Below are 72,089 nucleotides of genomic sequence, written 5' to 3' on the forward strand. Positions count from 1 at the left end.
GCCAATGGAACTTATCTGGTTTATTAGAGATAACTCACAGTACAAAACCAACTCTACTGTATAACTATATAAAATTAATTTAGCTGACACTTTTTACATTTAAATATCTCAGAAAAGTGGGGGGCACATTCATTGTGTGTTCACCTTGGACAGAAGTCACACTGTATCTGCAAGGTAGAAAGAAAAAGAAAGTTAAATGAGTTAGAAGTGTACTGGATAGAAACTTTTAAATTCTACAGCACGATTTTTACCATATAAGTGGCTTTCTTGTTCCCATCATGGTCCAGCATGTTGCAGGAGATGCAGTGGTCTTCCACCTTGTCTGGAAAATAAAGTAAATTAAGCATTTACTATCTTTGTTGCTATTTCAAATTTAGATTTTTTCTAATAGTAAAACTAAAATAAAAAATGTAGAACTGCCGTATGCAATAGATTTCCAAATCTCTTAGTTTTATGTCCACTAGTTAATGATTTAAAGTTTAATACCTTGAAAATGGGTGTATTGGCAATTGATATTTTTCACCTTTGTGTGGCAACAGGGTGGTTGCAATGGCTAGTCTGGCCTCCGACATTTCATCTTGTCCAGTGCCTACTGACTGCAAACTCTTCTCCTTTAAAAATTGTTCTGCAAACTACAAAAAACAGCATTCAAAGGTTACCATTTGACTGGTTTAGAAAAATTAGTGTCTGTGTTCCTTGTACCTTCAAAATCAAGACCCCGCAACTGCTTGAATCTTGCTGATTTAAATGTGGCAGACTGCTCACACTCCATTTCCTCTGGCTGGCCTTTTTTGCTTTCAGAAAGTTTCTGTGCAGTTGCAAAAATACTTACTTTAGGGGCATTGTAAACAACATAAAAGTGCTTAAGAACAGATTGATTATGAATTGATTCACGTCACGTCCAGTTACGGAAAAGTCTTCTTTCAGAAGCTTTCTCCCGGCCCATGGGGTCTATCACGACAATGTTTCTGTGGTCTGACCTGACGACCTATTGGAAACCATAAGTACATACTGTTACGAATTTGGCGAGGCTGGACCTAAAAGCATACAAGTGTGAGATGAAGGATTTAAAGGGATTTATTTAGGTGTGTGTGAGGAGGAGATGGAGACATCCGAGATACACATAATAAATATAATAAAACAAGTTGGATTCATGTAGTATTAGAAATAAAGTTAACATATCACTAAGAGCCAGTGACCTCCCACATTTACAGGGCACATGCAAATGGAGGCCTTTGGCAGCGCCATCTTTTGAAATGACAGAAAACACCCTTAAGCTTAGCTCTTGTTCATATGGTGTAAGATATCATAGCAAATAATTACCTTAAGAACAGCCCGATACTGCCCACGGTGAAAGATTGATGATGCAACAACAGCATCAATTCTCTCTGCAGGTATCTGAAATAAAAAATAATATAATCTTTACAAGAGAAATGTAAATATATATGCATATATATATATATTAATATATATATATATATATATATATATATAGATATATATATAATGCATATATATGCATATATATATATATATATATATGCCATATATATGCATATATATATATATATATATATATATATATATATATATATATATATATATATATATATATGCATATATATATATATATATATAATATATATATATATATATATATATGCATATATATATATATATATGCATATAGTATGATATACATTATATATATATATATATATATATATAGTATATATATATATATACATTATATATATATAGCATATATATATATGCATATCTATATAGCATATATATATATATATGCATATATATATATATGCATATATATATGCATATATATATATGCATATATATATATGCATATATATATGCATATATATATATGCATATATATATATATATATATATATATATATTAGTGCTGTCAGTTAAACGCGTTATTAACGGCGTTAACGCAAACCCATTTTAACGCCGACAATTTTTTTGTCGGCGTTAATCGCGCGTCAAAACACACACCGTTCCCTAATGTTTTTTCCCCCGCCGCGCTCTCCGGACTGTGTTTCTTTTACCCTCGGCGCTTTCCGTAGTTTCAAGAGTGCTAGAAAACTGTTACAAAACAGACCCGCGCTGCGCTCACTGTTGCCAACAGTGAGCGCAAAGTTTCTTTTACCCTTGGACACATGCGACTTTGGCCTTCTTTTTTCTAAAAGCGCTTCTAAATTTCATGAGTCACGGGTTGTGGTTTTTTTGGGCACGTTTCTGAAAGTGAAATCGCTTATTTGGGCTCTAACATAAGTGACGAAACAGCGGTTATTAAGAGACCTGCCTGCACTAAACACTTTGTATCCAGCTGAAATATCCCTCCGCCATAGGAGCCGACGGTAGTAAAGGCAGACAGAGCAACACTGCCCGTATTTTCTGCAGTTTACGGTGCGATAACCGGTGATAACTGCTGAAAGTAGATTACTTGGTGCAGATCACCATTTTATCAGACATTGGTTCTGAAGATGAGCTTTTACACGTTGAATGTGCTTTATTTTGAAGGATAGAACATTATGGGTACCTTTGTTATACATTGAAACTTGAACTAACTATAATAGGGGGTTTTCAGCTGACGTCACGCTCACGTGACTACTCAGCGCGTCCGCCATATTGGGTGGCAGTCGTTTCGCACCGTTGACCTGCATTGTATGACGCCTTAGGCAGTATTGGAAGTGAACAATGGGGAAAACGTGTTTAATGGTTGGTTGCACGGCCCGTGGAGGTGGAGATCAACGCTCTTTCTATCGCCTACCAGCCGTAATAGTGAATCAGTGTGAAAAAAAAAAAAACAGCTGTCTGAACAACGCCGTCACCTATGGCTGACACGGATATCCAGGTCCGATTTGGACGGTGTTAAACTGGAATACGCCAGAGTCTGCGGTGCTCACTTTGTCACAGGTAATTAACTGTTAAGTATTTAAAACATATAAGAAGAATATATTAATAATAGGGCTTGGGCGTTATGACTTATTACTTTCCGCGGCTGTCATGTTGACTGCCTCCGCCGCCTCTACTGCCTATTACTACCGCATACTGTACTCCCTCTCTCAGCCGTGTTTTAATTTGATTAATTTCACCTTAACTTGATTTCAACCATGGTAAACCGTTGCTGTATTGTGGGCTGTAACAGCGCAACACATGATCGCCATGGGAAAAACATAGAAACAGATTAATTTTCCACCGCTTTCCTGCCTCGAGGCGCAACCACGGAGAACAACTGTTAGTGATAACAAAGAGTCGTCGGCTCGCTTGGATCGCGGTTGTAAGTCGACCGAACATAACTTTCCACAGTATCCCGATGTCAATGAGAGTGTGTTCTAAACGTTTGAAACACATAGCAGCAAGTTAAAAGTACATTACATTCGCGAGTGGTTGTTAGCGCTAACGGTTAGCATGTGCTAACCCGTCTGAGCACAGCTTACCTTTGAACGAGTTACAGAGATAACAAAGAGTCGTCGGCTCGCTTGGATCGCGGCTGTAAGTCGACCGAACATAACTTTCCACAGTATCCCGATGTCAATGAGAGTGTGTTCTAAACGTTTGAAACACATAGCAGCTAGTTAAAAGTACATTACATGCGCGAGTGGTTGTTAGCGCTAACGGTTAGCATGAGCCAGAGCCCGTCTGAGCACAGCTTACCTTTGAACGAGTTACAGAGATAACAAAGAGTCGTAGGCTCGCTTGGATCGCGGCTGTAAGTCGACCGAACATAACTTTCCACAGTATCCCGATGTCAATGAGAGTGTGTTCTAAACGTTTGAAACACATAGCAGCAAGTTAAAAGTACATTACATGCGCGAGTGGTTGTTAGCACTGACGGTTAGCAGCTACTAAACTAGCATGTGCCAGCCCGTCTGAGCGCAGCTTACCTTTGAACGAGTTGCTGTGTTCCCACTGTTTGCTGGCTTTATGATCTGCAGCTCCTACCGGCGCCAATACGGTAAATACAACTTAATTTTGCACTGGTCATTGTTCTGCTTAAATAATTAAAGCCGCGAGCGGCGTCGATCGGCCTTGCAGCCAAGCGCCTTCGCGCACCGCCCGCCGCCGGCCACCGCAGAAGCATGCGACACATTTGCGTCGGATTGTTTACATTTTTACCATCTTATTAAAACTCACCCGTCCACGTATGATGGCGATTTCCTTGATGTACATAACCAGATGTGAACTGGTTGTGAGCCTCTAGACCCTTGTAAGCTCTCATTTCCTCAAGAGTGTGCAGAGGGTTTTCACCGAACACCAGGTAATGCATCTGGATTACGGCTAAACAAGGCACCGTGGAGGGCATACGGGTCCATATGGTCGATCACGGAACATTTCCTCAGATATACGTCCTTATCTGGTCGCTCTAGCGTGCTGGCGTACTTATCCATTCGCGATACGATAATACGTGTAAGACAACTAGAGATAAGGAAGTGTGCCACCCAATATGGCGGACCGGAAGTTGGCCAGTGACGTCAGTGAAAACACCCTATTCATATTAAATGTAGCTTACTTGATTCACAAACTCTCGCCCCTGGTGTGTGAGGATTCGCTTTGGACAGCCATGCCGATAAAAAATAGTGCAAAGATTCCTGCTGACTTCCTCTGCAGACTTTTTCCTTAGAGGGAAAGCCTCCACCCACTTTGAATAGTAGTCAGTGGCTGTCAGTATATACTGGAAGCCAGAAGATGTCAGGGGGAGAGGACCTGTCAGATCTATGCCGACCAGCTCCCACACACCTGACACTTGTTGATGAGAATCAAAATGAGCAACAACAGCATAGAAGAATCAAACTACAGGCATTGCAGTGGATGGTTACCTTTATGCATTCCAGTGTCTGGACTACCTTCAGAGGAGGTCCGACTCTCTGGCACTGGTCACATTCAGACACTTTGAAAATGTTGCTGTTTTTCAGTTTTATGGGATTTGGAGCTTAAGCTTATTGCTAAGAATTTGGCAACATACCCATTTCTGTATGTCTGAAGTCATACCAGGCCAAAAAAATCGGGAACACATGGAAGTCCGGGTTTTCACAATTCGAGTGTGTCCTCCCATGGGTAAAAAGTGGAACTGCCTGAAAAGGTTCCAAGCCTCCTCTTTGGTCTTTATTGCCTGCCTGCGAGGTAAGGCTCCAAAGAAGAGCTTTCCAGCTTCACAGAAAAAAAAATCACGCGTTATATCATTATCACAGAAAATGTTGTGTCTGTTAAAAATATCAAAGCCTTACCATGGATGCTGAATTTAGAGGCAAATTTCCTCAGCGTTTGCCTTTGCCCTTTGGTTGATTCCGGAGGATAGGAACCTTCAGACAGATGGTTGAAGATTTCTTCACACTTGCTCTCCATGTTTGCTATAAATGCCCCCCCCCCCAGAAATACAAATTGACTTAGAAATGCTATTACTAACAATTCCGTATTTAAAGCATGTGCAGTCCCTGCAAAATTACATGATATAAGCAAATAAAATACATGGCAAAATTGTACAGCAATTTGATCATGGATTGAACTGTTCCTTTAATCCCAACATTGAACAAGATTATCATTACTTTTTTTATGTGCCAAATACAACCTTGCTAGAAGTAGACGTCTTGCTCACGTTTGATTCACTTCAATTAATGTGTATCCAAGATGACGGAATGTCCAATTCAAAATCATCAACGGTTGGCTGGGGGGGGGGTTGTTTTGTACGGGACGCGTTTTGTCGATGGCTGCAGGTGCAGCTAGACCCTTCTCTAAATACATTTTAAATTACCTCAACGCGCGAGTATCCCTTTAGTTTAATTAAAAATTATTTAATTACTTACTTTTTGTTTTTGAGTGGTATTGCGATCTGTCAGTATGAGTTAAACTGAAATTAGACACCCTTATCACAGGTTGCAGTTGTTGAAGGAAAAATGTAGTTTCATAATTCAAAATGGCAATTAAAAATGGGATTCTTTGCGGCTCAATTAATTACAGACTACAATTACACAACTGCACACCAAGCTAAAAAGCTTATTTGTTACATGATAAATATGATGAATATGGAAAATTAAATAAACATAGAGAATAGTAAAAACAATTCTAACAGTAGTTTATTGGAGTACAGTGTTATAGTGCAGTTTGTATATAACATAACATAGACAGCACACCCAACCTAAAAGACAAAATTACTGTAACTTAATCTACAGTAGATAAACCATGTCACTGCTGAACCCTAACCAGGCAATTCATGAACAAAAAAACAACATAATATTGCTTAGATGGGTGTGCTGTTTCACTGTTTTAGTAAACATCAGGAGGGTTTTTAACATTAGTAAACATTAATTATTTAACTGAATAAGAGTGAGTGATACCACTGCCATCATATAATAGCAGGGATGCTGAAACTGGAAAATCAATCACCATGTTCAAAGATTTTGAAGTAATACTGCTCTGAGTGAGGTGTACAATGCGGTACCGCGCACGTGACGTCACCGTCTCAAGAGCAACGCCCCTTTTGCCGCTTAGGTAGGGCATACAGGAGAGAAAGCACGGATAACCCAGCTATTACAAGCGCAACAGAACCAGCGATCTGACCGACTTTACAGCCGTTAAACTTTCCCAAGACGATGTCCCAGACGCACGGATTACTGGCCGAACTGTCGAAGAACACACCAACCTTCAGCTCAAACGATGGCTTGAGGTTCGAGGGCTTAAAAAAACTGGAAAACTGGCCGAGTTGATGAACGGTAAGCTTTGTTTTTTTTTCCTGCGCGGCGATCATGGCAGTGTCGGCCTTTTTTTTTTTTTTTTTTTTGTTGTTTGCAATCACCGTCCAGGAATGGGTATATGTTTAATGTTTGTCTCATTTGAAATGTTTTTGAGTAAGCTATCCTGGTAGCAGGCTATCATGTTAGCGCCTGCTACCATGATAGCCTATATGCTATCATGGTAGCAGGCGCTACTTTATTAACATGTCGGCCACCAAAATACTCTTACCTTGACTTGATGTCGCTGGAATTGGGTCAGGATGTTCTTCGGTTGTGCCCTTTCCTCCGACAAAATGCTTGCTACATATGTACTTGAATTTGGTAACTTTTTCCGGGTTGAACTGTTGTGTAGGCTGACCGCACCGGTCCCAGCGCACACATTTCTCCTTGGCAGTCTTGAAGAAAACATCCTTCATATGCGGCCGATCAGCGTACCTCGAGTCGCTGTTGCACGTTCCATAGCAACAATGTTTAAAAACCATGGTCTTAGATTTGGAAAAAGCAGTCGTTTACCGAGTAAAACCTAGGCTAACGCATGTCTCTTTTAAAGCAAAGCAGCGGCGGGTTTCAAAAGTTTGCCCCACTGCGTACCACGTGATGTGACGTCATTGTGACGTTGTGTTTCTAAAAATAGCTCGCGCGCGGTACCGCATTCAGCTGCATTATACGCATCTGTAGGAGCCTCCCATTGATTCTCCTGCATTAGTAGTACTGTAGACACAGCTCAAAGACAGTCGCATCACAGGGAAACTGACTCTTGGGTGTGCACTCCTCCTTGCATACCGCAACCTCCTCCATGTCCACTGTTTTAAGACAGTCCTCAGCATCATACTCCTGAGGGACTGTGTACATGAGGTTTGGGTCGACCTCCAGCAACTTCTTGTCCAGGTCTTGGTCTGATATAGTGGGTATTCCATGTTCTCAGTACTTCATTCACATCTCTCTAGGGACGAAAACAAAGGGTAAGGACAATATATAGGCAGATTATTGTTTGCAACAAGTAATGATAAAACTGAAGTCTACCTGGACCAGGTGGAGAAAGCAAAACTGAACTAAGCTTTTATCCAAAAAGCTCCCAGAGAAATGTTCATTCTCTTGAAGTGTTTTGAATATGTTCATCCAGAACTGAATGCTTTGTGTTTTCTCAGAATTCCCCACCAGGATTCTATGCGCTGATTGGCAGTGCTCCGTCCATAAATGAAACTGCTGTCTTTGGCAAAACTGTCGGTGTGGTTTCTTCTTAGAAACACCTGCATGTTGGCAACATGTCCATTTTCAGTTCTATTGTTTGGCCGAATCCTCTCTGGACACCCACCCAAACGTGTGCCACATTCTATAAAATAGTCGGCTACAACTTTTGGGTCATTGTTTGTTGTGTAGGCTTCCATCCATAAAACAAAACGGCTGAAGCCATCAATGCATCCATTAATCCCAATACCATAGGGTTTCAATTTATAGGAGTTCATGTGCCAAAGAGCGTTTAGGCCTTTAGTGTTGTATTTCCGCCATCTAAGACAATGATTTCTACTAAGTTCCACACCCTCAGGTTCAAGTAACTTGGTGATCTGATGTGTCCTGCTGTACCACAAGTCCATTCTGAACTGCCCGAAGATGCAACCAGCGATATCCTTGCATCTGTCCATCATGCTGTAGTTTCTGCTGCAGGAAAGCTTTTATATCATTCAGATCTGAATGGTGTTTTCTTCTGAAAAATCCCAGTTCACGGCAATGTCTCTTTAACGTCCGGATAATTAGCACTATTCTGTGATTCTGTGCCAATACCATTAGTATCTCCTTGTTAGTAAATCCAATAGAGAAGTATAATTTAATTAGATCATCCGTCATGGGCATCATTTCAGATCCAGGTCTGTAAAGAGATAAAAATAAAGTTACCATTTTTGCAGAATATTTTTCTACATTAAATCCACTAATGGTCTAGCTGTTGAAGTACTGTTACACTAAAACATAAAAAGGACTTGGTTAGTCCCCCTTTAAAAAGCAAATAACTTTAAATATTTTATTTATCATTCCTATGCCTTACTGATGAAAAATGCTTATTGTAAGAAATAAATGAGAATAACATTAGAAAATATGCTAAACTTGTTGTCATGATCTATACATGTATAAAATCTAAGAACACCTTTTGTTTATTAAAAACTACAACCATTGAATTGCAATAATTCCCAAGTCAAGGATTCTCTGATAACTATTTAAAGACTTAAGCCAAAATTATTATGGCTTCAACTTGTTGCTACAGTAATGACATTGTTTGTACGTTGTCATGATTATTGTGACCATACACAAGTGTGTTTAATTCAAAATAAAGCACATTCAAATACATTAGAAGAAGCCATTGTGAGGCCTGGCTGACATTTTTGGATGGAGTTTTTTTTATATCACTCAGAGTCCCAAAGTGCAGACTTTAGTCTGCACCTAGTTTGTATCGAGTATCCCCCCCAAAGGTGTTAACGGCTCTCCTCTGGTGGAATGAGCGCCATTTGCAAATCAAAAGGCAATTGTAAAAATGTGGTTTGGTGACTTCAGCTGGTGTGCTGGGGTTTCCTTGTTTGAGCTGCCTCCCTTTGTGTTGTAAAGGAGCTTTTTCAAGGAGTTGAGTAATTTACAGAATTTCTGTGGGGATAAATAGAGCAGGCACAGCACACAGACTCAGAATTCACCCGGAATTCACCATGGCACAACCAAGGCGACCAAGAAGGATGAACACTCAGGAGGCTTTAGCCATGCTTCAGAGCATGTCAGACTACGAATCTGATGGTGGATCTGTTGGAGACTTAGCATTTCAGAATGAAAACAGCGCAACCGATTCTTCAAGTGAAGAGGATGATTCTGATGAGAATGCGACTGCTTTTGCACCAGCAAATCCTCCCCTCCAAAGACGCACCAGGGGCAGAGTGGTCAATTATATGATTGAGCGGGAGAGTTCAAACACTGAGGCTACATCAGATGAAGAGGAAGACACAGTGCGTGGCAACCCCCCTCCTTGCAAAAAACAAAAAACTGCTGATGTTGGCACAATGCCTGGATCCACAGAGAAGGCGAAAAATGGCACTGTTTGGTCCCACTGGAAAGTTGGAGACTTGTCTGTTCCTGAAACCCCACAGACTGCCTTCAATGGATCTGGAGGGCCAACAGATTCTGCGAAACGCAAAATCACAAGTCGCCTTCGCAGCTTCCTGTGTTTGTTGGATGTGAACATGTTGCTGACCATCACAGACTGCACAGTCCACGAGGCCCGCGGAACAAACCCCAGCTGGCAGATGAGTATCTACGAGCTGATGGCTTTCCTCGCAATCCTTTTTCGAATGGCTGCCATGGGTTACATTGGTCCCATGCGACACTTGTGGTCCAATAAATTCGGAAACGCAGATATCAAACCCATAATGCCTCGTAACCGTTTTTTTTTAAATAAGACAGTACCTTCGTTTTGACAACAAGGACACCCACAAGGAACGCATACACAATGACAAATTTGCTGCAATTTCTGACATCTGGATGCGGTTTGTTCAGAACTGTGTGTCGTCCTACAGTCCAGGACAGCATGTTACTGTGGATGAGCAGCTGTTTCCGTCCAAGGTTCGGTGCCCCTTTTTGCAGTACATTGCATCCAAGCCTGACAAGTTTGGAATCAAGTTTTGGATTGCAGCAGATCTGGACACAAAATACATGTGTAATGCCATCCCTTACTTGGGAAAAGATCCCACTCGTCCAAAAGGAGAGAGGTTGTCAGAGAACATTGTTCTAAAATTGATGGAACCATTTTTGAACAAGGGAAGGACTGTAGCTATGTAAAATTTCTTCACCTCTCTGTCTTTGGCTAACAGGCTCCTTCAGCAAAATACAACTCTGCTTGGCACCATCAACAAAATTCGTCGGGAGCTACCAGCAACTGCAAAGGAAACCTCGGGGCGCCAGTTGCACTCCACACAGGTGTTCAAATCTGGAAGTGCCTTGCTGACGGTGTATGCGACAAAAAAAAAGAAATCTGTCTGTCTTCTGAGTACCATGCATCACAAAGTGGAAATTGTGGACATTCAAAAACAAAAAACAAACACTGTGGTTGATTACAACCAGCTCAAATGTGGTGTTGATATTATGGACCAGAAACTGTGCAACTACTCTGTGCGTGCAGGAACACGGAGGTGGCCCATGGCTGTGTTTTATAACCTGCTTGACATGGCCGCCACAAATGCACATGTTTTGTACACAGCGTGTAAAGGATCCAAAGAAAGTCGTCGACTGTTCATGCTGGAGCTTTCAGAGGAACTCAAAAACAGGCTCCTGCAGGAAAAGACACAAGAGGAAGAGCAAAAACAGCTACGTCGTGAGATGAGAGTTTCCCAGCAGAAAAAGACTCAATGCCAGGTGCGCATACTCTGCAATAACAACAGAAGTACTGAACGTTGTGTCCACTGCGGCAAATTTATCTGTGGCAAATGTAGGAAAGGCTCACCACGGGAATGTGGAAACTGCTAGATGGGACAATTGTATTTTACATTTTTCCACTTCATATTTAGTGCTTTATCCATATGTAGACTGCTTTTCTTTATCTGAAAAAAAAAAAAACTTTCTGAAGTTATACCTTCTGTCTGTTGTTTTTCAAAATTGAGCTGTTTGGGGTGGTATTTGGCTCCAGTCCCCCCAACAGTACTTCACAACTCTCAGAACCATTCCACCCCCTTCAGTTTTGGTTTTAGTTCAAGCCTCTCTGTTGAGGAGTGTTTTACCTGAAAGCGGGGGTGGGGGGTGGGGGGTGGGGGGACTACGGCTGTTCCTTGTGTGACATAAATGATACTCCAATACTAAAGGCATACTCTTTTGATCATATAGTGAGCTTTGCAATATACATGAGTCTGTTGGTGAATGGACAATATAAGGGTTCAACAATGAATTGTACAACAATGCCTCAAAAATCATTCCTTCCTAGCTTTTCTGGATGCAAAATCACTGATGACATCATTGTATGGTATTGCTTGGCCAACTTTGTTATTAATACTAATGACTGCAAGTCCACTTAGTCTTTCCTGGGCCATTGATGATCTCAAATATGATTTTATTAATTTGAGCTTGGAAAAGCTCCTCTCTGCTGAGGCAACTGTCACAGGCAGAGTGCAGGCTATCCTGAGAGCTACCCAAAGATTTGGGTAAAGCTCAAACATCTCATTTTGTGAGAGGTATGTGAGAAGCTCAAAGGCAGTCTTCATAGTTTGGGGAAGTTCAGGAAGACTCTCTATCTCTAATGCCAGTGCACTACCATCAATATCAGCCTCCTCTCCACAAGAGAGTTTTTCCGCAAGAAGCTCACATTGTTCCCTCCGGACTTTTTGATCAAGCTCCCTAAAATTGAGCAGCACCCCAAAGTTATCTTTAACCTCACTTAGAGATGTAAATCTATCCTCCAATGACTGAATGCTACAATCCACTATAGCATTAAAAAATGACACTTCAAGCCTCTTCATAGCATCCACTAATGGCTCATCTGCAGCCTCATAGGCAAAGTGCCTTTTTGTAGAACGCAATCGCTTCTCTTTCAGCACTGCTTCTGTGTTCATCCGCTCACAAACTTCTTTAGCAGATGTCTGTGCATCACAGAAGCCAGTTTTTCGGTAACTGATAAGTTCACCTTTGTTCTTTTTTAGAAGGTTAACTGCTACATCAAGCTGCATGTTTGTTGACTGTAGAAGCTTGCTCGTGATGTTAATTTTAGACAAAATGTCATACCAGACAACACAACAAATCTGGAACCTAAATGAACCTATCTCTTCTGCAAGGGAGTTGGCTTCAACAGCCACTACAGGGTCAGTTGCTTTACTTCTCACTTCTAGCAGGGCTTCTCTCACCTTCTCTGACTGGTACCGCAAAGCTTCAATACTTTTTATCCGGCTTTCCCAGCGTGTCTCACTCCAGGATTTGAGCGTGATGTCAACAAACTTCCGTAAGACGTCCCACCTTTGAGTGGACCCAGCGAACAAATTGTACACCTTCTCCACATTTCCAAAAAGACAAGAAGCATCTGTTGATGATTTAGCCGCATCTGACACTGTCAGATTTAGTGTATGGGAACTGCAAGGCACATAAAAAGCTCTTGGATTCTTAACCAATAGCCTAGCCTGCACACCTTTGTTTTTTCCCTTCATATTAGCCCCATTGTCATAGGACTGCCCCCGACAATCCTGAAAAGGGATGTTCAATTCCTCAAGCCTGTTAAGGATTAGATTGGACAAACCCAGGCCAGTGGATTCTGGAGCTATCAGAAATCCTAAAAAGTGCTCTTCTATTTCTGGTGTTGTGCCCAGAGTGACTGTGCGCACCACAACAGACATTTGTTCATGGTGACTAACATCAGGTGTACAGTCTAAAATTATTGAATAATATTTGCAGTCCTTGATTTCTGCCACCATTACCTCAATTATTTTGTCACTGACACACTCTATCAGCTCATTCTGGATAGTCTTACCCAGGTACGTGTTGTGCTGCATTCCACTATCAATTCGTCTGATGTGATCTTTTAACACCGGGTCAAATTTTGCCATCAGTTCCACCTCTTTAAGGAAGTTCCCATTGTTGGCCTGATGCAAAGTATCAACTGACCCCCTGAGTGCAAGATTTCTCTCTGCCAAAGACTGAATGATACTAATCAAACGGATAAGAACATCTCTCCAACGATTTCTTTCTGCATCCAAAAGGGCCATTTCTGTTGCATCAATAGTCTTCTGCTTAGAAAGACGGAGGGCAAAGTCTTTCCACTTCACCATATTATTGGAATGATCTTGACTATTTTCATGCTGTTTCAGCAAAGCACCTACATTTACCCAGTCACGCAGTCCCTCTGTTGACAGCTTTGTGGACTTTCTTGAGAATAATTTGCAACAGAAGCAGTAAACTGCATCACTTTTCTTTGAATAAATTAGCCAGCTTCGCTTGATTTTTTCCCCATTAACTAATTGTCTGTATGTATAGGGGTAGTGAAAGCTTCGTCCATCTGATTTCTTGGGGAATGTAGAGGTGTCACTGATTGGCACTGGCCATCTTCTTACCAGTTCAGTTCTTTCTAAGTCTGAGAGGAATGCTGACCATTCAACTGGGTCAATTGGAGGAGCTGTTGATCTCTCTTGGTAGCTGGAGCTTGTTGAGGCAGTAGATGGTAAATCTATAGCAGTGGGTGCAGATGTAGAAGGACCTGTAGGGACATTAGATTTAATAAAAAAGAATGAAATAACATAGCAGAAAATGTTATTGTAAAGCCAACACAAAACAAAAACTTTTAGATTAACAGACCTGTCATGCCGGCTGATTTTGAAACCAACGTATCGGTGAATGTAGGTGCTTGTAACTGCTCCTCGCTTTCAGGCGCATGTAACTGCTCCTCGCTTTTAATCGCTTGTGCAGCAGATGAACCTGCAATGATAAAACAAACAAACAAACAAAAAATAAAGAAATAAATAAAAAGCTAAATGTTTGATGTCATATTAACAGGCTATGTAAACATTTGCCATCAAGAAAACCCTCACCTGCTGCATCATCAGCTGTGGAGGCACTGACACTAGATGAAACATTAGGGGAAGGTAAAGTTGGTTGTTCTCCAAAGTACTTCAACAGTGTTCCTGGGGGGAAAAAACATTGTATAATGCATAGTTTATTGAGTAGAATGAGTTTATTTTCCCATCTTGCACCACAAGAAACTCCACACCTAACAATTCATATTTATTGGCAAATGAGGCATAATTGCCATATGGGGAAAACTTAACATGGTGATCTACTGCAGCCTAAATACGAGGAAAGCACTGCGTCATCACTCACCACCATATTAATAAAACTGCAGTCTATTTTCATTTTTGGTATATTTTCTAATAAAGATAAATACCATCTCCCACCAAAGATCTTAGAGCAGAGAGGCTCTCTGCATGTGCAAAGCACGTGCGCTAGCGCACGTGCTTTGTCTATGAAGGTAGTAGATTCACTTCAACACAAACAGCAATGCTAGCTAAGCTGGCATCTGTGTTTTCTCCAACTTAAACCGATATCTATCCATCCATCCATTATCTTCCGCCTATACGGGGTCGGGTCGCGGGAGTTGCAGCTTCCAAGCCCAGACGTCCCTCTCCTCCGGGGGAATCCCAAGCAGGCGTTCCCAGGCCAGGCCAGCCGAGAAACATAGTCTCCCTCGCCGATATGTATCAACACATGAAATACATCCCTACCTAGATAAATGTATATTAATAACGGATAATATTTCACTGTTAATGGTGGGGATTTCGCTCTGGTGATGGATGGCTGATAAATATCACGACATGAGTTATGACGACGAGCTAGCTGTTACCTTCAGTGACGTGAGTGCAAATTGTGCTGCTGCTGCACAAAATATATCGGTCCGTAAATAATCATGCAAACATACCTTTATCTTGCTCTTTTTTCTCTTCCTCTTTCCTTTTCTTTTTTCTGCACCAGAGGGATACATCCTTTTTTGTGACATGGCTTAGACCTTCCTATTAACGTGACGTGCGCGCCAGCGTGAATTGTCAATGCACGCACGCGTACCGCGAGCCGCCAGCGCCATCGCGGCTGCCGTCGCGAAGTGAATGCGCATGAGCGGTTGAATCAGAATTTTTTTTTTCTTGAAATGTTCATTTATTAATTGATATTCATTCATTTATTCATTTATATCACTTGTTTAAGTTATTTAATTGTTAAAAAAAATAAAAAATAAAAAGATTGACCAGGGCCTGGTCAATCGTTTTTGGGGCCCCCTGCTTGGGGCCCCCTGGCCACCAGGGAGCCCTAAGCGGCTGCTTAGTTCGCTTAAGCCTCGGGCCGGCCCTGGATGCTATGTACTCAAATGAATAATGATCTCAACAATTTGGACTAAAGAAAAAACTGCCAATTTCACTGCAATTTTAAATCAAGTGCGCTAAATGTACAACTTTTTTTTTTAATTTATAAATAATGCTTCTCTGCTAACACTTTTATGAGCCCATAGTTATTAGTACAGTATACTAACTTAATCACATTTTGCTAATCTACGTTTGCACCCCATCAAGTCTGTTTAATTCTAAATAAAGCACATTCATTCATTAGCAAATTATGATTAGAAATTGCTACAGGAGAATGAGAATACGAGTAATTTTAGATAAAATATAAAACATCCTGTCTCAACTAGGACAAAAATGGCTCTTTATCCTACATACTGGCCTATATGCCCTAAAGTGTTGAGGTTATCCTGCTGAAATAAATGTTTTATTCATGTGCTATTATCTTTTATAAATCACCACTCATAAACCTAGACCATTATCATTTCAATTCATATAAGGATCTCTCATGTTATCTTTTCCTCTTCCAAACGGCTGATGACTTCTTCTGGAACTCTGCGCTCACGAAGAAATTCTGACACAGTGTCACTCCATGCGTTTTTGTGAAGATGTAACACAATAGTGGATATCTAACAGTGGCAACAGGTTGGCTGTCAACTTTGCACAGACGTGCACAACTTATTTGTTGTGCACGGCTGTGCACAACAAATAAGTTGTAATAAAAAAACAACAACATCAGCTACCATAACTATGCAGATGACACACAGCTTTACATCACCATGTCACCAGGTGACTATGAACCAGTTCAGGCACTGAGTAAATGCCTAGAAGAAATCAATGCCTGGATGTGTCAAAACTTTCTTCAATTGAATAAAAACAATACTGAAGTAATAATCTTTGGACAAATAGAGGAGAGATCAAAAGTTAGCTCACAGCTTCAGTCGCTTCAGCTAGGAACCACTGATGAGGCCCGAAATCTGGGTGTAGTGATGGACTCAGACCTGAACCTTCAAAAGCATCTAAAGACAATTACAAGGACGGCTTTCTATCACCTGAGGAACATTTCCAGGATTAAAGGACTAATGTCTCAGAAGGATCTGGAAAAACTAATCCTTGTGTTTATTTTTAGTCGAATTGATTACTGCAACGGTACTAACGAGACACCTGTGGGGCCCGTTTAGCTAACGGCCCCCCTTCTCGTCTCACCCGGTCGAAGATTTGGCACAGAGAGAAAAAAGGCAGTGAATTCAGAGGCAAAAACAAAAGTTAAACATATATTTCACAATTTGGAATTCCAAAGTGGGAGACACTTACACGTTTATCACAGCATTGAATACCTTAAGTTCTCTGCCTGTGTCTGAAGCCTGTCTCAAAACATACACGTTGTCCCCCCCCCCCCTTTAAGACAGACAGTCCAAGCGGGGCTGGACCTGCATGAGACATTCAGTCTGCTAAAAACATCTGTTTCCTAACCTTTGACCTTTAAATGTAATCTATCTCCTAGCTTGGTTCCTGGGAGTTTGACTTAAACAACATACACCCTCATGCTAACATTTTAACAGCGTTATCACTCACAAGACTGTCATATGGCCTCGGTGCATCCTGCTCCTGGTACGTGTCTCACTGAAGTTTAAATGCACCCTTTGTTTTCACACACATCCATTTATTTAGGTTACTGGGTTAAAGTTAACATCTGTATTACTTTAAGCTACACTATTATATATATGATTATTTTTCCATAACAATACCTAGAACATGAACCAAACACAGAGAAGCAGCATTTAGTTCCTATGCTCCACTTATCTGGAACAAACTTCCAGAAAACTGTAAAAGTGTGTAAAGCCTGAGTTCTTTTAAATCAAGATTAAAAACACATTTGTTTAAAATTGCCTTTGACTGTTCTAGTTAAACTGTTTTACTGGTTTTAATGTTCTTTTTTGTTTCTACATTCTATTCCTACTTGCTTTTATCCTTTTTTTCCTATATTTTAATCATGTAAAGCACTTTGCATTGTCTCTGTACTGAATTGTGCTATATAAATAAATTTGCCTTGCCTTTGCCTTGCCTTTGTTGTTTATCACACCACCCCAACACATTGTCAATATAGAAGGATGAAACAAAGTTGTCTTTGTATCAGAACATTGTCCAACAACATTTAAACAGTTGGTGCCAAATCTTAACAGAAGCACCATGTCATTAGCATTAGCTATAAGACCGGCTAACTGAGCTGTCTGCCAGAAAAATCAGATGTGACTTGTCACTCTCAGCCATTAGTTACTGCAGAAGCATGACACCTACTTGATGCAGCCATGTGGAACATTCTTTCTCACAAACGATGATAAGCCCGAGGCAGATGATGTCAACTCTTCACCAGAGAGAAGTCAACCTCATCAAGGAAGAGAGAGTGCATGTAGCGACCACAGACTTTGGGAAATGTCTAGAAGCGCATCTCGTTGATTTGTAACTTCAGTCTCAGAAGACTTCAGGCATCATTTGTCTGAAATATCTGCTTTTAAAATATCAGCAATTTTCGGAGTTTTTTTCTAATAAATTGCAGAGTTTTGTTCTTGAAATTTTCTCACTTAACAATGTCGGAAAATATTCTAGTTTAAATGTTAAAAATATCTGTCTTTAATCATGAAAATCTTTGATTTTTTTAACCACAACTGTGCGACCTATGAACGACTGAACTTTTCCGAGTTTTCCCTTGAAAATTTGCGCAATTGATCTCAAAGTTTTTAGGTAGAGATTTGTGACTTTTCAATCCGATTTTTTTCCTTGAAAATATGTGAAATTAATCTCCAAATATCTGAGTAATTAGGCGTAAATTTACATTCTTTTTTTTGGGGGTGGGGGGGGGTCTAATGCGAGCAGAATATGCTGTCGTATTGGCATGCCAACTAACAAAAGGCTTTTTTCGTAATTGCTTTGCAATTTTATAGATAAGCATTTAAAATGATTGCATTTCACCAATTTTCACAGCAAGATGGAAATGACGACTATGCAACATTTAAAGTTTTTGTAAAAACTTAAAATTCTTTTTTACCTACCTTTTGAAATTAATACTTGTTCCCACTTCTCCGAAATTATACTTCAGGATAACTATTGTGCTGTCCTCACAACACGTGACCATGTGCAGCTAGACAGCCAGCAAATAAAATGAAAAAAGTTCCCCACACAAGGCTTGCTTTTCTTGCATTCTCCTTTGTTCACAAACCTGTTTTTTTTTTTGGTAAAAAGATGAATATTTTCCAAGGCAAAAGCTTGTAGAACAAATTCAACTTTAACATGAGCAGTCTCTCTAGTTTACTTGCTGAAAAGCAGATTTTACCTGAGAAAAATATCAAAGATATTTTAAAAGTAAGAGCACTCACTATCTCACGTAATTCACATAGGGATCTAACAATGGTGTGATGTGTCACTCTGATTAAATATAAACCCAAAACCTTTCTAACTGTTTTTAGCATGGAATTTCTCTGACTAATTTTAAACTATGAACATATTTAATATCTTATTTATGTAATTTAGTCACGAATTTCTTGCTGTCTTTTAACAAAAGGCAGAGCAACTATAATGTTACTTTCAATAATTCTTACAGACTCTGCTGAGGCGTCAGATTATGGAGAGATTGCTGAGCAAAATGCAACATGTGCTTAGCCACCCTGTAACAAATATGGATTATCTTAATTTCATGTACACTCATGAACTTGTTTCTTGATGTACTGTAGAGAGTGATGAGGTATGTTGTGGTGTTAACTGTTGTGTGGACTGGGTTGGGGGGGACAGTTGGTGTTTTCTGTTGAGGTCCATCTTCTTGAAGCTGCGCATTCAGTACAGTTAGAAGGTTACTTGCAATCTCTCGTATGGAACAAAGTCTAAAAAACAAATTAAGCACTTTATTATAAAAATAAAAAACTTAAGAACAAGATCAACATAGAGTATAAAAAATGCAGATAATTATAGACCATTTTTTACTTTGACATATAAATCAAGCTCCAGAAAAATATTTTACAAAGTTTTTACTGTTCATCACATTTATTTAATCATGAATATTTTAGAAACATGAGAAACATTTAATAAATGTTTTTAATATTTTTTATTAAAAACATAGGGCAGGTCGGAGTGTGTCTCTGCAATGTACTGATGGTTCTGGCTTTCTAGGTTTAACATGCACCACAGTACTCTATTTCTAAGAAACACTGCAAATTTGACAGTGTAGATAGAGATAGCTGGCAACAGGCCTGGACAATAATTATGGAAAAACAGTAAAACTAAAAAATCTGTTAATACTAGTAAATGTTCAAAAAACACCTTACTTTAGCAATATTTTTTACTTGTATTTTTTATTTTTTTTTACTCTGAGTCTGTTTGCATGAGCTCCTCTTCAAATGGCCAGGACAGAAAGTTAGATATAGCTGCTGCGACGTTACAGTATTGAAGGCTCAAAGTGCTATCCATTAATAAAGGACATAACACATGAAAAAATAATCTACATTTATTAAGTCTGATACTTTTTATTGGTTCAATGCAACAACAGAGGAGGAGAGATAACAATAAACTAAAGTGACAAATGAAAAATTGATTGAAAACAATTGTGTGCAATGATGAACAATGATGTAAATAGACAAAACAGATTTATGAACAATTTTAGCCTGGAGAAAAGTAGGCTACTTACTTGAGAGTCTTGGAGTATATCCATCTTCAGATGTGAGGTGAACAGAAATATCCCGCTTCAAAGTTAGCTAGTCTTAAGTTTGCTAGTCAGGGCAGTGACTTTTCATTGGTGATTTTGGAATCGCGCCTTATGATTTCCTTATCGTTTATTTATTTATTTTCCTGATTGTTGTTGTTTTTCAGCTTCCTATTTTACTAGCTTTTATATTAAAAAGCTATTTTAATGTCGTTAAGCAGTACCACAGGCACACTCAGGAGAGTTAAACAAGCGCTTCAGAGGCGTCGTTCTATTGGCTGGAAATGTTGCTAGGCAGCAATCCGACTGCAATGTGAGAGAGAGCAAAAAAAAAATCCGCAAGCAGAGCCTACAGGTTTGCGAGCGTATCTCAGACTCGAGTAGAACGTGGTTTGTGTGCGAAGAGAAGGAGGTAAGCGAGAGGAGAAAATATCTGTGCAAGAAGCACTAAATCTGACAGCAGAAACAAAGATTTGATGGAGAAGAGAATATTTGAGAGAAAGCATACGTTTTGAGTGTGAGCATTATAAGTTTTGAGTGCAAGAAGATTAAATTCTTTTCTCAAATTGAAATTTTGTGCTCTTGCATTTTGGCAGTATAAATCCTCCATACCCACACAGAAACTCCCTCAGAAACTGAACACAAAAGACTCTGTGAAACTAATTTGAAACGGTACAAGTGTTGTCCGTTGCATTATTTATTTGCAATCAGATTATGCAGTCATGTACCTTAACTCTCGCCAGATGGATTTCGTTCTGCAGAGCTCCAAATATCCATCTGGGATTGCACCATTGGAGATGTATTTCAGAAAGAGGGGGCTTATCAAAAATCCTTGCATATGATTGGATAAACCACTTGTCTGTCATCTTTACTGACATGCTTCTTCAACCACTCACATCGAAATAAACCGTGACGCTGATGACAATGATGCAGGGAAAACTGCATCGATTTTTGGTAGATTGGACAACACTGATGAAATAGCAGCATCAGTGTTACCTCTCAATGGAAAGTTCCACGTGAGTTTGTGTTAATTTTTTCGTTTGGTTATCATTTGTACCCCCTGTATTGGGAGTAAAGCAGGAAGAGTGGTACTAATCAACTCCATCTCATTTTTAACCGACTAGACATAGAAATAGAGATGCTTTACTTTTGTTAAAACGTGATATGAGTGTCGACACTTTATTGTTCTGTTAATGGGTTAAAACAGAAAAAACACTACCATTCTCCTGTTATTGTTTCAACATGCTGAGACTGCCTAATATAAGGAGAATCACGTCTGTTTAAACTCCATTCACAACATTTATGCTCAATATTGCATCTTCTCAACAAGTAAACGGCTCTGTGGTTGTTTCTGACAAGAACACAATGTGCTCTGATTGTCGCTCATCTCCAGAAAATTCTGTCTCCTGCAACCAAAATTCCACCTTCCTTAGTGCATTCCAGCTGTCTGCTTTATTCTTGTAAAAAATGTTGTTTATAAATGGACCCACATGAATGGATCAAATGAAATAGACCCCAAATGCACAAATAATCACTAAATAAAGTTAAGAACAAAATTATGTATATCTCTGATAGCTCTTCCTGCTGCTCTGTTAACACAAACTGCAGCAGGACTTACTGATGACCACAAGCTAAAAAATAACCTGTAACAGCTCCGCAGAAGAGAAGGTTTAGACTGAACTCTGAATGGGATAGTGCTGTGAACGGCTCATCCTCAGCCCATACGGGCTTTATTATTTATTTATTTGCATGAGTAAACCCATATGTGGCATGTGTGCATGTGCAGTCTGGGAAATGCATGTCACATGGTCATTACGTGAGAGTTGAGAGCACTGATGTTACTGCTTGCTTCCTCGCTGCAAGCCGTCATTGGTGTCTGAATCCAAACACGCACTTAATTAATAAAGCAAAGTAACTATTTAATATTGCGCAACCGGTCATAACCATCTTCTCTAAGGTCCAAGCTGAAGTCATTTCTCTTCAGGAGACACCTCCAACTACCCTTTAGCCTCCCAAAACTTGCAGCCCTTCCCATGATGTTCAACAGTGTCTAGAACGTTATACTAAAAAATCTTGTACATTACAATACATTTCAATGGGTGCATAGCACTAGCATTATATGAACACTGGTTTCTGGACATACCATTCTTCTTACACAGAGTTGTCTCCTTTTGTGACAAAGTATCAATCCCAGTCTCCCCTTCCACATCAACTGGAAAGTTTGGAGGCTCTTTTGCTGATTAGAAAAAAAAAAAACATCAAAAGTAATGACTCAGGGCAAGGTCTGCCATTTTCCTATAACACCCTTCTTCTGCATCTGTCCTCCAATTTTATCTTTTTCTTATCTGGCAGATTGCGGAAAAAAACTTTTAACTGGACACCGCCACCTATTCTCTGTCACAGGTAGTGGAACACACAATAGAATACACATCTGTGCTGCCTGTGCAAATTCTCAGTTATCCGGGTCATTGTTACAGCAGACCGGCATAGATCAGAGGCAAATTAAGCCTGTTTGCATTTGTGTTGTGTAATGTCTCCTCTTGTGGATGTATAATTGGTTGCCATAACTGGTGGAAAAAGACTTTGGCTCTCAAAAAAAAAACACTGATGTTTGGGCGTATAGCCATAGTACAAGTTCCAGCCCCTCAGCCGTGTAAAAGTGGCAGGAGTCACCCAGCCTGTGTGCTGGATAGATGAGACTGCTGAGTGGCATAGACTGATCTGCTCATGCTCAGTTGTGCACCTTCTATTCTTTAAAAGCATGGAGGGAGTGAGTTATTGTTGTTAGTGAGCTTAACTTCAAAATAAAATAATGCTCACTTAAAAGACTAAGTATTTTGCACTTTTCACAATGCATGTAACTGTTACTTCATAAATACAAGTTTTGTTAACAATGCAGACAATCTAGTAAAATTAACTAATATATATAAATCTTGGTAGCTTTTGGATTTAAAGGTGGATGATGAATCATACCTCTAGGTTAAAGGCTTTGGTCAGCTGGGTCTCGCCTGTTCAATATCCTGCAACACAAATACCCCCACTAGCCATAATACGGATTTGTGACAGAGTGCTGCTCTGAGAATAGGAATGTGGATGGAGGAGGGAAGGCTGTGGCCGCGTTTGACCGGTTTTCCAAATATGGTTGCAGCCAATCAGACTAGGTGCATATCATTACCATACACAACCTGAGGAGGGAAATCTGCCCTGCCAAAACAACTCCCTGTCATGATCTCGGCACTGATGCTGGTCTGATTACTCACACTACACAGCTGATCAGCTCCTCCCTGTTTCTCATCGCCACTCATCGTATCCACCTGCTCCTGTTAGTATATAACCTGTTCATCAACCAGACTTCAGTGGCAGATTATTTTGAGCTTCTTGTGAGATTTATTCCAGCGTTCCCTGTATCGTATTACCTGATCCTGACCTGGTCTGTTTTCCTTAGACTTAGAGACAACTTTATTTAGTGCGTACAGAACGAAATTTCGTTGCATACAGCTTGTAACTTGCAGTAAAATTAAATTACAGTATAAGGTGCAGCAGTGATTTAAAAGTAAACAATTTAAATGTAGACAATGCAGGAGAAGTCACAGTGTACAGGTGAGTATTTTTTTAAAAACGTTTGTATGTGCAGAATTGATTGTGCAAGAGCATTTGTGCAAGAATACAGCTTGTAACCTCCAAGTGACCTCAAAGCTTGTCTATCCCGTCTGACCTGATTGCCTGATCTCTGCCTACTAGTGTACCAAACCCGATCCTGCTTCTTGACCACCGACTCTGCCTGCCCCAGTCTACCCTTAAGCCCTATCGTGTTACTGACCTGGATTTGTGCCTCAACCTCGTTTTGGATTTCCCTCTGGCGCCTAATCGGACTTCTGATCTCCCGGCTCTGACATCGGACATCGTCCCCGACTTCGGCACCTGGCTCACCCTTCTGCTCATCCTACCTTCGATCAGCTCCAAAGTTCTGATCCTCTGCCTGTCTCCTGACTATCGGCCACTGCTAGAGCTCCACACAAATAGGTTCACAGCAGCAGGAGCTGGACTTACCCGGCAGCCAGCCGGCTTGTGACTCCCCGGACTTTGCGCAGAGAAGAGGTTAGTAACCAACGCGTTTACTAACATTGTTCACCTCCGAATTAACGTGGCCACTAACCCGCTGCTCTCTGTTTCCTGAGGTCCTTCTCAAGGCACGGACGCAGAGATAAAATAAACTAGTTGTCTGAATTGAATACTGGATCCGTAAATTCCTTTTCATTACACCCCCTAATAAAAGGTGATGTTTATTTTTCTATGAAAATCTATGGAGAATTTATATATGCAATAATATCAACTACAAGAAATAGATGAAACAATGATGTTTCAACAATTAATAAAAACCTATCATGTTGCATAATTTTTGTAAATCTAATATTATGCTTTTCTGTTCTGGCTCTCTTCAAGGTCGGTTGTGTTTTTTTCTCTCCTCTCCAGCTTCACCCACCCTACCCCCTATCTTGCTTCTGCTGCTATGTCTTGTCTTTCTGAGCACTTTCTTCATATCACCCGAACTCTGAAAACCATGGATCTGGTAAGCTGGTCTCGCAATGCTATTGATCAAATTTTTTCGACAGGTAGGCAGCGAAGGGGGGGGCCCGTCCTGTCCCGTGAAATAGGGAAGGGAAGGGACGGGCTCCCTTTTCGAATATAGGGTGGGATACACCCTATATTTTTGGATGGAAAACGTTGTGTCTTTTGATTTTGTCAGTCCTGGACGCGGAGGCATATACATGTTTGGATTCATGATACTTGGATTTCTTATTCTTATTTCTTATTGGATTTGGTGGATTTTTGCTGTATCCGCAAATACTGCGGATGTCGGTAGCCATTTGACCTTGATCAATCTACTGGCTGCATATGACACGATCACTAAGGTGGTAAACGAACAGACCCGGATGTTGTAGGAGCAGAGCCCAAAAGCTGGATGTGCTGGTACGCAGACTGGCTTCGGTGCTTGAACTCAAGGGGAGATGGGATAAAATTTGGAAGTGTAACGCGGGAAAAGCCCAACTAATTTGGAATATTGGATTTGTCCATTTGGAGCCAGCAAAGACTTAAAGCTGACGGGAGAGTCAGTGCAGCTTGTCCTCATAACAAATAAAGTGTTTGGATTATGCCTCCCCTATCAATGACACTCCCAGATTTTCATGCCGTAGAGTGCTCAGAACTCTCCCCAGCTCCCTCCTCCCCCGCTGACATCTGTGGATGGTTTCTGAACTGTTGGCCAGTTGATAACATCAAGGACAATGGCCTCTGGAGAGTGTTCACGGAAATAAACATTTCACCCAAACAGACAGACACAACTAATGCTCACAAAAACATTAACTTACACGCGACTAGTCTCCAATGTTTACCTTTTTGCTTTTATGTGTCTCGTCTTATCTGTGCTTCTCCTGCCGAGGTTTTTGATATCTCAAACGGTATTCTGTATTAGGATGAAGTTTGAAATATGTGTTTTCCCTCCCCCTTCTTACTGTGGCCCCTATCTTTCCACAGAGTAATCGCAGTGCCCTGTGGACACAGTGTAAGCGGTGTCCTTGGTAGCATGGCCTCAGTAAATTGTCTCCCCCTGAAATGTTTCTGATGGCGGTTGTACTGAAACAGTAATTTCCCTCTGGGATTATTAAAGTATTTCTGATTCTGATCATCTTCCTTTTCTCATGAGCTTATATTCTTACACTCAGGCACCTGAACAATGGAGAAAGTGGAGCAACTTTACCCGTTTTTTTTTGTTTTGTTTTTTTTTTTAAATGTGGGATGCAAACTTATGTCTTCACTCATCCAACTTCTGACCCACAGAAAACTGATCACAGCGGCTGATTTCAGCAAGTTCACAAAGTTACTTCTCCTTACACTATTAAAGTACCCAGAAAAATTAGAATTGATTCCAAAACATTCATTCCACCCTCCTTCTCCTCTGAATTGGTTCATTCCAAGCCACCCCATACGCCACAGATTTTCAGATAAACGTCTATTTCTCTCAACTGATCACATATATGTACAGGAAGAATAAAATGAATGAAATCTGAATCAGTTTTTAAGTATAGTGTAAACATATATAATTAAACAATATTTTATGTAATTTACTCTCACCCTTTATACCATAATCAGGGTCTATGGTGATACCACTATTAGCTATCTCAATTGTATGCATCTGAATGTGGTTTGATTGGTGAAAAAAAACTTTCTAACTGTATTAGTGCTTTAGTTGGAAAATATATATATTTATCTTTTTGTTTAGAAATAAAAAAACAAAGCTCTTCTACCAAGAACATTTATTGATCCAATATGTAAAAGGTACATGACTGTAAAGGGTAAAATGTGTGCCTGAAATTAATTGATTACAGATTAAATCTGATTAAAAAAAATAAAATATTTTTACAATTATTAATTTCACTTAACGATTAAAATTAAATTAAAAGCCTTCACATTACAGTTCTACATCTTAGGGAGAGGACCAAACAAGAGTTAAAGTATAATAGTAAGAGAACAAAGTTTACATAGCTATTAAACTCCCTTTTCTTTCCTTTTTAGCTCCAATATTTCTAAACTTGAATTTGATGAAAAGCTGAGATGCGCCATCTTTTATCATTCAGATGGACACGCTGTTCTCTACTTTCATAGGATCCAAGTATGTGTAAGGTACTTTCAGTGTCTTGTTTCTGGCATTGATGAGATTTCTCAGTGCTTTCAGTTCTCTTTGGAATTCCTCTATCTTCTTGTGGGGAAAATCCTCAGTGAAGTGTTCCTCAGGATATTGGCCAAGAGGGACCTAATAAGAGCAATGGCAGGTTTTAAATTATTATTATTAAATATAAATCTCAACATTAAATTGTACAATTGTTTAAGAGTGATCAGGATAATTTGGTAACTATAGGTTATCTAACTTGAACAACGAACTTGTGGTTTGAATTTATTTTTTGCTTACAAAGTCAGTAGACTGCTGGCTGAGCAAAAACATGGTGTCCATCCCTTTAACTGTTGTGTTGATATCTGGGAATGTTGCCAGCATTGTGTCTTCATCTGCATCCCCCTTTTTGGTTGGTGGTGGAAGTTGCAGGGAGATGGGAGTGTTTGGCATCCAGGAAGCATAGTCATACTGTATAGAACAAATAAATCATGACACACTGTTGGTGTATAGATAAATGTCTATAATTATGGATAATTTTTGATTGTGCATAACACTGTTCTTTTCTTAAAACTGTTATTGCAATCTTTTAACATGATAACAAAATACACTCACATTTACAAAATATAATTGCTATAACTGAATGATGTAATTACATTTTATCTTGATTTACCACTATGGCAAGTAGATCGGACAGCCACTAGTAAGAGAAAACCCTACTTTATCCCAGTGATGTTTTTAATGCATCAATTAACAAAGATAAGAAACACAACAGTGCATTTTCAAAATGGATCATGAGAAACAAAAATATACAGTTCACTACTCCTGTGAATTACACAGGTTTACCTGTCCAATGCTCAAAGCAGCATGTTGAGCTGAACCAGTGAAGATCACCATGGTGACAAACTTGATGAGCTCATCTACAGTGGTAAATTTCTGAGGAATTCCTAGAGGAAGGAAACCAGATTAACAAGAATCACTTTTGATGCAAAATCAGTGTTCTCATTATTGAATCTGTACTATGTAAAGTTATAATGTGTCGCTAAGGAATAGCTTTAAAGACAAAGTTTAATATATCGGCAAGCTCACAGAGACATACTTAGATATATACATATACATACAGAGTCATATACATATACGTATATGAATGAACAAATATACTTACTCTCACACTAATAAAATAAATACTGAGATAAAACACACCTGTACTGGTCAGCGAAAGAAACCCATACTCAAAGATTTCTTTAATCCACTTCTGCAGTTCAGGGTCATTTTCAATATCAGAATTAGTCCTATAGTAGAAGCTGAGGATTCCCTTGACAAACCTTTTTAAAATGGAATATTAAACAGAAATCATCATTCACATCACATGATTTAATTCCAGTTTGAATATTTTTATTAGATAAAAAACATGTGGAAGCAAACAAAGAAGAACAGAAAATGACCTGCAGAGACACAGCAAAAAATAACCCAAAACAGTAAGGCTGTAAGGTAATCTAAACATATTGCATGGTAAAGTAAGTAAAGCCCCCATCATACATCATTCTAAAATTCGCTATAAAAAATTGTTGAACAGAAAAGGCCTGTTATACCTGTGGATAGTCTTCCAAATTTCAATGCCATCATCCTTGTAGTAGAAGTTGGGGACGTTCTCCAGCCCACGCTCAGCAATGTCATCAGGTATACAGAGGGAGGTGTATGTCAGTGAGGACAGAGATCTCCTCAGGATTTCAGACATTCCTTCTCCACCAGAAGCAGCAAACTAGTCAGATCACATTTACCAGTTACTTTTTCTGATATACCATGGGACTTCTGAACACAAATTTAATTAACTCAAACAGACCAACTTTATCTTATGTAATTCTGTAAAAGGAGTTTTAACATAGTAGACATTGCTAGAATCTTTGCATGGTGCACAGTACCCAATTGTGTGTAATGTAATAATTTTGCACATTTTAAATGTACTAATGGCAGTCATGTAATAATAGTTTAATAGATTTATTAAATGTTGAGTAAATAAAAATAAAAATGGACACACTATTCTAAAACAGTGGCGCCCTACATAACGCTGGCCACCCCTCTGGCCACCCAGAAGTGACAAGCAAAATTAACAACTGTAGCTGAGTTGTCCACGCATGAGCAAACCAACCCGCCTTTGACAATTAAAGGTGAATGAAGAATAACAATGCTTAGTTTGCAGTAGTGTTAGGAGTAACAGCATTAAAAATAACAAGACAATGGTGTTATTTTTTAATTTATAGAGTAATCTAACTTTTTTCATTGCAGTAACACTTAAGTTACTTCAAATATTATGCAGCACAGTACTACAACTCAATCAATTAAAGCATCTTTAATTAGCATATCCTGCACACAGAAGCATTGCTCTTTTTCCCCTGCTTTGGAACAGTTGTTAGAGAACCTTAGAGGAGAGTGCCTCTCTATCACTGTCTATTCTGTGGACATTTGGCCAACACAGGAAAGCAGAGGAAAACATAAAACTTGAGACAACAGTGCCCATGTTGCAAGTAAATATACAACATACTGCAAAAACAAAGCTGGGGGTTTAATTGACACACTGTGCTGCAGCCTGTCTCATGCACTCACTTTGCATATTCTAGGCATGCGTGTGATAAGGAAAGTGTATTTGGGAAATTTATGCACCATTTACATTTGGGAAGATTTGTGCTGAGCTGCTCATATTTAGAGCTTCCATTGATATTCTGGTAATGAACTACAGAGATGGTTACTCACGTGATTGAAAACTCCATCAGGTGATATCAGTCTCAGTCGAGCCAACACATTGATATACAAAGTGTAGCGAGTGTGGGGCACAAGAAGCTGTGGAAAAAAAATGTTTTTGTTGTTTTAGACTGCTTTTGTATTTTCTATCACGTTATAATCAGTGTTGATTTTATGAATGTGTTCTTACAGTAAACCTTGAGGTTGATGGTGTTCTTTAACTGTCAAATTTTAACATCCAAAATCTGAAAAGTGTGACATGCATAATGTCCTGCTGAGTTTACTTTCATACCCCTCGATAAAAACCCGTGCAACCAACTGTCTTTTGTAGTAAGCCAGTTAATCAATAAAGTCCACCTTTGTTTAATCTATTTCACGACAAATACAACCATTGTTAAAAGGAGGGATAAATTATAACAATATCCCAATCTTAGAAAGCCTCTTGGAGTGTTGTTAAATCATTAACAGAAACAATGGAAGAGCTGCTGAGATTCACAGCTTAGGTGGAAAAATCTGTAGCAAGGTCAACAATTTTCTGTTTCTCCACATATCTGATATTAATGAAAGAAAGTAAAGAAGAAAATCATTGCTGAATAAAAGCAGCCTGTTGGAAATTGTTCGCAAGCCATGCAGAGGACACAGAAAGAATGTGCTCTGGTCAGGTACAACCAAAATGTAACTTTTTGGCATTCAAGGATAATGCTATATGTGGGGAAAATTAACACTGCACATCACCTTGATCACACCAACCCTTTTCTTTAGCAGTGTAAAGAGGATTAGAGTTGATGGGGATATGGATGGCACTAAATACAAAGCAATACTGGGGGGAAAAAATTGTTTTGTAGAAGAATACCCTGAATATGATGCCAGTGCTACATTAGAAGGGTTAAAATAAAAGCATAATCAAGTGTTAGATTGGCCCAGTCAAAGTCCAGATGTGAATTCATATGATAATCTGTAACAAGACATACAAAATTATCCTGAGCTATTTTGCAAAGATCAATAGGCTAAATAAATCAACAGATGTTCAAAGCTGGGGCCCATTCTTCGTATGTCGCTAACTTAGTTAGCTGGATTTGATTGATGACGATTTGGCATGATCTTGGATTGTTCGGTTCTTCGAAACTCATCCCGGACTTGCTGTCATAGCAACATGTGCGCCAGCTTAAGCCTGCTCGAGAGCAGGCTTATTTCATGTAAACAGGATTAGATTGCAGCTTTATAAACGGAGGAGATAGGGAAGTCTGTCGTAGCCATGTTTGTCCATTGTTACGACAGCAACCTGCCGCGAAAGGTGCAAGAATAATTTGCAGAGCTTTTTGAATTAATCACGTATTGTGCAATAGACAGGATCCTTTAGCGCAGCGTGACAGTGAGATTTTTCCTGGTGGCTGTTATAAACAGACAAACACATCATTTAACAGTGGCTTTTAAAGAGGAAAAAGTGGTGTTAGAGCCATAAATAGAAAATATTTAAGTTATTTGTATGATGGTTTGCTTTTTATTTTTTATCATATTCAGTAAGAAGATTTGTTCAGGCCATTTTATTGTGAAGTTTAGTTTTACTTTGAAAGGCTTGCTTCCTGTCGAGCCGTATATTGTATTAGAAAAAAAGACTATGGATGGATTATCTAGACACGGAGCAATACAGTTTTTGATCGTGTAAACTGTGTATGACTTGGAATTAATTTATAAATTTTTTATAGATAAAGAATTTTTTTGTTAAAATTCCCAGTTTGCATGCGTCCTTTACTTCCAGTGTCTAAGGAATGACACAGAAATTTGGATCTCTTGACATAACAAGTGCCTTTTTAGAATAAAGTATAATAATTAAAGGCTACCATTTTGTAGAATATTTATGTATTTCAATTTTACTTGTCCCCATGTTCTAGTGGGTCCCGTGGAGGCTCTGATATAAAAGAACAAATGAAATTATTAAAATGCAAAAATACATACTGTAGAAAGTGATAGAAACATCCACCACAGACAGTATTTACGCATTAATTTGTCTGCTACTTTTTTAACAGATTTTGAGGAGTTCCCTGTCGTTTTAATTAATGACTCAAATTTGGCATAACCTTCCATTAAAAGCTCGTGTTCTGCTTGAGAGAAAAACTGTGGGCGTTCTTTGGCCATGCTGAACAGCCAATAGCAGCGCTGCTGATCATTGTTTCTACTATCGATACATTTCCCCTTTTAAACCAACGCATGAACGCGCAGTTATCTCAGATAACTCAATCCAGCCATACTAATCATAAACAACAGGTGTGTTCGAAGAACCCAATTAGCCGGATCATGATTAGCCGTATGAAATCATCTTGGATGTCTCATTTGATCTTGGATGTTTAAAGCAACGTACGAAGAACGGGCCCCTGGTGGAGACATACCCAAAACACTTGCAGCTTTCAATCACGTACCTAAACTCATGGTCCATTCAATGCTGAGTTAAGCATGAGCACGAGGATGAAAGAAGCCGTCATCAATGGATCACAGATAGTGTAATTCACCATGGTAACAGTTTGAAATAAGAAGTTTGACTGTTGAACTTTTGCCTTTGCAGGTAAATAGCCGGTACACACTATGTTCTTGAATGTTTACAGGACTCCTAAGTCATAAACATTTTTTTGAATGATTTAATAACCTATCTGTGATGTGTGTTGATTATTACTGTTTTATTATTGTGGGAAATTTAAACTTTCACGCTGACAAGCCTGAAGTCAGAGGTGCAAAAGAACTGTGTTTGGTTTAACTAAACATGTTAAACAACCAACACACAAACAGGGACATATTTTAGACTTGATCACAAGTAAGGGTTTAAACATTTCGAAGATCAATGTAAGTGATGTCACCATATCTGATGACCTTTTTGTTATCTTTGAAAGAATAATTTCCAACGACTCAGTTAGCCGAAGGGGCATCATAAAAAAACACAATGAAGGACAATGCAACTAAAACCTTTAACTAGTACTACTACTGCAGAACTAAAGACCCATCTAAAACCTCCCCTGTTGTAGTTCACTGAAACATCATTAGATCAAGTTTGTAGTCCAACTTATTATAACCTGTTGCTACCATTCCACTGCAATGTGCTTTCCTCTGTATGTTTTATTTTATGTTCTGTTCATGTACAGTACCTTGAATTGTCTTGTTACTGAAATGTGCTATACAAACAAACTTGCCTTGCCTAATAGAGATAAGAAAACGGATGTAGAACTGATATAAATATTTGAAAAAAGAATAGCTGCAGAGCAGAGTAGAAGCAAAGCAATGGAGATTGCTGTCAAATCATCATTTGATATTAACCGTCCTTATTTCTTGTCCTCAGAAATCATAAAAAAGTGACAAATTAAAGTTATATAACCCAGGTACAAACTGGTAGTCAATATACAAATGCTTAAAATATCAAAACTAGTATAGCTCTGATCTTAGGAAAAATAATTTCTAAGAAGTCAAAGATTTAAGTGTAATTTTTTGCCTCTCCAACCATTATTTACCACAAGCTTCAGTTACCTTGTACAGTGGATGCACCATGGGCACATTCCGCAGCAGTGACACAGCAAACACCTCAGCTAGCAGGTGAGTGCGTAGCAGGTGAGCGTTGAGCTGATGCACATTGAAATCTGCGCTTCTCACAAAGATCTTTGCCAGCAGCCAGTCGTACTCAGAATCAGTAGGAAAGAAGATTGGGTTGTCTTCGGCTGGTTTTTGCTTCAGCTTTAGAATGAGAAAGAAGCACATGGATTAAGTGGTAAATTTGTATAAAGGTTCTCAATAATGATTGAGCTAAGAAATTATAAAGAAGGCAAAATTTAGTTAAGCCAATCTGATATGTTTTATATGTATGGTATTAGAATTAACCAAAAATAAGTTCAATTGAATAGTTTCTACAACAGGATTAAACACTAAGGCCATCGGGAGTCTTTCATTATGCCCAATAGCCATAATGTGGATATGAACATTGGATGTGTGACACACTATTATAGCTATGATTGTCTAACTGTAATCTAATTCTTTTAAGACAGCCCTGTAAGGGAGTAGTGTCACAGCTGGAGCCCCAGCCTGCACAAAACCTTCCTCCAGTTGCAAAGGTAATCTCTTTCCCCCTAGCCACCACAAGGGTTGCACAAGGGAGCTAAACGTATATGATTTGTGGTGATGGTGTCTGTTTTGTGGGCAAAAGAGACTGACATAAGCACAAGACAGAGGACCCAGTATTCAGCCAGACAAGAGGATAAAATTAAAGGTTTATTCAAACAAAAGGTCGGGAGCAGGAACCAGGATTTGACAAGCAGGTAGAAATGACGGGCAGGGCAAGATAAAGCTTGTGGTTGATAAACAGTCCAGGGTCGGTACACAAACGGGCAGACTGGCTAAACGAGCTCAGGCAGGCTCGGTGGTCAGATAACAAATCCAGGTCGGTACACAGGCGGGCAGGTAAAACAGGCAGGGATCAGGCACGCTCAGAAAATCCAAAAACTGGCTAGTTCTGGTACACAGGTTAACAAGCAGGAAAAAACAGGATTGGGATCAGGCTGGCTTAGAAGTCAAAATGCAAATTGGGTCGGTATCAACAGAGCAAGCAGAACAGAATATGCTGGATAAGACTCACCAATAAGCTTGAAATGATCTGGCAGATTGCAGGGGGCAGAGGCAGGTATAAGTAGGGGAGTGAGCAGGTGAATTGAGTGAAACTAATGAGCAGAATGGGTGGAGCTAATCAGGGGAAGGGAAGTGACTGGAAGTAAACTGAAGCTGATTGGATGGTGACTGGTGAAGGGGAGTGATAGGAAGACAACTAGGGTGGTGACTAAGAGGTGAAAGAATGCTGGCAGGTGAACTGAATAAAGGCTGGCGACAGAAGTAATAGGAGCAGGCCAGAATAACTGATAACATAAAACAAAGTAGAAAATCAAACCACAATAAACCCCAAACTATTCCATAAACCAAAACTAATACAGAACCTAAACCTAAGACTAAACAGATCACAAGCTATAATAGAAACCAAACAAGAAAGACCCCAAAACAGAAACTGAACTTAAGGCAGGAGAGCGAACTAATTAATGAAATAACAAACATAACCCATAACAAAACCCAAATCATGACAGAGACTTTTCGTCAAACTGGAACAAAAGTTAAGTACATTTGCCTAACAAATCAGTCAGCAAGGCTGTTATATCAACAATTTTTCATCATTATCTGGTTGTTGCTTGTCAAGACTTGATGCAATCTACTTGGTTTCCTTAGATAGCAAACATTTTGACCAATCTGTAGAATCTGATCCAACATGCATAATCTGATCCAATCTGTATAATCTGTTTGAATTTGACTTTGGAAAGTTCCCTGAGATGACATGTATCATGAATTGGGCCTACATAAATAAAATTGAATTGAATCACAGTGTTCGATCACACTGTGATTGAATGTCACAGTGATTGAATGTCACAGAAGCCCAAACCTTCTTGCCTTGCAGCAAGAAGGTTCAGGGTTCAAATCCAACCCTGGGTCTTTATGCATGGAGTTTACCTGTTCTCCCTGTGCATGCATGGGTTCTCTCTGGGTACTCTGGCTTCCTCCCACGGTCCAAAAATATGACTGTTAGGTTGATTGGCTTTTCTAAATTGTCCTTAGGTGTGAGTGTGTGCATGAATGGTTGTTTGTCCTGTCTGTGTATGTGTAGCCCTGCGACAGACTGCCGACCTCTGCCGCCCAGTGAACGCTGGAGATAGGTACCAGCAACCCCCGCGACCCCATGAGGGATTAAGCGGGTCAGAAAATGGATGGATGGATGGATGAACTGAATCATTGTGTGTGGTGTCTTTCAGGTTTTGAAAATTGGGCAACAATTTCAAACTCTTGCTCGGTGAACCGGGCATTAGAAGAATATTCTATTTCTTATCTGTCACCAGTTATCTTAATTACCATGTAATCACAAATACCAGAGTAGGTTAACAAGCCCAGCAGTAGTTCTTCCACAAAATCTTGACCCAGAAGGGCTTAATACCTTTGTAAAATGTGTTTTTAAATTTTTTATTTGTAAAAAAAAAAAAAAAAAAAGACATTATGTATCATTTCCTTTCGTCTTCACAACTGTATACCACTTTGTGTTGGTCTTTCACATAAAAATTCAACAAAATACATATGTTTGTGATTGTAATGTGGAAATGTTCAATGAGTATGAATACCTTTGCAAGCCAATTAATTTTCTATTTACATTAAAGTTGCTTAAACTGTTTCATTATCTCATTACAGTGTTAATCTCACCTGAATAGCAATTGGCATCATTTTGTTCTCCTCAGTTTTTTGGAGCAGCACAAGTGGAGCCATAAGGTGTTGCTTCTTCCCATTGATGACATTTGTTGGTATACCATCCAAAACCTTGTAGTCACACAGGAATATGTTTCCATTCTGTTAAATTTCAATAAGAGATGATTTTTCCCCCTTGTATGGCATGTGCACATTACAAAAACTAGCGTATCTATTTGGCGAGACATACAAGAGAAGGTACATACAAATACTTTTTGTATTTACAAAGTTTCAGTATGAGACAATTACCTTCATTTCCTCAGCCAAGCTACACTGACCAGGCAGGAAGACCATATTGTCAGTGAGAGGAAGGTTATCCGGCAGGGTGTCACAGCGTCTGATCATCATGGGATTGACCCCATTAAGAAACTGGTAGCCAAAGAAGTCATCATCCTTCCAGTGTAGATGGACATAGTCTGCAGTTAATAAATAAATAAGTACAAACATTTGTACTGGCAATGTAATTACCCCATTCTGTGTATTTATCCTCTTTTTGACAACATGCTACTTATATATGCAATGACAAAGTTTTTTTATTTGCCTGGAAAATCATTATAACCTACTATGAAGAATAAAAGATAAAAAAAACTGCATCCTTAGGGGAATAATAGAAGCACTACTCGACACTCTATTGGGTACACCCGTTCAATTGTTTGTCCTGATGAATACAGGACACAAAAAAGGAATTTAGTAGGTCCTCTGGACGGGTTCTTCTTGAAATATTTAATCATTTCTCCAAGACACTTTGTCAGTGGTTAACCAAACTTAACTGGTTGTTCACATGCAAAAGAGGACTATCAGGCTACCAACTGATCTTTAGAGCTCTGATGGTCGCACAAAAATTGCTTCATTTTTTCCCCCTTTCAAACCAATGTTCCTCCCTATCCAGGATGAGATCAACTGCAGAATCTTGGTCTGATGATGTTGTTCTTCTACGCTGAACCATCCTCTTGGCAGTAGATCAAACCCACCGACACAGACAAGGTTTGGCAATATCCTCACAAACTTAACAGCCAGGGAGAAGTATAAATCATGCGCAACACAGGGTATAAAGAAATGTGGCTATCCCAAATAAGCTTTCCTCAAAGCAGACAAGAAGCCCAAACGGGACTCCAGTCAGCCATTGGATGAAAAGGAGGACCGTAAATCCAGACCCTGATCAGTAGACATCCCTTATGTTGCGGGAGTTTAAAGGAGCTATAAGTAATACTGAAACCTTGTGGCTGAAATTGATACAACAGCTTTCCAATCACAAAAACCTGATATGCTGTTTTTAAACAGTGTGTTGCTGTTGTGAATTTTTACCTATGGGATACATCTATGATGTTGTATTTCTGGCTTCCATGTTAGCAGGCTGCTGCTCTTTTGCCAACATAAAATACCAAATGCTGTGTTCTGTTTTGTGAATCCTGGGAAATCTCATAAGATTGGCTGAAAAACCAGGAAGTAAACATGTAGTAAGCACTCTGAACCAAAGTAGTTCCAGACCATACCTCTAGGTTTGGAGAAGGAGAAAAACATTGTTAATTGGGAAGACCAATTGTAATGTTACTTCCATCACAGGTGACAAATGAGAATTATTTAGATTAATTTTACCGTAAATATCTTACTTATAGCTCCTTTAAGAGAAACTGAGATGTTTATTGTCTTACGTCTTTTAGTGGCTTTCAAACCCGAAAATAAATTAAGCGAAAGACTGGTTCACCCCAAACATCCTGTCCACCGGCACAAACAGAGTAATGTTGTGTATGCTATTAAGTGCCAGGAGAACTGTGACCAGTTAAACAGCGGAGACACAAAGCAGCCACTGGCCAAAAAGATATCCCAACACAGAAGAGCAAAATAATCAATCCAGGATTCTGCAGTTTACAGTCATCTGTAGGCCAATGGTCACTTGTTTAGTGATGAAGATGTTCTTACTCTCTATAGGAGAGAAACATTTGTTTGAAAGGGGAGTAAAGGAAGCCATTTTTGTGAAGAAAAAGCACCCACGTTTACATAAATTGTAATCCCGATGAAAGTGGTGGATTATGCCGATTGATAATCAGATCGACTTGCATATAAACCCTTGTCAGGCTCACGTTATTCCGAATGTGACAAACTGACTGCGCCGTATGACGTATTTCTGCATTACTAAGTGGTGGAAATATGCCAAGAACCAAAATTGTCGGGGCTCAATACAACCTTCCTATTTGTAAAAATAAAAGAGCTCAAAATTGTTGCTTACTCAGTAACTTTTCAACTGTAATTAGAAAATCGTGCAAGTATAGCCTGGAAGACAAACAAACTCGTACAACACTGGTTTGTGATAATAATATTTGATAACTGCGCAAGTCAGAGTGGTTCTATTCTGAATAAAGCCAGGTGCATATACACGCACACGGTGATCGGATTAATTAATTGTGTGCCCATATAAATGGTGCTATCCGATGATTTAAACTCCGAACACATTTGAATCTGATCGGGAAATTGTGTGCATGTAAACATAGCTATTGTTAAATGGGGAGGTAGCCTCTGGTTTCAAATATCCCCACTCATAAAATACTGTTAGCAACCCCCGCGACCCCATGAGGGATTACGCGTGTCAGAAAATGGATGGATAGATAAAATGCTGTTACTGGGAGCATGTCTCAGCCCTCTGGGAACAACAAATGGCCATCAGAGCACTAAGGATCAGTTAGTGACCTCATGGTCTTCTTTTGTTGGTGAAAAGGTCATTTTGATTGTCACACTTAAACTTGTTGAGCCACTATGCAAAGGTACCGCTTACAATGCTAAGTTTATCTAGAACCCCTAAAACTGACAAAGCGTCTTGGAGAAGGGACAAAATGTTTCAACAAAGAACAACCCGTCGAGAGGAAATACAGATTTTTTTTTCAGCTCTAGTGGCTCACTTTTAGTAGGCTGACTGGAAAGGGGGGGGGGGGAAGAGAGGGAGAGACATGTGGCAAAGGACCACAGGTCAGATTTGAACCAAGGTCGACCGCGTCGAGGACTAAGGCCTCCATATATGGGTTGCGCTACCCGCTGCGCCACGAGCCATATGGCTGACCCATATCCATCCGTTTGTGTACCCATCTTTTAATATAGTAACATTCACAAGGGCAATGCATGATGTCACCAAGCTCATAACTGTACTCCAGTGGCTTCCAAATTCAACTCATCTTGAATCTCAATCAGAATACTAATAAGATTTGGAGGAATTGGAGATTATCACCATAAATATGCAGCTTACAAATCTGTAGCAACTGTGAAATGTTGTCTTGGCACTATGGACTAAAATCTTAAATAAGATAAATGTTTTTGACTGCTTGTTAAATCTTGTGAAGAATTAAGGGGGGTCTAAAAGAAAATGTCAGACCAGTCCTTTTATGTACTTAATAATGTGACCAGTGAGTGTGGATCAAATATAACAAATTGATATGAGATACCTGAGATGTCAGTCCTATATTCGGTCTTGAATATACGTGTGATGTCATCCATTTTTGCCCATTTATTTGTACAGTTCATGAGTCTCTTGACTGATGATAACCGGCTGTAAAATAAGGATATAGTTTTACAAATATTGGATTCATGTTTTGAAAACCAAACATTGAATTAATATGTGACAAATAGTGAGATGCAGCAATCAGGCTATTGCTGGTTGATGCCAAATTCTGGTTTCCTCTGAGATCTCATTTAAAGGGCTCTAATACATTCAAAGCTATTTATGTAAACTGTGTTTCAATTCAGCAATTAAATATAAAAAGTACTGTCCTTAAACTAAAAAATGCACATGTTCCTTGACGGAAGTGATTGGAACACACCAATTTTTTTCACTGTCAAAAAGTGAGAGTTATTAAATTTTGAAGCACTTTATCTTCAAAAAAAAAAAAAAAAACTATACAGGTACAATTTGCCATATTTATTCACTTATTAATCACCTTATAGAGCAAAAGGCAGAATGTGAACCTAACCTTGTGAACAGAGTATAGCCAAACCCAAATTCCTTGGTGTAGGAGAAGGTGACCTCAGGAGGCAGTTCATTTGGCTTATCTGCTTTAATGCAGTGAGGTAGTCCCTTTTCATAACTGTCCCAGCTATAGAAATAAAATAATAAAATACAGTACAAGAGTAAGGGATTTACACACAAAACATTTTGTTTATAATGCAAATGGCCTCAATGCATTATGAGTTCAAACATAACATGTTTGAGCCCATAATGGCAACTTTTCCATAGTGTACCCTGCATTTTGCCTATTGACAGCTGGAGATAAACACCAGCTCCCTGCACTGAACAAGGATGACTGGATGAATAAGACTCATTAAAGAGGCAGGCATATTATGTTTTATGTCAAGCACTGCTGTCAGTCTGAATGAGAGATAGAGAAAGTACAAGACTTTTGTTGAAAAGGATTTAAATTATTAATACAGACATTTATAAAAAAAACAATTTAGGATTTTATTGCTTATCACACACAAAATGTAAGTGACAAATAATGTTGTAACTGCTGCAGTTTAATTGACATTTAATATAGGATTATTCACATCACAGTGAGATAGTTCAGTAGACAATAAATGTACTATTGTTTTCTACTGAATAATTATTGCTTATTCATAAACCCTAATTCCAAGATGGTGGAGATGATATGCTGGTTAGCACATCGCCAGTCTAAGATGGAATAGGTTGGTATATATGTTAAGTTTGTCTACATTATGCTAAATCATGTTCCAACACAGTTCTTACCAATAGATTTCCTCGCGCTCCTTTAACTCCTTCTCTCGAGCGTTCTTGCCACTGTGAACTGCTGTTTTATTAGAGTTGATATCTTGTTTAGGTGTAAAAGCTGAAAAGTCGAGCAGAAGCAAAAAATAATCAAACTTTTTTCAACTTTGTATCTGTTGATACCCTACATATGGACCATATTTATTATACTTGGACATATAGATATGGTGCCTTAATGATAATTTTTTTTTTAAAGGGATTTATGTAATAGGCCAACAAAAAGCACTGTATAACTATGGAGTAAAAGAAAGGGGCTACATGGTCAAAGGCATTGTAACTGGAAGCATTGTTTACCTGTACAAGGTTTTTCAGAGCTAATTTAGTAATAAGGGTTTAACAGTTAGGCATATACGACCACAATATTCCTGGAAGCTTGAGTCAGGGCTTCAGTTTATTCTGCTAATCAGCAAACTAAAGAAGATGTTTCACAAACCAGTTCCTTCTCTGAAGTAGTATGCATTGTTGTCAGTGATCCAGTGGTAAACAGGAAAGGTGTAGGTCTTATCCTCAGGGGATTTGACAACAACCTTGGCAGGGAACCAGGAGTCTTGAGCCACAAGAAACACCTCTTTCTCTAGCTTTATAACCTCAAGTTTTCCAAGGGAAGTGTCACAGGGAATAGTGAAATGCGACTCCTAAGGAAACAATAAGGGTAAACAATTAAACACCATAAGATATCAAATTAATTTTACAATGGGCATGGAGTCTAAGTAAGCATTTATTTTCATTGCATCACATTAAGACAACATGTATAGAGTCTGGAGCTGAGCACATTTTTGTGCATTTTACAGGTAAAGTGAGGACTTTGATGTAAAATGAGGACATCCTCACTTTTTTGGGGGTAGGGGTTAGGTTTAGATGTAAGATGTCAATTGGGTTTAGGTAAGGAACATATCTGAAAAGTTACATACATACGTGGATCCATGAATATTTGTGGTCAAGTGCAATTAGACAAATTTAATACATTATTTATAGACTTCATTAAATAATTAATCACAATAAATCTCATATCAAATAGCAATATTTGTCACAATAGCAGATGAAGATTCAGATAAGCCCAGAATTATTCCTACTTCTCACAGATTTAGATTTTAATTTAGTTATAATAATCCAAGACGTTCGGTTCTATAAGGAATTGATGAGGAATCTTACAAAGATAATAAAGAAGGGTTCCTTTTTAAAAACAAGTATTTTTTCATGATGATTCATGATTTAAGCTGACCTCACTAATCAACGCAAAAACCTTTGATAATTGTTGACCAGGTATTTTTTAAATTATTGTTTTGACACTTTTGGTTATGAACTTCAGATATTTTAGGTTGGAAGGCTTCCTTGCCAACAACCCATCTTTAACTTTCTAAGAGTAAAAGTCTGAATAACCGGTAACCAGAACGTTAGCAGCCCTTTTACTGGACCATCAGGACTGATCAGGAAGTCCTGATGATCTGCAGATATAATCGTTCGTTGCGGTATGGACCTGTTTAACTTTGTAGATGAGTTGAATCACAGAGAGATGAATGAACACAAGAAAGACTGAATAGTGATCAAACTGAAAGTGATCAGTAGCTTCTACAAAAGATTGTAATTTTTAATGAAATATTACCTCAAGAAACATGTTGGTAAAATTAAAAGATAAACCTAAATATGCCAGCATTAAGGAGGATTTTGGCTTTACTATAGGTTACACTTGGAACAGAAATATTTAAGTTACATTTTTTCTTCCATGATTGATTTTTTCTTATTATTCTGAATTTTAATAGAGCTTTGTAGACATTTGAGAGTCATTAAACCCTAGTCATTGTGAATTGTCTGTACAGTTAGTGTTTAAATGGTTTTCATAAGAAAAAACATACGCACAAAAGGAGATGATTAGTACAATAGGTTGCCAAACGTTCTAGATGAAAGTGTTATTAATTTAAATTATTAACCATTCCGAATAAATCAAGGTATTTTTGCAACACGTTTGACCAAAATCCTTCTAACAATAGTTTATGTTTGGTACATGAAATATTACAGTGTTACTTTGATTTAATTTGACACACTTTCCTCTTATGTTTTGAAATTTAAAAAATATGATTAAATTAATTGTTGGTTAGCATAGTGAAGAAATTCACACTTTAACTATTTATGTTTATCAGGATTATTTTTTATTCCCAGCACCATAAACATGGAAGGTAAAAGGTTAAACTTACTGATCCGATACCAAAGACTGCAGACCCTGGTAGTGGAGTTCGTTTACTCTTAGCAGCTGTGCCCACCAACGTGATGAAGATATGGTCAGAAGTGTTAGAAAAGGCTTGATCAGAAGTGTACACAGTGACACTGTACTCCACCATTTTGACTCTGGCAAGTAGTCAGATTCTGTGAACAGAAGGAAAAAATTGTTATGACCAACATAATTCATTCTTTCTTTCTTTCTTTCTTTCTTTCTTTCTTTCTTTCTTTCTTTCTTTCTTTCTGTCTAGATCACTATTAGAGCATCAGAAGGTTAAGTTAGTTGTGAAAGCCTCTGGTTGCCTGGAACAATATTGAAAGGAGCATTAATAAAAGGTAATCAGGCAAATTGAATAGATTTTGCATCTTGATTTCTAACTGTTTAAATCCCAAAACTAGATTTGGAAGTGTCTTCCTTTACCTTTGACAAGTCAGATCAAGATGCTTCTTTTCGGAACTACTGCATCTATGCTGATAGTACTCTCTAAAATGTCCTTATATACACCTAGAGTTTTGACAGGTAACTTCTACTGTAAACGGACATGTCTTCTGATAAAGCATGAAACCTGTTAAACAACTCTCTCATCAAAGGTACCGAAGAAGCAACATTCCCCTAGGAAGATAATGTCGCTCACAAACAAGGAAAGGGAAATGTAATTAACTGAAAAATGTATTTAGGTAAAATTTCCTCAACGTCTGCTGCTGTGAATAGGGTTTGTTTTACAGCACAAACAGAAGTATTCATTGCAAAATAATCAAAGGCATTAATCATTGATTTGATTGATTTTCAAGTTTATATATTTGGCCATGGAGGACTGCCTAATGATGACTTTTGTTCTGTTACCTAATTTTGTTCTGTTTTCCTAATTTTTACCTTTTACCTCTACCTATTGTTGGCCTTGGATTTCGGGCTGGTTCATCCTGAGACTTTCTGCGCGGTATTGGGAGCCAAATTCAAAAATAAATGGATAATGGTTTAGCATTATACTACTTTTATTATCTGGCAATGTTCAGCCTAACTAGGCTAACTTAGCCTAACCAGGCTAAAACTTGGAAACGTGGATGAGCAAATCTGTCTCAAATCATAATATTGCTTTTAACAGCAACAATTTTAACAGCACAATTGGGTGCTATTGGAACAGTCTCTTCTGTTACAAATAGCAAATAGTTTGAACTTTTTGACATTGAAACTTGAATTTCAGGAAGGATGGTTCCTTACTATCATGGCCCTCTTTCAGCCTGCAGCAAAACTCAAATTTCTTTAAACTGTGTTTCAGCGTTAAACTGTGGTGAGATTTTGTAATTGGAGAATCTAGATCTTGATTGGCAAACTAAACTGTGGATAAATGTGGCTTGATGTCTATGACTGTGTCTTGATGGCTTGAGTAGTTGTCATGCAATCAGAAAGTTTGAGTTCAATCCCAGCTTCCCCTTGTCATGTGTCAATGTACCCCTGGGCAAGGCACTTAACCTCAGGTTGCCTACCAAGCTGCATATCACTGTGTGAATGTGGCTCTAGTGTACAGTCCTTTGAGTGGTCGGTATGACTGGAAAAGCCCTACATGAGTTAAGTCCATTTAAACCACTGTTTTTTACTCACAAGAGATTTGAATGTGTTTTTTGCATGATTTGTCGTATTTTGAGTGGAGACAAATTTCTCTCCTTGTTGATGTTGAGACACATCTGGGGCCTGTTTCAGAAATGAGGTTAAGTGAAAACTCTGAGTATGTTAACCCTGGAATGAGGGAAACTCTGGGTTTTCTGTTTCAGAAAGGGAGGTAAGTTAAACCTGAGAAAGCAGAGTAAGTCAAGCCCGTTTCTGAAAGAGAGGTAACTTATACTCAGAATCAGTTACCATGGCAATTTATTCTGTGAACCTAACCTGGTCGGGAGCAGGTTTTCTTCAGAAAACCCAGAGTTTATTTTGGTCTCCTCCCCTTTTTTAAAGAGGAAGTAGTGTTTAAACACCTCATTGATTTTTTGGAGACATATTAATTGCGCACATTTCAGTCACGCAGAGCGCATCAAAGGGAATGAAATTGACATGTCCTTTTATGGATGATCCTGTTGACGAAGAGGTTGTATTACTTCGTAGGGAGTTACATTTACGTCGAGAAAGGATTTTGAGGCCCAGAGTGGATTTTTTGTCATATCCCTATCCTATCACAGCAATTTATATGGTGTTGTTCATCTGCTAAAAAAAAAAGAAAACAAAAACATTTTTTAAAATAGTTTCAATACTTCCTAGAATTCACCTGTGACCATACATTCACCTCTAGCTTTAGTTTCAGAATGTTGATTTCCAGATCTGCCTTTTGGTTCTGCCGGTCCAAGTATACAAGTTCTTTGCTGTTTTTTTCTATCTTTTTAATAAGAAGAAGTATATATAACTCCTTAACTGGCAACTGAAAATACATTAGATTAGAGTTAAATCATGAATGTAGTCTAAAATTCAGAATGAAACTGTGACATTTACTGTAAATCACTGAACTGTGTCCATCTGTGCACCAGAAGTTGATGGACCTTCCTCCTGCCGTTCTTCCATAACTCTGGGGGGTAGAGATAAGAATGACCATTTATAGATATAAACTTGGATTCTATAGGCTACTCCACATATAAATGTGAATGTGTAGATTGTTTGATGTGTAGACATATAATATTAAAATTACCTCAGTAGGCCTGTCTGTGGCAGCAGAAACGGTTTCTTCATCCCCATCATCCTGTGAAGATGAGCATTTCATAGAGTACACTTTATAATACTATTTATCATAATTGATGGTGTATGGAGTAGGCTACTGACAACTGTATGGGGTACTGTTGGGACAGGAGGCTCCAAGAGGCAGATATTACTATCCGAATCTGTTGGGACCAACAAAAAACCCAACCCAAAGTAATATAAATGGAAATATCACATTCAGTCTATATAAAAAAATAACACTGTAGGTAGACCTCTTACATTTTATGAAGGCACTTAAATCTTCTGGAGTGACTGGCTCTGATGAAGTCTCTCCAGGAATTCCCTCAGCCATTGGTCTTCCAGCATTTAGGCTCAGGGCCATCTCTTCTGCATTTGTCAGGGGTGGTGGTGCAGGTCCTCCCCCTGTTTTACGAGCCTCTGCCTTCTTTCTGTTGGCTGAGTAGAAGTCAAATGAGAATGAACATTTAGACCTATGTCAAAAATGCTGCTGCACTGCTAGACACTGAATGCCATTTAGTCATTTAATATGTCAAATGTTTGTAAAGCCAGGTAGCTACTCTACTCCTATGATGTGCTCAAGGCTTACCTGCTTGAAGTATGTTTTTATATTTCATTTTCAGCTGCTGCCATGTTCTTTTGATGCCTGCAGGATTGCACCTATCCATGAAAATTAAATTAGGTTTAATAAAATACTGTTCTTCCAGTTTCACCTCTGATATTATAATAGTTGGGTAAGTTACTCTAAAATAGTTCTTAATTACTAACTACAAATTTTATCTTTAACAAGTCTAATTAGATTAATGCAATAATTACTGTCTCGAGAAAGTATTGGTCTACTTACTAATCTGTTTTATTTACTTATTAATTACTTTCTAAATCCCAAATCAACCTCAACCACTTGAAGAATACAAGGAGAGACAAGAAACTGCACTTCTAATGCTTTCAAATTAAAACAATATTCAATTGCATGAATTAATCATAAATTGACCAAAGTGTATTATAGAGGGAGAAAGTTAAATTAAAAATATACCTTTTAAAATTTGATATTAAATCCACTATTGTTTTATAGTCTTTAATTTAATTACAGTATTTAGATGACTTAGTAACTTAATTCATTACACCCAACACTGTATAAAAGTAATTAAAATGTAAACTTACGCACTGACTCGAGCAGCTATTTCACCCAAGCTAACTCTCTCTACTTCTTCGCCGCTGCCGCCGTGTTGCTTTTTAAAAAAAAAAATACATGCTCAAATTCTGCATATGCTTGCATAAGCACATCCAGTTCTGCTGGTGAGAAATATGTATATTTCTCACCAGCAGTGTATATATATATATATATATATATATATATATATATATATATATATATATATATATAATATATCTATATAGAATTATTCTTTCTTCTATTATCTATGTATATCTAGGTATAGTGTAATCTCTCTGTATACTATACTGTCTATGTGTCTCTATCGTAATCTATCTTTATCTCTATGTGTCTCTCTGTGTCTCTCTCGTATATCCTCTCTATCTGTCTCTCTGTCTGTTCTCCTGTCTCTCTCTGGCGCCTAGTCTCTCCATCTCTATGTATCTCTGGCTCTCTGTCTATCTCTCTCTGTCTGGCTCTCTATGTATATATATATATATATATATGTATATATATGTATATATATATGTATATATGTATATATATATGTATGTATATATATATATACATGTATGTATTGTCAAAATACCTCTAAAATCGGTGGTGTGGTGAGCTCAACCATATTCTCTACCATTCACAAATTAAGAGATAATTTGGAAATTAAAGATATTACATAAAAAAGATAACATAAAGAGCTCTTTAATTGTGTGTTTAAATTGATTGTTTTCTCTTTATTAAACTGCATGTTTTGACTGATTGTTTTTCTTTCTTAAAAAGATCAAGCATTCATGTATTAAATGAGTGAAATGATGATTATTTTAGTGCAGTCCAAGTGTCAGACAGGCTAAGGAGAAAATAGTTTGTGGAAAAAGGAAGTAGCGCTTGGAAGGAGACTGCAGCTGCTGGCTACAGGAAATCTGCCAAGAAGAAAAGAGGAAGTGGAATCAGATGCTTTGGTTCAATGACCTGCTGCCTGGGGTCGGAGAAAGAGGAGCGAAAACTTTTGACTCGGCCAGAGATCTGCATAGGGTGAAACGTTTATGAGGTGATAAGGTACTGGGTGCAAGTGTTCGGTTGAGACGGGGGGGGGGGTTGAGGTTTGCAACCTCCCAACGGCTCTCTCAGCACATAAAAGAAGGGTGATTTGGGTACTCGTGGCTCAGATTCTCATCTCAGAAGACATGCAGCGCGGAGCAGAAGAGAAGAAGACCCAAGACGGAAGGACGATCGTGGAGCCAAAGGAAGAACACGGCGCCCGTGTCTCTGAGAACCGCCGAGACTGAGTCAGATTATTTATTTTTCGTGTTTTTCCACAATTCGGGGCCAACGATCTGCAAATCCTGTCAAGAAGAACTGCTGTGGTTTTGACCTGGTTGATGAGAAGATCCTAGATGTCCAGAAGATGCGAGTTGCACCCATGAGATGTCAGCTCTGCAGTTAGACCAACCTCTCAAGCCAAGGAGACGCACCTCAGGCACGGACATCAAGGCAGAGACTCAAGGCGTGAGTCTTTGTGAATGGGGCATCAACGGGACATCGGGTTTGCCATCAAGAGAAGGCACGTTGTTCGGCTGAACAACTCCTTATCCAGCAATCAAAGCCACTATAAGTTTCCATCTGAGGTTCGGGTCAGTTTGCTCCTCAAAATTTAAAATCCTCTCCTAAATATATTAGTAAGCAGCCTTAGATAAGAGATAGGACGTTGATTTAATATTCATTTGTAATTTGTTAAATTGCTTAATGCTGTTTCTAATCCCCTGCTAAAGCATACTAATTAAAGAAGCATATAAAATTTTGTTCAAAGTTGTGGACATTCAATTTGTGAGTCAACATTTTTCCGAGTTCTTCTATGATTGTAAAATAGTCATGGTGCATGGTTCTAGAAATATTTTGGAGGTCTTAAAAGGTTGCCTATAGCCCAAACTTTAAAACAACACCCTTAGGGACTTTTGAGTCTTTAAAAAATACTGATCGTGTAACAAGTGCTGATTTATAGGAGTAGGAGCCACCGTTAACTAGGGCGGTGGTCGGGGTACAGGTGTCCTCGGGTCTACTATGGATTGTCCTGGACCTGTCCACTGAAGAAGGGTGTGTGCCCGGAGGACTAAGGTGGTGTAGCCGGTCAGTCGTATCCTACTTCATTGCTAGGCTCTGAAAAGGGTCTCACAGGAATGTTTCTAAACAGGGTAATACTCGTAGATTCAGGGTCCTTAGAACCCCAGCTATTTTTTAGTTTCTAACCCAAATGGAAGGATGTGGGGAGTTGTGGTTTTAGTTCAAAGCCAAAAATCGGACAGTATATATATAATAATATATATATATATATATATATATTATAGATATATGTGTAATATGTATGTATATATGTATATTCTTCATGTGTATGGAGGATTATAAACTATATACTGGTGTGATGTCTGTTATATCATATCTATTCGTCTTCTCTCTGTGTCTCTCGTCTGTCTATATCCTCTGCTGTCTCTGTCTGTCTCTCTCTCTGTCTCTCTCTCTCTCTCTCTCTCTCTCTCTGTCTCTCTCTCTCTCTCTCCTCTCTCTACTCTCTCTCTCTCTCTCTCTCTCTCTCTCTCTCTCTCTCTCTCTCTCTCTCTCTCTCTCTCTCTCTCTCTCTCTCTCTCTCTCTCTCTCTCTATCTATCTCTATATCTCTCTATATATGTGTATCTCTATATATATATATCTCTATCTCTCTGTATATCTATATACCCACCCCTCTATATATATACATATATATATATATGTATATGTATATATGCGCTGGAGAAGTCAAAGAACATGACTCTCACAGCGCTCCCGGTGGTCTCCAGGTGCGCAGGTGTACTAGGATGAGGCGCTCCATGATCTTCATGAGGTGGAATGTCAGGGAGACTGGTCTGAAGTGGGCAGGTTCCCTGGCGTGCGGTGTTTTGGGAACTGGTACCACACAGAAGGTCTTCCACAGGGTGGGCACCACCGCCAGGCTGAGGTTCAGGTTTACAAGACTTCTATTGGTTTGGCTCAAACTTTTATTTATGTGCTTTTCTTCTAATAACTGAACATTACTACGCCTTGCGCTCTAAAGACATTTTGTGCCTCTTTGTACCATGCGTTCTAACCCAAAAGGGAAAGAAAGCTTTCAGTTTCTCTAGTTATTTTTCTTTGAATGCTCTCCAGGCTGAACTGAAACTTGATTTTACTAATGGTTTTTTGTTTTAAATTAATGAGAGCAATATCAAAGATTTATTAGTGCTCTCCAACTCCAGTCCTTCCGAGCTAAGAGGCTTGGTAACCAGCCATGTTTGGGTTTAGGTGAAGTTTGCGGCTGTAAAACGATTCACACAGGCAACATATTCCTGTGGTAATAGTTTCACTTTTTGACAATTTCTTTGCCAGATTTTGAAAATATTAAGGTAAAATGGGACATTATCTTCCAGATTAAACAGATCTACAGATAATCATAATAACACCCTTTTTTTATTGCAACAACAAGTGGGTCTCTGATTGAAACTTATTTCCATTGCTCTTTTTATGGACATGTTCATTTAGTCTTTTTTTTTAATTTGCCGAACATATAGTGCAAATTCAGAGATTTTGCTAATTTAGGTCCACAATCTGCTGTAGAAACAAAGAGAAATTCACTGTGGCCAAAGAAAGGTAGGGCCCTATACCACAGGAGTTGGGACACCAACCGTATGTTAATTTTGTTGGTTCCAGTTGACTGAGACTGAGAAGGTGTACCCCAAGTGGGGATCGGGATGACCCCCACTGGTGTTTGACCGTTTACAGCATCTAATCCAGGGGTTTTCAAAGTAGGTGCCGCGGCACCTAGGGGTACCGCGAGGTCACTACAGGGGTGCCGCAGGATTTTTTCATAGATTGATGAGTTTTATATTGAATGTAAATTTTTTTACATATTAACAATTTTGAAAATTTATTTTGACGTAAGCAAATATATTCTAAGATGAGGGGCTTCATTTTATATTTTCTTTACTACTTTGAAAAAAATGACAGAGAAATAATTATTAGCAAATAATGCATTTCGGTTGAGGGGGTGTGGCGGCGTCACTTGTACGTCGCTATCACAGCAGCGTCCGCGGTGGAGGCTGTCACACTACCCGATCCGTTTTTGTGTTTGTTTTTAATAGCAAAAATGTTTCCCAGTTGTGGTTAGGGAAATAAGAATATATACATAATTTCTTAAAGTACATAAAAAACCCCGCTATAAACACGTTTAGGAGTACTTTTCGGTTTTTGTAAAAAAAAAAAAAAAAAAAATTATGTGGGTAATTTTATGACGGGTCTTCTCTTGTTCATGATTTGTACACCAGAGGGCGCTAAACTCTTAATCGATAGTTTTAATTTTCTAATAAAACTGATTTTTAGTACAAGATTATTTGTATGACAAAATTCACTGTATATTTAAGAATGAAAATATTTTTTCCAGTCCTGTTTGAACAAATAATAAAACTTATAGAGTGTATTCAGACAATACAGACAAACGTTGCACAATGATATATTCACGGACTTATCCGATGACGACATCAAGCAGTACAATGGAGAATGTAAAACGCATCAATTTCTTCCAGAAAAATCGTAAATATTTTCTATACAATATAGTTTAGCATTCTTTAATGATTTAAGTATAGAAATAAGTATTTTCATGAACGTAATTACATAATTTTTTGGGTGACCCGGAAGTTATTCTGTTCGCGCGTGCGCAAATGAGCTGATGGTACGGATTGTGCTACCGGTACGGATCGGGTAGTGGCAGAGGCAAAACAACAATGGACAAGTTTGTGAAGCTAACCAGTTCAGATCCTTTGCGTCTGGACACACCAGAAGCAACACCTGAAGAGTCAGCGGGAGCAAAGAGGCCAAAGATAAGACACTACAATGACAGTTATCTCAAATACGGATTATTCTGAAGTGGGGATGCTACATGTCCCATACCTGTATGCCTAATCTGCAGGGAGAAGCTAGCAAACAACGCTATGGCACCTAGTAAACTGTCAAGGCACTTTGACACAAAGCACCAGGACTATAAAAATAAAGACATTGAATTCTTCAGAAGGCTAAAATCACAAAATGCCACACAGAGTGAACGCATGCTGTCCCATGTTCGTGTGTCAGAGAAAGCACAGAAGGCTAGTTATATGGTAGCTGAAATCATCGCTAAAGCAAAAAAGCCGCACACCATTGCAGAATTGCTAATTTTACCGGCATGCAAAAACATTGTTCAAGTAATGCTAGGACCAGACGCTGCCAAAGAAATCGATAAGATTCCGCTCTCTGACAACACCATCAAACGGCGCATTGATGATATGTCCGGTGACATTGAAGCTAGTCTCTGTGACAAACTACGACAGAGTGGAAAATTTTCACTTCAAATAGATGATTCCACCGATTCAAGTGCCGTTTGTCACCTGATCGCTAACATGAGGTACGTCGATGAGAACCACATAGCAGGAAACTTCCTATTTTGTAAGTCACTGAAAAATCATGCCACGGGTGATGAGATATACAGGGTCACAAATGATTATTTCATGGAAAATGGCCTTAACTGGCAAATGTGCGCAGGTATATGTACTGATGGCGCTGCGTGCATGACGGGCCGAGTTAAAGGTTATGTGACGAAAGCAAAAGAGAGAAATCCCACCATAAGAGTGACACACTGCATGCTCCACAGGGAGAGTCTTATTGCAAAAACAATGCCCCCTGATCCAGACAGCGGCTCCATTACGCCCCCGTTCACGGGCGCTAGTACGTCTGTGTTTACGCTGCAATGTCGCCGACACCCCCATCCATTTTAACAAGACAAAAACACCAAAATAAGCTGTCAAAATTGTCAACTACGTTAAGTCCCGCCTGCTTAAGACACGACTATTTGGCGCCCTCTGCAATGAAATGGGATCTGAACATCTGGGTCTCTTATTACACACTGAGGTCCGATGGTTATCAAGGGGTAAAGCATTGGCCCGTGTTTATGAACTAAGAGAATAACTACTGGCTTTTGCTAGTGAGCATGACATTCCTTTTCAAGAGCAGATTAATGAAGACTTGTGGTGGCTCAAACTAGCTTACCTGGCTGACATTTTTGGACACATGAATGAGCTAAATGCAAAAATGCAGAGTAAAAATGAAACCCTTCTCACAGCAACAGACAAAATCAATGGCTTCAGGGCAAAATTAGGACAGTGGCAACAGAGAGTGGCTAAAAAAAATCTTGATATGTGTCCACTGACAACTAGCAATGCCACTGCTCACCTGACTAAACTGGAAGAAAGGTTTGAGAACTATTTCCCACAAACAAATGCAGAGTTTGACTGGGTTCGAGATCCATTTCACCATCTTGCCACAACATCTGCTGCAAAATGTTTGACTACAAAGGGGCAGGATGAGCTTGTAGAGCTGCAAGCAGACCGGACACTGAAGTTAAAGCACAGTGAACTTTCATTGGACACATTTTGGCTCTGTGTAAGACAGGAGTATCCCTCTATTTCAGAAGGTGCCATCAGTGTGTTAATACAGTTCCCCACCTCCTACCTTTGTGAACTGGCTTTCTCCTCTCTGACATACATGAAAAATAAGCTGAGGCAAAGGCTCTCAGTAGAAGAGGATCTCCGTGTTTCACTGTCCACAATCCCCCCTCGCATCAACAGACTGTGCAGTCAGAGACAGGGGCATGTGTCCCATTCAAACTGACATAGACACCATTTTTTGCAATAGTACAAGTATTTGTTAGAGGCCCATACTTGTTATGTTCTGGTTATATTGGCATAACTTATTTCAAGTGTTTTTGAAACTAAAATATTTATGTTAATATATCACCATTTGGGATATATTTTGTTTGTTAGAAAAATGCTGATCTCTGTTGTTGTTACAATAGGCTTACTGTTTTAATAAAACAGTTCTATAAGTTTCTACATGCTGTTATGCTTGACATTACAAAAATATTGCACAAATGAAGAGTAGAATGTGAAATAAAAGAATGTCAGTTTAGGGGTACCACGGCTGGGTGGAAAAATGTGTAGGGGTACCTTGAGCCAAAAAAGTTTGGGAACCACTGATCTAATCCATGTTAAAATGGAAAAATTCACTGCTACAGATTCAACATCTCCGGTTGTTCATTTCCAAATGACTTTACATCAGCAGCCATACAGCATTTCCTCTCTTCTTTTCACTATTGGGACTTCAAAATAAAGTATGCATGGATTATAAAAGTTCAACGCCTTTTGCTTGGTTTGAGAAGACAGAGCATACATGCATAAAAGGAAGATACAAGGCAAGGCAGGTTTATTTATACTTTTCACTAACAAGATGAGTCAAAGTGTTGATTCAGGAATACTTTTTATGTTGGACAGGGTAATGGCAGACTAACTCCACAGTTGGCTGTGTCTAGGAAAGAAACACAGTTAAGCAGACAGACTCTGAGCCAGTTTTCTGGTCAAGAAAATTAAAGAGAGCATATGTAGGTATTTGCAGTAAAAGCTCAACCAATACCTATGTCTAGGTATTGGCCTTCCTCAAAAATCCCTCCATAAAATACAACCGGTGCAGAACTCAGCTGCCGGCATTATAACAAGAACTCCACCACATCACCCCGGTCCTCCAACAGCTCCACTGGCTCCCTGTACAGTTCTGCATTCGATACACAATTCTCATGGTGACATTCAAGGCCCCTCACCACCTTGCCCCCCTATATATGTCAGGCCTCCTGCATGTTGCCACCCCATCCCGTGCTCTTAGATCCTCATCTGCTTAACACTTGTCTGTCCCTTCCACCCGTCTCACCACTATGGGGAGCAGAGCATTCAGCCGCTCTGGCCCCCGCCTCTGGAACTCTCTACCACCCCTACTTAGAAACACGGACTCACTTATCCATTTCAAATCACAACTCAAAACTAATCTGTTTAAGATTGCCTATTCTCTTTAATATCAATTTTCCTGTCCCAGCCTTTGTGTTTTTTAAATGGCTTTTATTCTGTGTTTTGACTTTGTTTCTGACATTGTGTTTTTATAATTTGTACAGTGACCTTGCTGTCCAGAAAGGCACCTTTTAAATAAAATGTATTATTATTATTATTATTATTATTATTAGGAAAGAAGCTCTGAGAGAGAAACTCTCAAGTCAAGCTTGATAATATGAGATGAAGTTGTCAACAGCAGTAACTCAGCCAAACTGCGCCCCAGGATGTTGTTACAGCTAAACAGAACACAATGCCAGATGTAGCTGTTATTAAGAGGAAAAAACTGTGAGAACATAAGATTAAAAGCTTAAATAACAATAAATAATGCAAAATTAGAGCATAACATGAGGATTCAGAGGTGTGACCTAAATAGGTCTTTCTTTTTCTTTGTTTATTTAACAGGGACAATGCATTTCATGCATAGTGCAGCAACATTGCAACCAGTGACGGACTAGGATTAAAAAACGGCCCTGGCATTTTCACCAACCAGCGGCCCACATGGGGACGTGCACGCAACACAAAGATATAACTTCACATGCACAGAAATAACACGCAAGTTTGTAGGCCCATTGGTGTTGAACTCTAACTTTAATATGCATAAAAACTGAACCAAGAGGCATTTCAGTGTTTCCCGCAGGAATTTGCTTAGGCGAGGCGGTGAATTGGGGGGTGCAAGTTTTGCGCGGACCGACTGGCGGAGGGGGGGGGGGGGGGGGGGGGGGGGGGGGCGTATCCATGTCTTCTTTCCCTGCCATTCACTATATGCACGCGCGAAAGCAGCAACAACAAAAACGCGTGTTAACGTCAAATAAACATGCAAGCATATCGATTTTGTTTGTTTTGTTGTGTTTTTTTGGAATGTTGGCAAGGCGGTAGCGTGAGTTAGCCAAGACAGCGCTGCGGGAAACCCTGCATTTGGCTTATTAGTGGGCCGAGAGATAATGTAGGCCTACAATGAACAGGGTGAAAGGGGCCGCGCACACCTGACGATCATGCCGCCTCGTAATTGGGCGGCCCAAACGGCCCACGAGGGCCCGCGGCCCTTCTGGCATCTGCCCAAATGCCAGACCGTCCAGTCCGTCACTGATTGCAACTGATGTGCACAGAGAGTTTAAAGCTAGTGCTAATTCTCAACTCCAGTCTCTGGCTGAGCCTTTCGAAAATCTACAAAGTGACCTACATTCTTCAATCATTTCTCCCTTTCTCCTCCTCATTCACTCGCTCATACAGTCACCCTCACCATTTTAAAATATTTCTTTTCATTCTCACACATGCCAATCACATCCACATATTAAACATTTTAAATCTATGCTCTCACTCTTTCATTTGCCCATATGTCCACTCAATTAGTGCCATCTACAAATGTGTACATGCATGGTTTCATTTAGACCAAGTCTTCAGTCTCGATGTGAACATTTTATACTCTCAAATGGTCTTGAGTTCTTGAGAAACTTACCTACTGAGTACATGAAAATGATGGATACAAATGTGCTCCTTCTTAAGTAAAAGGGACCACATTCACCCTGTCGTGACAGTGCTCTAGCTTTGAGAAACGTGGTGACAACAGCCAGCAGTAAACTTATAGCTTCTTTAAGTAAGATATTAACCGACTGGCGGAGGTAAAATCAAGCTAAATCATTCCCAGTTGTCATCTGGAATGGAAGTAACATTCCCTATAAACAATCGGTCCAAAAGAGCACCAGTCTGCAAACATGGAAGCAAGTAAGAGAAGCGGACCAGGATAAAAACGAAATACAACATCATATACCTTTCCTGTGGAAGTAAAAATTCAGAGTACCAATGGTCCATGAAAGTTATTGTGTATGTACTGTTCCGATTTGAACCATTTGGTGTTATTATTACTTGTTATTCCTTTAAACAAGGAAGCACACACATAGCCTTCAGTCTTTAAAAAGACGGAAGAAGGAAGACAGGGAAAAACAAAAACAGTGATAAGTCAACTATTCAACTCTCTGCCTTACCAACAAAAACTAAAATGTAATGAGTTTATGTGCTAATCTATTTAAAACCTGTTAAACCTGTGTTTTACAATGTTTCCGAAATCCCTCAAAGGAGGAAGCTGTAATGTTTTTTTTTTCACTGCTGTCACTGCTGCTTTGTGCACAGGGGGCCTTCCCAGATCTGCAGCTTCTTAAATATTGTTGACAACAAAAAATGGTATTCACTTCCCTTTGGCAGCTGCAGAGTTTCACTTATGTGTTTGCCCTCTGTATTTCATTTTGCTTTGACCTATGAAGAGACAAGGATGGATTTCTTCTCTAGCTTAAAGGTGTGGTCTGGTCTTGTCTCAGAGGGTCCTTTCATCTTTCCCAAAAGAAACTGTGGTGAAACATCTTGCATATATAACACTGGTATATAGACCAGGTCACGCGTGACGTCAGCGCTACATCCGGGTCCCGCGGGTAGGCAAAAAACAGTACTGTTCTCGTCTACTACATGACAAAACGGGTGATTTAGAGCGTACTTTTAGTTAGTGTAAGCGCCATTTTGTGAAATTTGGACATCAATAACTGATTTATGTTATGTATCAATGTGTTATGTTTTTTGCTTTGTATTAAGCAGTTTGAGAACGAGTACATTTGTTATGTTATTGCAGATTTGGAGACATTCTGTGAAGAAAGTGCTGTTATATGCATTTTTGGCTGTAGAGGGCGCTGTGGTTTTGTATTGCCCGTGAAGAAGAAATTTGTACTTGTGTTGTGGAGGGAAAATAAATGATGGCGGACGGAGCAACACGGTAGTTTTACCGTGACGCGACCGTGATACGACATAGGGTTGTTACACGCGTAAAACAGGCTCTGTGTCAGTCATTTAAACGAAGAGGTTAAATAAGAAATTAAGAAGAAACAACGAATGTGAAGATTAACCTCTACATTAAGTAAAACTACCTCCGCTCTGCAAGAAGGCGAGCCGAGACTGAGCCCAACACAACGGACCAGTAAAGAAGCATAAAATACAAACTGGTAAGCTGCATAAATGAGCCAAGAGAAGTACAAGACAACAAGAATGTTGGGATGCTGTAGTCTTCATTAGATGGCACTTATTTGGAAAGCAAGGCATGCTTTGTGTCATAGACTATTGAATTTGAACTCTTGTTGATGAAAAGTAAAGAATAAAAGAACGAAATGGCGGAGGGTGTGTCGCAAAAGATTAAGGAGCAAGAAAATGCCTGCACTACCGAAGACGACCAAAAGAGGGCGCCTAAATACACAGAAAAAGGCATGGAAGACCTTTTGCAAAGACAAATCGGTTTAAGAAGAGCAAAGCTGGCTCAAGTGACTGCAAAGCTGAATAAGATAAGTGCTATGATGAACAATAACGAAGATGCAGATAATGTAGATGAACATTTAAATGAGTTTTCAAAACTCAAGAGTGACTTTGCTCAGTTAAATGCAAAGGTTCTACAGCTGCTTTCAGAAGAAGAAAAACTTGCTGATCAGATGTATTGGTATCAGCCCAAAGATGAAAGTTTCAGCAATTTTATGGTGGATGCTGAAAAATGGATTATTGAAGCAAAGCAAAGACAACAGGATGACGTGGGGCCAGATGACAGCGCATCCACAACTGATGGAGCCAGATGTAAACCACCGGGATCCTTCGTGTCCAGGGCCGGGTCCAGCTACTGTGGTTCAACAGCATCGTCGTCATCTGCACGTCGCAAGGAACAAGCAGAAAAAGCTTCTTTGTTGGCAAAGGCAGAGAAGTTAAAAGAGAAGCAAGCTCTGGACTTGGAAGAGCTGAAGTTAAAGGCAAGAAAGGAGCAGCTGGAAATTGAAACCCAAATTGCTGCTTCTACTGCAAAGATAAAGGCTCTGGAAGAGTATGAGGACAGTGAAACAAAAGGTATGAACTGTCAACATGCAAGTTCTTTTGGTGGTTTGACCCCAGTTGTTAAAGATGAAGGGTCAAATATGCATGTATATAGACCACAGAACCAAGTTAAACAGGAGAATACATCTCAAAGAGTTGAAATGGACACAAATATTAATTTGTGCGAAGTAATGTTGAAACAGAATGACATTACAGAAATGTTGGTTAAGCAACACAGACTGTCAAATCTGCCTCAGAGGGATGTTCCCATTTTCAGTGGTGATCCTTTAGAGTTCAAATCCTTTCTCAGAGCGTTTGATCATACAATCAGTAGTAAAACAGATAATGATAGTGACAAGTTCTATTATCTTGAGCAGTTTACGCGAGGTGAACCAAGAGACTTAGTAAGAAGTTGTCAACATATGAGCCCACAGAAAGGTTTTCATGAGGCAATGAAACTTTTATACTATCATTATGGGAATGAGATTAAGATTGCAACAGCATACCTAAAGAGGGTTGTAAACTGGCCTCAGGTGAAGGCAGACGATGCCAAGTCTCTTCATAGTTATTCACTTTTTCTGACTGGATGTAACAATGCCATGCAAGATGTTAACCAGCTTGAGGAACTTGACAACCCAGTAAATCTCAGAGTCATAGTTTCCAAATTACCATATAAAATAAGAGAAATGTGGAGAGTCTCAGCATTTGATATTCAAGAAAAATCTGGAACAAGAGCTAAGTTTTCAGATTTTGTGAAGTTTCTAAACAGGCAAGCTAAAATAGCTTCTGATCCTTTATTTGGTGACATTAAAGATGTTGATGACAAAGGCAAGCAGTACACAAAATCAAATAGGATGTTCAGACCGAAAGGCAGTGCATTTGCCACCAGCGTTGCACCTGCATTTAAGGAAAAGTCGCAGGATGCAAATAAAGGCACTTGGCGTCAGAAAGTTGATGCTTTTCAAAGACCGTGTGTATTTTGTGAGAAAGGCCATTCACTTGCCGAATGTCAGAAAATAAGAAAACTGCCTCACAAGGAGAAAATAGAGTTCCTTAAAGGAAAAGGTCTCTGTTTTTTATGTTTGACTCAAGGACATTTGAGTAGAGATTGTAAGAAAAGAATTCAGTGTGACTACTGCTCTAAAAGACACCTTAGTATGCTTCATTATGCTGAGTCAGAGGATGTAGCAGTAGAAAAGCCAAATGATGACACTGAAAGTTCAGATGCAGAAGCCCCTAGCTCTATTCCTATTGTCGGTGGGACATGTGGTGCTACCGGGGCCGGTAGTAGCAGTCGAGTATTGGCTATTGTGCCAGTTCATGTTAAGCTCAAGAAAGGTAGCAAGACCATTGATACTTATGCGTTTTTGGACAATGGAAGTGAAGCTACTTTTTGCTCAGAGAAGCTTATGAGACAACTTGGCATAGAAGGAAAGAAAATTCAAATCCTTCTCCGCACTATGGGTCAGAACAAACTGGAATCATGTTACATTGTGTCAGGCTTAGAAGTAAGTGGTGTAAAAGAAAATGTGTACATTGACTTACCTGATACGTACACACACAAAGACATTCCAGTTTCAAAAGAGAGCATTCCAATGCAAAGAGATTTAGAAAAGTGGCCTCATTTACACAGAGCAGAACTGACTGAAATAGATGCAGAGGTTGGACTTTTGATTGGAGCAAACGCTTACAAGGCAATGGAACCTTGGGAAATCATTCATAGCATAGATGAAGGTCCATATGCAGTCCGCACGATCTTAGGATGGGTTATCAATGGCCCTTTGAAGAAAAATGATTCTGAAAGACTACAAGATGTTTCTGTGAATCGCATATCAATGTCAGAAATTGAAACGTTGTGTGTGAAACAGTTTAATCATGACTTTCCAGAAAAGGCTTCTGAAGAGCGTCATGAAATGTCACGAGAAGATGTTCAGTTCATGGACTCTGTTAAGAACACAGTCAAGAAGGTTGACGGTCATTATTGTATAGGTCTTCCTCTTAAAGATCAGAATGTGAAGTTACCTAACAACCGTGAGCTAGTTGTGCGTAGAGCAGAAAGCCTGAAAAGAAAAATGTTGAAAAAGAAAGAGTTTCATGAGGAGTACACAGCTTTCATGTCTGATCTTATAGATAAAAAATATGCTGTTCCTGTGTTAAACGAAGAACTTGAACGTGATGATGGAAGATTATGGTACATACCTCATCACGGGGTGTACCACCCACAGAAAAGAAAGCTTCGAGTCGTTTTTGACTGTGCAGCCTCATTTCAGGAAAAGTCTTTAAATGAAGAGCTTTTACAAGGACCAGATTTAACAAACACATTGATTGGTGTTTTAACCCGTTTCAGATGTGACTACATTGCTCTAACGTCAGACATAGAAGCAATGTATCATCAAGTAAAGGTTCCACCAGCAGATACAGATATGCTTCGATTCCTCTGGTGGCCTGAAGGAAACTTGAGCAAACCATTGCAGGAGTTCAAAATGACTGTGCATTTGTTTGGTGCTACATCTTCTCCAAGTTGCGCCAACTTTGCTTTAAAGAAAACAGCACAGGATGCCACACACGAGGTTTCAGCTATGGCAGTTAGTGCAGTGCAGAACAACTTTTATGTAGATGACTGTCTTTTGTCTGTGTCTAATGAAAGGGAGGCATGTGCTATGGTAAGGGAGCTAACAGGATTGTGTGAAAGTGGTGGATTTCATCTTACAAAATGGAATAGCAATAGCAGAGTTGTTCTTGCTTCTATTCCTGAAACAGAAAGAGCATCAGAGGTTAAGGCATTAGATCTCTCACATGATAACCTTCCTGATGAGAGAGTTTTAGGAGTAAACTGGTGCATTGAAACAGACTCGTTCAAAGTCAAAATCAATGAGAAACACATGACTCAAACTAGACGAGGAGTTTTGTCATTTGTCAGTTCGATTTATGACCCACTAGGGTTCCTTTCCCCAGTTGTTCTCCCAGCAAAAATGATTTTGCAGGAACTGTGTGGAAGGAAATTCTCATGGGATGAGGACATTCCAATGGACATGGCTAAGAAGTTGCAACAGTGGGTGTTGGACTTTGCAGAACTACAAGGACTTACAGTGAACAGATGTTTTAAACCAATTGGTTTTGGAAAGATAACATCTGCACAACTGCATCATTTCTCAGATGCAAGTGAGAGAGGATATGGTGTAGTTACATATCTTCGTATAACAAATGAGAGAAATGAAGCTCATTGTTCATTCCTAATTGGCAAGTCACGAGTATCACCTTTGAAGCAAACGACTATTCCTAGACTAGAGCTGACAGCGGCTGCTGTAGCTGTGAAAATTGACAAAATGATGAGAGAGGAGCTGAAAATGAATCTGAAAGATTCAACTTTCTGGTCTGATAGTACCACAGTGTTGCGATACATTGCAAATGACAGTGCCAGATTCAAGACATTTGTTGCAAATCGAGTATCACTGATCAGAGATAACTCCAAGGTTAGTCAGTGGAGATATGTTAACTCAGAGTTGAACCCTGCTGACCACGCATCTAGGGGACTGAAAGCAAGCGAGTTCCTCTTAAAAAAGTCCTGGATTCAAGGACCAGACTTTTTAGCACAGGACTGTGAACACTGGCCAGCATCACCAATAATACCGCAGGACATTCCTGCTGATGCAGAGATAAAGGTTATGAGAGTTGAGGTTGACTTTGTGCAAGCTGATCCAGTCAGTCAACTCATTCAGTACTATTCAGACTGGTACAGACTAAAAAAGGCTGTTGCCTGGATTTTGAGAGTCAGACAGTTTCTTCAAAAACTGTCACGTGAGCGTAAGTCTTTGACAGCTAGTGATGATCAATGTCAGAAGAAAAGGAAAGGGGCTAGGAAAGTGCAAAGGCCAAACAAAGCTGAAGGTTACTTAACAGTTGCAGAACTGGAGAACGCAGAAATGGAAATTGTTAAGTTCTGTCAGAAGCAAAGTTACAAGGATGAGGTTCTAACTTTGCAGAAGGATCAAAAGGTTAAAAGGACTAGTCACATTGTGAAACTAGATCCTGTGTTGGATGATGGTGTTTTAAGGGTTGGAGGAAGGTTGGATAAATCTGCCTTACCATCCGATGTGAAGCACCCAGTAATACTACATCAAGATCATCATGTGTCTTCATTGATTCTCAGACACATTCATAAATCAACAGGTCACAGTGGCAGAAACATAGTACTATCCAAACTCAGAGAAAGGTATTGGATTCCAAAAGCTGACGCAGCTCTTAGAAAAATATTGTCAAAATGTGTACAATGTAAAAAGCTGTCAGGTAAGCCTGGTGAACAGAGAATGGCAAACTTGCCACCAGACAGACTTGAAATGGACAATCCTCCTTTTACAAATGTAGGGGTAGATTATTTTGGTCCTTTCCAAGTTAAATGTGGAAGAAGTGATGTAAAAAGGTATGGTGTTATGTTTACATGCCTTACCACGAGAGCAATTCACTTAGAAGTGGCTCAATCACTTGAAACAGACTCTTGTATTAATGCCTTCAGGAGATTCGTGGCTAGGAGAGGTCAAGTTTCTATAATGAGGTCAGATAATGGCACTAACTTGGTAGGTGCTGAAAAAGAAATGCGTGAAGCAATTGAATGTTGGAATAAGGTAAAAATTGCAGAGTCGCTTTTACAAGAAGGTGTCACATGGATTTTTAATCCTCCAGCTGGGTCTCATTTTGGTGGGATTTGGGAAAGACAGATACGTTCTGTTAGAAAAATACTTACCCAGCTACTGAAACAGCAAACTCTAGATGACGAACGACTTCACACTTTGTTTTGTGAAGTGGAGTCTATTGTAAATGGTAGACCTATCACAAGAGTTTCTAATGATCCTAATGACATAGAGGCATTAACACCGAATCATTTGCTTCTTATGAAACGGCAACCTGTGTTACCTCCTGGATTGTTTCAAAAGGAGGACTTGTATGCAAAGAGACGATGGCGTCAAGTTCAGTACTTGTCAGACATTTTTTGGAAACGTTGGACCAAAGAATATCTTCCACTGTTACAAGAGAGACAGAAGTGGTTAACTGAGAAAAGAAACTTGAAACCTGGTGATGTCGTGCTTATTGTGGATGACAGTGCACCAAGAGGTTCATGGTTAATGGGAAAGGTTGAAAGGTCAATATGTGACTCAAATGGTCATGTAAGAAGAGTTTTTGTGAAGACCAAAAGCAGTGTCGTGGAAAGACCCATTGACAAGTTGTGTCTTTTGTTGGAAATGGATGAATGATTCATTTTGTTCAAAGCTGTAAAACTGTTATGTTTTTTTTTTTTTATAAACACAGTGGTATTAACTAACCTGACTCCGCCAGATAGATTTGCTCCGCATATCCATCTGGAAACCTTCCGTTGAAGTAATTTTGGGAAGGGGCGAAAATACTGGTAGCTGATTGGCCTATGTTGGTGATAGACGGGCCAAATGAACCAATCAGATTCGTCGTCACTCTGTTACGAGCGACGACGAAAACACAACCACAAGCCAAGCTACTCTTGCTGCTGCAGGTAACGGCTCGTTAGCTCAGCAGAGAAATACTCTGTAATTCCGATAAAACTTGCTCGATAGCCACGCTAACGCTAGTTTCATCGGCTGAAGCCGCCATGTTGTATAGACTGAACTGACGCGCTTCCCGTTGCGTCACACCTCAACCCGCCTCAAAGCCAACGCTGATTGGACGTTCGTTTGGTGAACGGCTCCAAATTTTCTTTAACGGAGAGTAGCCAGACTGATCTGCGAGTGAAACCTTGAAAGCTCGCGAGATCAGGATGGTCTCACGAGGCTAGGTATTAACAGCAATGGGTTGAAAATGTCGCTTATGTAATTTTTGGTAATTGTTATGCCTTTGCAGTAACAATTAGGGGCCGGAATGTAAGCGCCATTTTGTGAAATTTGGACATCAATAACTGATTTATGTTATGTATCAATGTGTTATGTTTTTTGCTTTGTATTAAGCAGTTTGAGAACGAGTACATTTGTTATGTTATTGCAGATTTGGACACATTCTGTGAAGAAAGTGCTGTTATATGCATTTTTGGCTGTAGAGGGCGCTGTGGTTTTGTATTGCCCGTGAAGAAGAAATTTGTACTTGTGTTGTGGAGGGAAAATAAATGATGGCGGACGGAGCAACACGGTAGTTTTACCGTGACGCGACCGTGATACGACATAGGGTTGTTACACGCGTAAAACAGGCTCTGTGTCAGTCATTTAAACGAAGAGGTTAAATAAGAAATTAAGAAGAAACAACGAATGTGAAGATTAACCTCTACAGTTAGTTTATTTTTGGAATCCAACCATGCCTACGACTTGTTGTGCTCCCGGTTGCACAGAGAGGCATTCCAAATCGTTGGATGTACGTTTCTGTCGTTTACCGAAAGACAAAGAAAGAAGAAAGAAATGGATAATTTCAATAAAAAGAGCGCAGGCAGACACTCCTAATGGACCGGGAGAGCCATCATACTATGACAGAATTTGCAGTCTCATCTCCGGTAAATACAACTTAATTCTGCTCTAGTCATTGTTCTACTTAAATAGCGGCGGAGGGGAGGTGGCGATCGCTAGACGGGGCCGGGAGAAGCAGCAGCACCAGCCGTTGTCTGGAGCAGCAGCCGCTGTCTGGAGCAGCAGACCGCTGCTCCAGACCGTTCACGGGTGCTAGTACGTCTGTGTTTACGCTGCAATGTCGCCGACACCCCCATCCATTTTAACAAGACAAAAACACCAAAATAATCTGTAGTGAACAATGTTTTTTTTAACCTACCGGTCTTCCTCTCTGCTGAGACGCGGTCTGTGTCCGACTTTCTGCTGTTACAAACATGTCTGAACATCCATCCACCCACCCATTTTCTGACCCGCTTAATCCCTCGTGGCGTCACGGAGGTTGCTGGATATAAAATAATTGTAGCCGTCCAGTGGTTTCAGGGGCTTTCGTGCTCTCCCGTGTGTACTGGCCTGCGTGTTTTTAAGGCAGATGTATATGTCGCGGTACAGAACCCTTGGCCAACATTTCACAGACTCGCTCCGTCCCTTCAGGCTTTTGCTGTGTGGATCTGGCAATCTGATACCATCAACCATCAATTTACTCTTAAAACAATCTTGTGATATGTTATCTAAAGAAGAAAAATATGTGGAGAACTCGTCAGTTTCTCTGTTTGCGTCCGCCATTGTGTTTGTCTTTTGCCTACCAGTCCGGCGCGCATGCACGAAAAACCCGGATGAAAACAATAGCAGTGAACTACCCTATAAGGGAGTGATTTAGTTTTGTATAGTTAGAGCAGATTGGAGCAGAATACACTAGACCAAAACCCTCTCATGGACATGTGTTCCATGCTGTTCTCAAGCTCATGAGAAGATAATAAATTCGGACTTTGAATTTTTTTTTTCCTTTTATTAATTGACTGCATGGGGTAATGTTTCTGAATGTAAGAAGGACTAGCAACCCATTCACAATGCAAATCCTAAGTTAAACAAAACATTATTCGAGAAAATAACATTTTAAAGAATCATTTGCTCTGTGAAAATAATGCCTTTAGGACACTTAGTTTTATTAGTGCAATTATTCTTAGAAAGTAGAGGTTGGCCGATACCAGGAATTTTTAATTAATCCGATACCAAGTGAATACAGGGTCAATATTGCATATATCGAATACGTTTTATATTTAACCTTGATGTGTCATGAAACTCTTGACCCTTTGGTGTTTTTGTGATTTTTACTTTATTATTACAATTATAATAATAATGTTCTGTTCATAGTGGGGGGGTGGGGGGGGGGGGGTTCTAATCCACCTCTTATATTATATTTTTCAATCCTTATGTAATTTTGTTTGTGTTATGTGCACTTGTCTGCTGCTTTAATTCTATAAATTTCCCCGTTGTGGGTTAAATATAAGTTCCAAAAAAAGTAAAAAACAAAGCAACTGGACTTGTTTTCCGTAGTTGAAGATGTTTCGCTTCCTCTCCAGGAAGCTTTTTCAATTCAAAAGGTCTAGAGTAATGATGAGTACCAAGCTTTATACTACTGCCCAAACAAAGGCCTTGTAATGGCTTTGATAACATGCAAATTCAACCGAAACAGGTCCACCCCTTAGTAATGGGCGGTCGTTAAAGACATTAAGCCAGCAGTCTTTAACGACCGCCCATTACTAAGGGGTGGACCTGTTTCGGTTGAATTTGCTCCATTTGGAGCTTTTAATATATTCAAATATTTTTATTGGATTTTGAATTCTTCACATAAAATAACAGCCAAACAATAACCCCAATATTAACAACAAACTCCAATAACATTGGCAAAAATAAAAATAAAAGTAAAAATAAATAAATAAATAACAAAATAAATAAATAATAATATATCGACATGTTACAGTAGGGTTACAGAGTTTATGACTTAATTATGTTCCAGTGTTTCCAGCAGGGAATTGTAAGTGAAAATAATTTAGAAACGGCTGCCAGACCTTATAGAATCTCCGGGTTGATCCCCTGATCTTGTGCTTGATTTTCTCGAGTTTTAAATGAGCCATTACATCCTCGACCCAGCGTCTATATGTGGGAGGCCTCTCTGACTTCCAATTACACAGAATGAGACGTCTGGCCAATAGGGATGAAAATGCAATGGCATCTGATTGTGGACCAGATATCACCATCTCAGCGGGGGCCACACCAAATATGGCAATTTCAGGGGCAGGGCTTATCTCTCTGTCACAAATGTAAGAAAATGTGTCAAAAATTAAAGACCAGAACTGTCTCAGCTTTGGGCATGCCCAGAACATATGGTGGAGGGTAGCTGTAGCCTGACAGCATCGAGAGCAGGTCGGATCGACATCTGGATAAATCCTCGCCAGCCTGCTCCTAGATAAATGAAGCCTATGTAGCACCTTAAACTGGAGCAAACCATGTCTGATACAAATCGAAGTTGAATGTATTCTCTTGATTGCGCTTTGCCAGGAGACATCTGACAACCCAAATCCCAACTCCTCCTCCCACTGTGTCTTAACATGATTAATAGATGGCGAAGCGATCCTCTGGATATCCTCATATATTCTGCTCACTCCTCTTTGTTTTAGATCCTCTTCCAACCACTTGTCTACCTAGTCATTTGGTGGGAGTAACGGAAAGGAAGGAAAATGTTTCCGAATAAAGACGCGCACCTGTTGATATCTGAAATATTGGGAACTGGGGATATTATACTCCTTTAACAGTTGCTCGAATGACATGAACACACCATCCTTAAAAAGATCCCTTACCCGTTTCAATCCATTCCTGGACCATTGTTTAAATGCTGTATCCATGAGTGAGGGTGGGAAGAGTGCATTGGCCGAGATCGGCATAGAAGGCATAGCCTGTCTATATTTGAAGTGGGTTCTGAATTGGGACCATATTCGAAGTGTGTCACTTACAATAGGGTTGTTTGTGCGTCGCTGCTTACTGAGTGGCAATGGTGCACATACTAAAGAAGGTAAGGACACAGGATAAGCACAATGTTGTTCCATTTCAACCCATACAGGTCCATTCCCCTCGTAAAAAGAAGAGACCCAGTATATTAACTTATGAATATTAGCTGCCCAGTAATATTGCAAAAAATTTGGTAAAGCTAGGCCTCCAGCCTCTTTCTGTTTCTCCAAATGTGCTCTCCTTATTCTTGGGATGGTCTTATTCCAGATAAATGTTGATATAAATTTATCCAGCTCTCTGAAAAAAGATTTCGGGATAAAAACAGGTATTGTTTGAAACAAAAATAAGAACCTGGGCATGATTATCATCTTCACAGAGTTGACCCTGCCAGCCAGCGATATAGGCAGCACTGACCAACGGGTAAGGTCTAGTTTAGCCCTCTCCAGGGCAGGCTTAAAGTTATGTTTAAATAAGTCACTATATTTTTGGGTTACTGATACGCCAAGGTATGTAAAAGTGTTGCGAGTTACTTTCAGTGGGTATGACCCAAAAGACATCTGTTGAGCCTGGTCGTTAATAGGAAAGAGCAAACTTTTAGAGAGATTGATCTTATAGCCTGAGATCTCACCAAAACTAGAGATTATATCTAAAGCCTTGGGAATAGAGGTGCAAGGATCGGACAAGTAAAGTAGCAAGTCGTCTGCATATAGTGACAATTTGTGAGTTTGACCACCTCTGACAACACCCACGACCTCCTTCGCATCCCGCAGTGCAACCGCTAGTGGTTCTATGGCTAGGTCAAACAAAAGCGGGCTCAATGGGCAGCCCTGCCTTGTCCCTCTACACACAGGGAAATAGTTTGAGGTTATTTTATTGGTACGGACAGAGGCCTGTGGTGTAGCATATAGAATCCTTACCCACGAACAGAAAGCCGGACCAAAACCAAACGCTTCCAGAGCTGCAAAAAGATATTCGTATTCAATCCGATCAAATGCCTTGTAAGCATCAAGAGAGAGCAAAACCTCTGCTATAGGTGAGGTTTCCGAGGAATAAAGAATATTAAAAAGTCTCTGTACGTTACTATAAAGCTGCCGCCCTATAATAAAACCAGTCTGATCTGGATGAATCACTGTACACATAACTGATTCTAATCTACTAGCCAGAACCTTAGTCAAGATCTTGTAGTCACAGCAGAGTAGACTCACAGGCCTGAATGACTCACATTTCAGGGGGTCTTTTCCTTTTTTCAGAAGGACTGAAATAGTGGCCTGTGTCATTGTAGGGGGGAGAGTCTTGCGCTCCAAAGCTTCGGTATATACGTTTTTTAAAAGAGGGCTTAGTTTGGATGAGAATTTTTTAAAGAATTCAATAGGGAAGCCATCCGGCCCTGGAGCCTTGCCGTTTTTCATTTTTTTAATTGCCCGATCAATTTCAACTGTTGAGATGCTGCTATCGAGGTCAGTCCTGTCTTGTCTGCCTAGGGTAGGGACCTCAAGACCATTGAAAAACCGAGCTAATTTAATACCATCACATTTTCCCGCAGTGTAAAGGTCCTCATAAAATTTTTGGAATTGTTTATTAATGTCTTTTTGATCTGTGGTGATCCCATGCGGAGCATTAACCTCTGCTATAAACCCCGCCTCTGCGGAACGTTTCAACTGATGGTTAAGTACTTTGTTGGCTCGCTCCCCATGTTCATAGAATTCCTGACGAGATTTACGGTGCAGCTCCTCAGCAGCTTCAGATGAGAGAATATCAAATTCTGTCAGCAAACCTATCCTTTCTTTACTGAGATCCGTAGATGGAACTTCAGAGTTTTTTTGATCAACCTCCTTTATCAAAAACATCAACTCATTAAGGCGTGCTGACCTTCTTCTTTTCATGCTTGCATTATAGGATATTATCTGACCCCGTAAATACGCTTTCATAGCTTCCCACAGGGTAGAATGGCTTGTTTCTGGTAATTGGTTTGTTTCTAGAAAGAAGTCAATTTGAGTGGACAGGAAATTGACAAAATCTTCGTCAGACAAAAGACTTGGATTAAGTCTCCAGGTGCGTTGTGAGGGCTCATTATCTGGGAAGCAAAGCACCATTGTCATAGGGCTATGATCAGATATAACAATGCTCTCATAATCACTAGATCTCAGTAGGGGGAGGAGTTTCTTATCTAATAAGAAATAGTCTATTCTGGAGTAGGAATTATGGGCTGGAGAGAAAAATGAATACTGTCTAGAAAACGGGTTTCTGTATCTCCATGCATCAATCACCCCATATTCTTGGAGAAAAGCATTAATAGTCTCCGCTGATTTACTAAGTGATCCCCTTACAGCTCTAGAACGGTCCATATTGGGATCCAGAACGCAATTTAGATCTCCCCCGAGGACCAGCTGGTGACTATTTAACTCTGGAAGGCGTGAGAAAAAGTCGGTAAAAAATTTAGAATTATCCCAGTTTGGAGCATAAATACAGGCCAGTACCACTGGTAAATTAAATAAGTGTCCTTGAACAATAATAAACCGGCCATCTTTATCTTGGATCATGTTTGTTTGAACGAATTGCACTTCTCTATGTACAAGAATGGCCGCTCCACGACATTTAGCGTTAAATCTGGAATGAAAAATCTGGGAGAACCCCCCTCTCTTAAGCCTGGAGTGATCCTTATTAAGCAGGTGTGTTTCAGTTAAGAATGCTATGTCTGTTCGCAGCTTTGATAAATGAGAAAACACTTTATTACGCTTCACTGGATGGTTAAGCCCTTTGACGTTCCAGTTTGTAAATTTAATATTCCCCCCTGCACTGCTACTATTAGGGGTAATCATATTCCGGTATCTGAAATGGTCTGAAAGCAGCCTGTTTTGAAACAACCTCATCATTAAACCTTTTTATACATGACAGATCTCTGTTTAGACATTGTACAGTTGGAGTCGATAATGTAAAACATGAAAACCATAAGAAATACAAAAACATAAAATCAAACGCATCCCCTACACAATCCCCTTGCCGGCCTCTCCCCAAACGAAAGGCTGCATGCCCCCCCAGTCGTGTTCTATCACACAACATAACAAAACTTACCCTGTGAGACCGAGTCTCACCAACACTATCTGAATGACAGAGCAATATGCTGCAGCTAATCTAACCATAATCTGTTACAGTGCACACTCAATGAGTTTCTCGTGCCTTAACTTATTTCTATATACTTTATGCAAGTAACCTTGACAAAAACAAACAACAATGACAAAAAACATGAACAAAGTGTCTGAACTCACCCATCATATCCTATCAGGGCTCTGACAATCCAAAACAATTTTTTTTTTTAATAAAGAATTAAAGGACTAAATTTCTACTTGCACCAACTGAACACCCAAGAAAATTATTAACCTTCAGTGGAGTCTGAACCCTCCACTTATGTTAACCAGGTCTTGTGGTCCAAAAATGGGCATTGAAAATGCTTAAGAACTTTTTTAGGCTTAAGTGCCCATTTCAGACCGACCAGTCCTGCGTCCCTGGGGCTGATCTAGTCCAGAACAGAAAGTTTGCCGCATATCTGTGGCCCCGCTGTCAGTCTTATGATTGGGGACATTAAAATCCCCTCTATTTAAACTAAAGTCCTTAAAAGGGTGACGATTACTCAAACATACCTCTTTGTACGGGATAGGGGCAACCACAGAGTATTTCTCTTCAGCGCTATCAAGTCTTCAGGCGACGTGCTTCAGGTTTTCCATTATAAAATCCTTAGCCGGTCTAGGATCTTTAAAGCTTTTGCGCACACCATCGGGCGTCGTTATTCTCAGCTCCGCTGGGTACCACAGGCCATAGCGTACTCCCTCACAGCTCCTTAATAAGCCCCGCACTTCGTTGAACTCCGCCCGCTGCTTGGCTACTGCCTGTGTGTAGTCTGGTTGGATGCGGATCTTATCACCGTCCCCTGTAGTCAGTTGTTTCATCTGCACCGCTTTTCTAAGCATTTCCTCCTTCTCCCGATAATAATGACATCTGATAATGATGGCCCTCGGCGGGTCGTTGTTGCCCGGTCTCACGCGCAGCGTGCGGTGTGCCCGGTCCAATAAAGGAGGTTTATCGAGACC

At 39.5% G+C, this 72,089-nt stretch overlaps 2 protein-coding genes and 1 long non-coding RNA gene across 3 annotated transcripts; 1 reads left to right on the plus strand and 2 right to left on the minus strand.

Annotated features, from left to right (window-relative positions):
* Positions 1 to 13,831: 13,831 nt before the first annotated feature.
* On the minus strand, positions 13,832 to 15,411 carry LOC118559047. The gene is made up of 4 exons (XR_004928611.1): positions 15,172 to 15,411; positions 14,288 to 14,380; positions 14,055 to 14,174; positions 13,832 to 13,956 (listed from the first exon to the last, which is right to left on the minus strand). It is a non-coding gene; the product is annotated as an uncharacterized LOC118559047 (long non-coding RNA).
* Positions 15,412 to 26,627: 11,216 nt separating this feature from the next.
* On the minus strand, positions 26,628 to 39,471 carry LOC105921004 (polyunsaturated fatty acid lipoxygenase ALOX8). The gene is made up of 10 exons (XM_036129736.1): positions 39,414 to 39,471; positions 36,232 to 36,398; positions 35,941 to 36,084; positions 33,190 to 33,393; positions 29,692 to 29,778; positions 28,533 to 28,702; positions 28,144 to 28,265; positions 27,787 to 27,887; positions 27,241 to 27,411; positions 26,628 to 27,084 (listed from the first exon to the last, which is right to left on the minus strand). Exons 1-10 carry the CDS (start codon positions 39,463 to 39,465, stop codon positions 26,905 to 26,907), a joined length of 1,398 nt encoding a protein of 465 aa, XP_035985629.1. The 5' UTR covers positions 39,466 to 39,471; the 3' UTR covers positions 26,628 to 26,904.
* Positions 39,472 to 62,805: 23,334 nt separating this feature from the next.
* LOC118559046 lies at positions 62,806 to 64,883 on the plus strand. Its single transcript, XM_036129735.1, has 2 exons — positions 62,806 to 63,909; positions 64,404 to 64,883. The coding sequence occupies exon 1, from the start codon at positions 62,911 to 62,913 to the stop codon at positions 63,850 to 63,852; it is 942 nt and encodes a 313-aa protein (XP_035985628.1). The 5' UTR covers positions 62,806 to 62,910; the 3' UTR covers positions 63,853 to 63,909; positions 64,404 to 64,883.
* The last annotated feature ends 7,206 nt before the right edge of the window (positions 64,884 to 72,089 follow it).

This window comes from Fundulus heteroclitus, unplaced genomic scaffold (genome assembly GCF_011125445.2).
Source record: "Fundulus heteroclitus isolate FHET01 unplaced genomic scaffold, MU-UCD_Fhet_4.1 scaffold_210, whole genome shotgun sequence".
In the NCBI taxonomy this organism is placed as follows: Eukaryota; Metazoa; Chordata; class Actinopteri; order Cyprinodontiformes; family Fundulidae; genus Fundulus; species Fundulus heteroclitus.

What these genes read in the sequence shown, in the direction of transcription:
- LOC105921004 (XM_036129736.1), bottom strand. Translation starts at nt 39,465, where the DNA reads ATGGATGACATCACACGTATATTCAAGACCGAATATAGGACTGACATC. An exon ending in ATATAGGACTGACATCTCAG is followed by an intron (nt 36,399 to 39,413) that starts GTATCTCATATC and finishes TATTAACTGCAG; the next exon opens with ACTATGTCCATCTACACTGG. An exon ending in ATTTGGAAGACTATCCACAG is followed by an intron (nt 28,266 to 28,532) that starts GTATAACAGGCC and finishes CATTTTAAAAAG; the next exon opens with GTTTGTCAAGGGAATCCTCA.
- LOC118559046 (XM_036129735.1), top strand. Translation starts at nt 62,911, where the DNA reads ATGGCAAACTTGCCACCAGACAGACTTGAAATGGACAATCCTCCTTTT.